Source organism: Panthera uncia, chromosome F1 (assembly GCF_023721935.1).
Source record: "Panthera uncia isolate 11264 chromosome F1, Puncia_PCG_1.0, whole genome shotgun sequence".
NCBI lineage: Eukaryota > Metazoa > Chordata > Mammalia > Carnivora > Felidae > Panthera > Panthera uncia.
Window position 1 is genome coordinate 41,591,482 of NC_064813.1, and position 71,223 is coordinate 41,662,704.

Here is a 71,223-nt window from a genome sequence, read left to right on the forward strand (position 1 = left end):
GGTGACCTTGCGTAGCCCCCTCCACCCTCTTAAGCATCAGTAATATCAGCTTCACTTCCTACTCCGGGCTGTTACGCGGCTCGAATGAGAGAATGAGTGAAACTTGTTAATGGCTAGACAGAATGCGGCACGTACATCATAATGTACACATGATCCTAGTCCCGATCCTCGAGAGCCACGGGGGATAAAAACACGTGTTTATTTACTCCCCCATTCACCACTTGTTGGCAAGGCAAATACTTGTGACAGCTTACTGTTTGCCTGTCATTGGGCTAAGCTCAGAGGCCTGAGAACAGAGGAGCCTGTGGGCCACCAGCATCTGTGTTGCTGGAGTGAAAAGTCCCAAATGGAGAGCTAACAGGAAAGAGGCCTGGGTCACTGGGTTGAACGTCTTATCAAAGGCTTTATAACGCACTTTGGTGGGGAGAAAAATGTCCTTATAAGAGAAATCAGGACATGCCAAAAAGTTTAGATTTTGTCCTGCAGGTGACAGAGAACCCAGGGGGTAGACAAGTGGAGCTGGGAACGATCCGACCAGAAAAACCTCTGGCATGTTACACGGGAGGAAGGATTTGGAAGATGCACTGTGTGTCCTCCCTTTGCTCCTGCAGACTCAATCTTGACCCTCTGGCTTCCTAGTAGGGCGTGGCCACTGGGGAGCCCTGGCAGGAGATTGGAAGGAAGGAGGTCAAAGAGGTCTGGATATTTGTTTCTCGGGATTTCCTTCTCTTTGGAGTCACTGTGGGCTGGCTGCCACCCTCAACCAAAGTTCACAGCTCCCCCTAGGTGGTTCCCTCTCCCTCTCTTCCTTCCCTTTTCTCAGTTCCTTTGCCTTCGCAGGCCTGGGGGTGGAAACTTGCTTTCCTGCTGGCCCCAAAGTACTGCACACTATTCATGTGGCTTTCCTTCACCCTGCTGACTCTTTGTAAATTGTCTCTTCAGATTGGAGCGTGCCATCTGCTCCCTGCCAGGTTAGGAGAACAGGCTGAGAGCTTAGGAGGCCATGGCTATGTTCAGAGTGCAAGATCAGAGAATCTCTGATGTGCCAGGGCTGTGGCAATGAGGATGAAAAGGAAAGGACAGGTACGAGAGATGGTTAGGGAGTCACATCAATAATATTTGATAATAGGGGAGCCTGGGTGGCCCAGTCGGTTAAGCGGCCGACTTCAGCTCAGGTCACGATCTCGCGGTCCGTGAGTTCAAGCCCCGCGTCAGGCCCTGGGCTGATGGTTCAGAGCCTGGAGCCTGCTTCCGATTCTGTGTCTCCCTCTCTCTCTGCCCCTCCCCCCATTCATGCTCTGCCCCTCTCTGTCTCAAAAATAAACACTAAAAAAAATAAAAAATAAAATATTTGATAATATATTGAATGTAGGAAGTGGGGGCAGGTGGTGCCAGCACTAAGTGGGGGACTACGTAAGACAGGGCCCAGGTGTTGGGGGAGAAAACGTGAGTTTAATTTTGCACATGTTGGGTTTGAGGACCCTGTGGAATGTTTAGGTGAGGTTGTCTAACAGTGGATTTCTGAAGCTAAAGTCAGAGCAGAGGCACGGACAGATGACAGGAATTTTGGACTCTTCAGGTTATAGATGGTCGGCGAAGCTGTGGGCATGCATGAGATCACCCAGATGGGCGTACAGAGGAAGCAAGAGCCCTGCAAAAGAAATGGAGAAGAAACAACCACGTCGACAGGGGAAAAAACTAAGACCATAGGGTGTCAGAAAGGAGGGTGGGAGGAAGTGTCAGGAAAGTGACCGGAACACCAGTGTGGCGGGGACATCCAGGGGAGGCAGGGCCGGAAAGTGCCCGTTGGATTGGCAGGAAAGTCACTGGGACCCGTGGTGTGAGAACAGTCACAGTAACACCAGGCTCCAGTGGGTTAAGGAATACAAGAGACCGAAAATAGCATTGAGCACTTTTTTCTAGAAGGTTGACAGTTAAAGGAAAGGAGAAATGTAAGGCAATTGGGTGGGGGGAGGGCTGCAGGATCAAGGGAAAGATTTTTGTTATGTCTTTCCTTTTTCAGAAGGGAAGGCTTAAACATGCTCATATGTTGAGGGGGGAGACCAAGGAGATAGAGAGATGATTAATGAAAAATGTCGCAGAGGAGACGGGATCCGGACACAGGGGGGTGGGGTTGTCTGGGATATCTCAGAGGAAGGGTGCACCCGCAGATGTTTGTGTAGATCGGTAACCCTGGAGGTTAGGCGCTAACTGGCTGCTACCTGACGGTTGGTCTGTAGGTAATCTCCTGAGAGAGAAGGGGGTCAAGCTGGGCTTGAGGAGTTCAGGAAAGTGGTTCAGGCAAGGAATGAGGGCGGTAGCTTCTTAGAGAGGGAATGGAATTGTCAGCAGGGTGGAGGATGTGGCTGGAATCAGATATTCTGATATGTAGTGGCTAGGGTATTAACATTTTCATCATTTTCTTCTGCAGCACTGGGAAGCCCAGGTGTAGAATGTTCAATCAGGGCTGGGGGCGGGGAGCCCGGCGGCATTACAGAATAGGTACCCTTGGAGGATAAAGGGGAAAGAGGGTTCCTGACAAAACAGGAACTGGCCAGGGAGGGATGTGAAGGTGGGGAAAGGCTATGAATCTTGAGGAAGGGGGTTAAGGGGCTGGGCTACCTCTAGTCTTGCTCCAGTCCTGTCTCTTTTCCAACACCCTAGCCAGAATGATCTTTCTAAAGCAGACATCTGCTTCCCTTCCTTAACATCAACTAGCCTGTCTGCTCCATGAGGGCAGGGATTTTTTTTTTTAAAGTTTATTTATTTTGGGGGAAGGGGAGAGAGCGAGAAAGAGAGAGAGAGAGAGAGAGAGAGAGAATTCCAAGAAGGTTCCAAACTGTCAGTGAGAGCCCGATTCAGGGCTTGAACCCGGGAACCATGAGATCATGACCTAAGCTGAAATCAAGAGCTGATCGCTCAACTGAGCCACCCAGGGGCCCCAGTGCAGGGATTCTTTACCTTAGTTTTTATTTTTTATTATTATTGTTATTGTTTTATTATTATTTTTTTTACCTTAGTTTTTAAACTTCTGTATTTCCCAGAGCCTGGAACAGTGCCTGGTATGTAGCATGTGCTCAATAAAATTTGCCAAACGAACGGATGAATGACTCTGTATAGCTCTTGCATGAAGCTCAAACTTTTAAGAAAGTCATCAAGGCCTCTCATAATCTGGCCCTTGCTTTTCACTCTAGCCTCGGAGGACAAAGACTGTCTTGTTCATCTTGTATCCTCAGAATGCCCATAATGTCATCATTTAATAAATGGGGCTTGAATGAATCACTCCCTCCCTCATTCCAAGGCAAATTCCATGTTGCTTCTAGAATACATGCGATTCCCAACTAGGGGTCTTTCTACACGCTCTTCCCACTGCCTGGAAAGGGCCTCCTACCCGCCAAAATCCCACCTCTGTTGCCCTTCCCATTATGTGGCTGTCTTTCTACATGGCAGGCAGAGTAATGGCCCCCTTGAGGAGGAAATGTCCGCTTCCCAATCCCTGGGACGTATAAATATGTTATCTTACATGGCAAAAGGATTGTGCAGATATGATTAAGTTAAATACCTCCAGATGGGGAGATTAGCCTGGATTACCCAGGTGAGCCCAATCTAATCACACTGGTCCTTAAAAGCAGAACACTTTACTCAGCTGAAGCCAGAGGGAGATGTGATGATGGAAGAATGGTAAAAGGGATATGACGTTGGTGGCTTTTAAGTTGGAGAACTGAGGTTCTGAGCAAAGGAATGTGAACATCTTCTAGAAACCGGAGAATGTAAGGAAATAGATGCCCCCCAACAGCCTTCAGAAAGGAACATGGCCCTGTTGACACACTGATTTTAGCCCAGTGGGCCCCGTGTTAGGCTTCTGACCTACATGATAAGCTTTTTATAAATAGTTTCTCTGCGTGGTCAGTGCAGAGCCCGAGGTAGGGCTCCATCCCACAAACCATGAGATGGTGACCTCGGCTGAAATCAAGAGTCAGACGCTCCAGCAACTGAGCCACCCAGGCGCCCCTAAGATAATAAACTTTTAATCCACTAAATTTGTGGTAATTTGTTAGAGTAGCAATAGCAAACTAATACACCCTATAATTAGCTTTCCAGGAAGCTTCCCTGGAGTGCTTCCTAACAATGTCTAGATACACCTGAAAGCTGCCTGGATTGTAACACTTATCACCGAGTGTCAGAATTGCCTGTTTGCTTTTTTTTCTGAATTGGGGAGGGGGCAGATGAGGAGGGTAATTAGAGTGTAAGCTTCTTAAGGACAAGGCAATCTCTGTTGGGTTTACCTTTGAATTTATAGGACTAATTCATTGCCTGATCCAAAGCTGTTGTTCAGTATATACTTGATGAATGAGTGGGTGAATGAAGAACTGGTTACTAGTTAGGGAGCAGGTGGTTGAAAGGAATGAGAGGAGAAGGTAATTAAATCTGTGCTGCGTTCTCTCAGGGCTCTGCTCTGGGCCCGGGCTTATCCATAAAACAAGTTTGAGCTAAAATTGCAAAGGGCAATGTTTGTACCATTTTCATTTAAAAATCCTTCAGTAGACTTTCTTTGAAGAGATCCAAATATTTTTGCAAAGGTGAATGGATACTGGAGATGGGGTAGAGAAACTCTGTAAATATTCGGTGATCAGACTGACTTCAATCCCTTTGGGTCCCACTGGCCTCGAAATCAGTCCTGCTTCTCTCTTACACCTTTTCCATGACCCAGAACATTTGGGGGCTGCCTGGTTCAGGGAGAATATTAATCCTAGTGTCTGAGTTCTTGAGGCTGTCCAAGATTATTGGGCTGCCAACCTCTCTGTATTCTCAGAGAGGAGAAGAGTAGGAGGGCTCACCTGAAACCCAGGATGTTCTCAGTTTGGAGTTTTTAGGGCCAAACACCAGAGAAGACTTCACCAAACAACTTCTCTGTACCATGCATCTCTCTGGTACCTTGTAATGGTCTCAACTCCAAACACTCTACACAGTGATGATGGAAGATGGGGTCTTTGCACAGGCAGCTACACCTTGCATTGGTTTGGGAAGCCCTGGGAAAGCCTCTTAAAATTAAACCTTTCCCGCTGGCCTAAAATTCCACCGTTACAGGGGTGCCCGTGTGGCTCAGTTGGTTAAGCGTCTGACCCTTGATTTCAGCTCAGTCGTGATCTCACGACGGCATGGGGCCTGCTTGGGATTCTCTCTCTTCCTCTCTCTCTCTGCCCGCCCCCCATAAATGTATAAACATTAAAAAAAAAAAAAAAGTCAACATTAGAGATGTTTTCTGGCTCTTCAATACAATTGTATTCAACTCCCAACTATCCATATGCTTTCCTGTCATGAGCCACTGTGGGAGTCTCAGGATGAGGAGGACAAGACCGCACCTTGCACGCAGGTGCCCCTAAGGCCTTGTGAAAACAGTTTCCTCTTCAAGGTGTAACCACACAAGCTAACATTTGCCAGCTGTAGGAAGACGACTGTGTCAGGGTCCAGGTAACGGACGGTGTCACTGAGAGGGCAAGGAGTGAGAACTGCAGAGACCTTTCTTGCTCCACAACTTTTCCCGGTTCTGATACAGAACTGATGGTGATTTTCAGACAGGTGAGTCTGGTGAGTGGCGGGCGGCGTTGGGGAGGGGGGGGGGTTAAAGGGGGGGGGGGGGGGGGGGTAAAAAGCATCCCTTTAAAAATTAGTGGGAGAACACCTGAAACTAATGTAACGCCGTCTGTTAAGTATACCAAGCTAAACATTGGATTAGAAAAAGACAAAATAGTGGCGGAAATTATGTTTAAGAAATGTGGGGAGGGGAGAGGACCCAATATGGAATCTGTGACGTTCGACTGCCCTCTAGTGGGAGAACTAAGTTCGACAGTCTAGGCGAGGTGAGAAATGAAGAGGCACTCCCGGAAGGGATGGTGGTAAATAAGGTGCCAGATGGCACCCCTGTTTGTAATTCAACTTGGGGAAAAGCGGATTCAGTTCACGCTACCTCAGGTGTGACACTGCAATGTGAACAAGCCAGACTTTTTTTTTTTTAATTTTTAAATTTTTTTTTAACGTTTATTTATTTTTGAGACAGAGAGAGAGCATGAGCGGGGGAGGGGCAGAGAGAGGGAGACACAGAATCCGAAACAGGCTCCAGGCTCTGAGCCGTCAGCACAGAGCCCGACGCGGGGCTGGAACTCACGGACCGCGAGATCATGACCTGAGCCGAAGTCGGAAGTGAACAAGCCAGACTTTTGATTCAACTTTCAAACTTTGCCATTGCCTGTATGAAACAATTTTTCTCGCCGGCCCCAGATAAATCTGGTCAGCTGTCTCCAATCTGGCACCTCCTGTCTCTACCTCCCTCCATTCCAGCCACACTAACCTATTCACCATTCTTCACCCCCCGTTGACACTCCCCGCTCTCCTTCCAGGTTCAGTGTTTTCCTTCCCACTGTGTCTAGTTTACTGCTGTGGAAATAGTAGGTATTCAACAAGCCGCTTGATGGGTCAATCCTATCCAGTCTATTGAACTTTAAACAGAAGGAAAGGAGAGAGTGATTAAATCTGTGCTGTGTTCTCTCAGGGCTACCACGGAATACCACATAACAAAGCCATTGGGCAAGGGGGAAAAAAAACCTTCAAAGCCCCTCTATTCTCTCCCCTTTAGGGAGCCTAGACAGACACCATTTCCCCTCCTTAAACAAATTTAGGTATCGCACGTTTCCACATCTCATTCATAAAAACAGAGCGAGGAGTTTTCCTTATTTAACACAGTGGATGCTTAAGAAATGCCTGAATGAATAAATGACAAACGTCTGCTGGCTCATTACAATCTACTCTGCACACCTCTGACAGTTATTTGTTGCAATTTAACTCTGACCATGTGTTTTCCTTGCTGAAAACTCCAGGGCCCCTATCCTGGTTTTGTAACCATGGCCTTGCTGCCCATGCTTATGACACTCTGTACTTGAATTTGTCTTGCTGCACTTATTACTTTGCTAAAGTGGTTTGCTTACGTGTCTGCCTTCTTTCCCAGGCTGTGAGCAGGATCCGTGTCCTACAGATCTCCGACTCCAGAGCTAGTGCAGGACCTAAGCCATAATAGATGATCAATAAATATGCAGTTAAATCATTCCTTCCTGTTGCATTTTGAGTCTGTTCCTTCTAATCTTATTCACTGTGGGAGAAGGAAGAGCGTGGTAAAACTTCAGATTTAGAAGGTATCTTACAGGTCATTTGATCAATTTCCCTCATTTTATAGATGTGGAAACCCAGGACTGCTCAGGATCACACAATTTGTTGGTCTTTGTTCTAAAAGAATCAGACAATTGTGGGAAAGAAATTCCTCCAACCAAGGCTGAGCTGTTTTGTTGTTCATTGTGTTCAGAAGCCTCCAGTTCCCAGAAACAAAAATGAATTCCCTTATCAGCCTTCGAAATTTCATGATCCTGCCTTCCCCACCCCATGCGTCAGGGCTGCTGAAACTGATTTTGGGAAAAACTAGGCTGATCTGGAGATTTATGTTGCTAATACTCCACGTTGTTCCCACTGGTGCACGCTGACACTGCTTTGCAAGGGCTCATTTTGTGAATCTGACCTGGAAACTGCGAGGTGCCTAGAAGGCAGGGAAAAGCAAAAATTCGGTCAAAACCGAAATTAAAAGTCTAAGCTCCTTCTCTCTCGTCTAAATGTGGACCCACCTTTCCCCTGTCACTTCTATTTTCCTATATTAGCTGCTCTATTCGTGAATCAAATGCGTCTTTCCTTCTTTTGTGCTGAGGGATGCTCATCTAACAGCTGTATCATCTAGTTAATGGAAATGTATTTTTCATTAAAGAGAAAGATACGGTCATCTAGTTCCGTGGGGTAACTAAAATTAAGAGGTCCTATTGGCGAAGTGATAAACGGAAGACACAAGAATCGTAACAAAAAGAGGTCACAGCTCTATGTCTGAAAGTTTAACGTTGGTTTCCCTTTCCCATAAGTCGCTACCATTTCGTTTCAGAGTTTAGTAGATACTGGCAATTGATCAAATATGAAATATGCAAGAACTTCAAGAACACACGTCTTAAGGAAATGGGGAAATAGAAAAATAAATGCTTTTTAAAAATCTTGCTAAAAAAGATACTTTAAATATGGTTCAACCAGAGAAGTAATTTATTAGAATTATATCAAGTAAACAGAAGAGCAGGACCTCTCAAGAGCGCCCGGATAGCTCAGTCGGTAGAGCATCAGACTTTTAATCTGAGGGTCCAGGGTTCAAGTCCCTGTTCGGGCGTCTGTGGCTTTTGCCCCTTACTTACATTACCAAATATTACCGTATGAAAATCTCAGCACTGAAGCAAACTTCTGCTTCAAATTGAGTTTTTTTTCCTTGCTTTCAGCATATGCGAGGTAAATATGTTCTCAGGGAAGAAAACACTGACTACGCGAACTCAATTTCTTGGTGAATATGGAAGCTTTTGTGTGGTGGTTTCCCCGTGAGACCGAATTTGTGTTGTTCAGATTGTTAAAAATCGAAGCTAAAAAGGAAGGCAGAAGTTAAAGCAAAGCGCCCGAACAGGGACTTGAACCCTGGACCCTCAGATTAAAAGTCTGATGCTCTACCGACTGAGCTATCCGGGCTCTCACAAGAGAAAGCTCCTATTACAATGCCTTACATAAGAATAAAGAACCTTGCGTAATCGCTTCCTTCCATCCACATTTTGTGAAACCGTTTTAAACCCAAGAAAGCTCACGATTCTTACAACAAAGAGAAACAGAAGACCTGAATCATGTACTTGTCAGCAGCGTTAGCAGCTACTTCAGAACTGAGAGGTATTTATGTGCCCAATAGCCATTATTACGTAGGCTTCTTTGATTTGTAATCAATCCAACACATCCAGGATTAAGAGAACGGCAAGGTACATCACTTTTGAAGCGTTGTGGTGGCATCAGGTCTCTCTTATTATTGATAATCACGTGGATATCAGTTCTAAAACTGACCCGACAACAGAAAAGAAGAAAAGAGTCTAAGAGAAGAGTATAAATATGCTGCTGGGAAGCTACTGGGTTGAACTGCAGAGTACAAACTGGGAGAAAGGACCCTGCAGAGGGATAGTGTGAGTGTCCCGCAGGTCCCTTGAAGACGTCCAAATAATTTTAAATGACGCAAACCCTGGAGGAAGTCACCAGCAGTGATCCTGGGGGTACAAGCCCTGCCAGCCAGAGAGACAAGAAAGCTGAGCGTGCCTGCAGAGAGATCTTACTGATCATGGCATTCGAGGCTCTTCTCTTCCACTGCCATCAGTGATCTGAGCACTGCCTTCTGCTACAGGGCTGGCTTTGAGACTTATCCACCATGGGGCTCAGGGTGAGACATTAAAGAATTTGTGTTCGCTGGTGTTGCTCTCCCTTAATCCATCTGCCTAATTCCAACACTTTAGGAGTGGTTGTTCAGGCCCAGCAAGGTCACTTTTAGGAATTTGTCCTGAAGAAATAATCAGGGATATATAAAAAGACTTGGTTACAGGAGAGACCGTCATGATATTTTAAGTGGAAAATACTGCAAATGACAGACAAGGCTATATAAATTACGGTACTGTCTTAATACATGGAGTATTATGTAGCTATTAATAATCATGCTGTAGAAGAATACGACTTGAGGAAAATGCAAAACATTGTTAAGTTAGGAAATACTTCAAAGCAATTTTTTTAAAAAGGTGCATATATGTACATTGAAAAACTGAAAGCATAAATGTCTCTCTATAAAGTCTGTGTTCTGAATCGAGGTGCACCTGTTTGAAACCTTACTTCCACTGTGTGATCTTGAGTAAACTACTTCTCTGTGTCTCAGGACAATAGGATAATTGTGAGAATTTGTAAGGTAGTTTATCCAAATTGTTTGGAACAGTGTCTGACAAGTAAAAAGCAATCATGAAGTCATATAAAGACTTAATGGCAAAGACATAACAAGAACAGACTGCAGATTCTGCTCTAGCTAGAGTTCTAACACTGTCTACACTTCAACAAGCACTTAGCTTATTTTTAACAATTATTTTTTTTATCAAGATCTAATTGACATATACCATTAGTTTCAGGTGCACAACATAACTAGTCCGTATTTGTATATATTGCAAAATGTCACCACAGTGAGTCTAGTTAACATGCATCACGACACATAGTAACACGTTTTTTAATAACGATGAAAGCTTCCACGATCTGCTCTCTTACAACTTTCAAATATGCACTACAGCATTATTTAACTATAGTGACTGTGTTGTATCAGGCTTAACATATTTGAATGGATTCGAGAAGATGTTGAGAATTTTGAAGGCTGACAATATTGGGTTAACTCCAGACAAAAAGAATCACTTTATCCTCTAAGCAATGGGGGAACTATTAAAAGTTTGGCTTGGGGTGCCTGGGTGGTTCAGTCAGTTGAGCATCCGGCTCTTGATTTCGGTTTAGGTCATGATCTCGAGGTTTGTGGGTTTGAGCCCCAAGTCGGGCTCTGTGCTGACAGTGCTGAGCCTGCTTGAGATTTTCTCTCTCTCTCTCTCTCTTCCCTTTTCCTGCTCACATTCTCTCTCAAAATAAACATATAAACTTAACAAAAAAAATTTTTTTTTAAAGTTTGGCTCAATTATGTTCCAATTTCCCACTAAAAGGAGCACACATTAGACTTGTTTGTGCTACAATAAAAACAGTAACAAGGACTACCATCAAATATTCTCTGTAAGAATCACATCATCAGAATTAATCATCTGCCCAAGGCTAATGGTACAGGTTTCTAAAATTGGCTCTGTGCAGACGGGATGTTTAACCATCAAGTTAGGAATATTAGACTGCCTTCTCTTTGCTCAAAACCCTTTGATTCTTCCCTACTACTTCACTGAGTAACACATGGAACTTTTTATAGCAGCATTCAAAATCCTCCGCAATCTGGCCCTGGCCTACTTTGATACCAATACAATACAAACCAAAATTGTTATTTAAAATTTTCCAGTAGCCACATTTAAAAAAAAAAGTAAAAAGAAACAGATGACATTAATTTTTATAATACATTTTATTCAACCCAATATTTCAAAATATTATCATTTTGATATGTAATCAATATGAAACATTATTGGTGTGCCTGGATGGCTCAGTTGGTTAAGTGTCTGACTTCGGCTCAGGTCATGATAATCTGACACTTACTAGGTTCACGCTCTGCGTCGGGCTCTGTGCTGACAGCTCAGAGCCCTGGAGCCTGCTTCGGATTCTGTGTCTCCCTCTCTTTCTTCCCCTTCCCTGCTCATGCTCTGTCTTTATTTCTCTCTCAAAAAATAAACATTAAGATAAATAAATAAAAATTAAAAATATAAAACATTATAAATAAGATATAGCATTTTTCACTACTAAGTCTTTGACATATGATGTGTATTTTACACTCATAGCACATCTCAATTTGGACTAGCCAAATTTCAAGCCACATGTGGCTGGTGAATATTATATGAGACAGTGTGATTCAATACCATGCCAATCTTTTACTCAGTAACCAACACTTTGATCAAAGTAGATTCTTTCAGTTTTAAGATCATACCTTCCAATTCATCTCTTTCTTTCCTCATTATTTGTGCCATGTTTCTTCAAATGACTTCTCTTATTTACACCTCTTGAAATCCTATTCATTTTTTTAAAGTTTCTTTTTAATGTTTATTTATTTTTGAGAGAGAGAGAGAGAGAGAGACACGAGAGGTGGAGGGGCAGAGAGAGAGGGAGACACAGAATGGGAAGCTGACTCCAGGCTCTGAGCTGTCAATGCAGAGCCTGATGCGGGGCTCGAACCCATGAACTGTGAGATCATGACCTGAGCCAAAGTTGGACGCTTATCCGACTGAGCCACCCAGGCAACCCCCAAAATCCTATTCAATTTTTTAAGGCCCCACTCAAATGAAACCTCTTCTACAAAATCTTCAATGATTGTGTTAACTAGGAAGAAAAGATGAATTCAAGAGACTATAGATAGACTCATATTCAGTTTACAGATTCAGTAATAGAGACATGTATTTATTCTTCGAATTGAAAAAGTAAAATTGGATCCCCATGTTACAACATACACAAAAATCACTTGCAAATGAGCTAAGGGCTTATATGTGAAAAGGACGTCTTTAGAACTTTTAGGAGAAAATATATGAGTATCTTTATGACCCCCAAACAGGGAGGAATCTCTTTAAAAAAAAAAAAAAGGAAGTGAAACATAAAGAAAATAGTTAATAAATCTGACTTCATTAAAAAAACTTCTGAAAAAAAAAAACTTCTGTTCATCAAAAGACAACATTAAAAAACTGAAAACAAGGTATAGATTTGAAGATTGGTAATACATAATAATCAAGAAGGATTAATGTCCAGATTATATACAGAACTCCTACAAATGGACAAGGAAAAGACTAACCAATAGAAAAATGGGCAAAAGATATGGACAGGCAATTCATAGGTGAGTAACCGTAGTCAATAGATACGAAAAAATGCTCGACCTTACTCTTAATCATGGAAATAGAAATCAAACCACCATAAGAAATTCTCACATCTATCAGGTTCGTTTTTTAATAGTCTGACAATACCAAGGGTTGGCAAAAATATGGAGCAAGACACTCCTATACACATTCGTGAGGAGTGTATATTCCCACAACCACTTCGGAGAGCACTGTGTTATGATCTGACAGCATTGACAATGTGTTTGTGACCCAATAATTCTACTCCCTGGAGTTCACAAGTACAAGAATGTCGATGGCAGCACTGTTTGTAACAGTAAACGACTGGAAACACCTTAGTATTTATCAAAGGAGGAGGCGAATAAAAAATTGTGGTATGATCATTACAATTATGGGCTGAGTTGTGCCCCCCCCACCCATTAATGTGTGCAAGTCCTACCCCCTGAGCATCTCAGAATGTGACTCTATTTGGAGACAGGCCTTTTACGGAGGTGATTAAGGTAAAATGAGGTCATGGGAGTGGGCCCTAATGCATTATGGCTGGTGGCCTTATAAGAAGAGATCAGGGCACAGACAACTTACAGACCGAGGGGTCAGGACACAGCAAGAAGGACGCCACGTGCAGGCCAAGGAGAGGTATCAGAAGAAACCAAATCTGCCAACACCTTGATCTTGTACTTCTAGCACCCAGAACTGTGAGAAAACAAAGTTCTAGTGTTTAAGTCATCCAGTCTGTGGTATTCTGCGATGCCAGCCCTAGAGAAGCACACTTGCAATTAATTCTACAATTTAATATATTACGATACAGTATTACTCCACAATATTGAAAATTAACTAACCATATGTGATTTAACATGGTGGAACTTCACAAACAATGAGGAAAAAATGCAAGTTGCAGAATACATACAGTTTGATGCCATTTACAAAGATTTTAAAAGCATAAAATTCTGAGGGAATATATACATATATAAATCCTAAAGGTCTAAAGAAGTGCATGGGAGAGGTAAATACCAAATTCAGAATAGTGGTTCCCTATGGAGTTGAAGGAGGGAGATGGGACTACTATAGGAAACCTTTGTGTAACAGGTAAAGTATCGTTCTTTAGGAAAAGTGGGGGGTGGGGGTGCCTAGGTGGCTCAGTCAGTTCAGTGTCCAACTTTGGCTCGGGTCATGACAGCACAGAGCCCGGACCCTGCTTCGGATTCTGTGTCTCCCTCTCTCCCTGCCCCTCCCTGCTCGCACTCTGTTGCTCAAAAATGAGTAAACATTAAAAAAAAAAAAAAAAAAAAAAAAGGAAAAGTTACGGGGAAAAGATTAGATTCTTCTTTATACTTTTTTTTGTATGTGTGAAGTAGCTCATTATGAATTTTTAAGAAAGGCTATAATAACGCTGACTTCCAATTCCTTTAGAACTACCAGGGACTCTAGAAAAATCATCTCATTTAGCCATTTTATTCACAGACTGGGAAACTGTAGAACTGTGTAACTTTCTGGTTTCTAGAAATAGCCAGACTAAACCCAGGTTTCCTGTCTCTTTATTAAATAAACAGTTTTTGAGTATAGTTCTTAGGGAAGGAAGTGAGGATCACTGAGTTAGTTATGAGCTTAAGCTAATTTCATTTTCTTTTTAAGTGCATTTGACGAGCAGAAGAAATGCTATAGTTATGGCTTATTTTCATTAGAGCCAGTCATGTGATGAAGTTTTATGAAGTCCTTGGGAAAGGATAGCAAAATGTGTCCAGATATTGACCACAAGTAGGTAGAATCATTTGTGGTTTAAGAACAACATTCAAGGATGAATGATTAATCACGAATTAATATCAACCATGACGGGAAACGCTCTATTCTTAACCATGTCCTATTCAGCGTATTTATCAAGACTTTCAGTGAAGACACGTTAAAGATCTTAATCAAAATTTTTGCAAAATGTAAAAGAACTAATCCCTCTCAACCTTCCAGGCATGGTTAAGTGCAGCTCATCAAGCATTGCACTTACCACATCCTCCCACCCAAGTACTAACCAGGCGTGACCCTGCTTAGCTTTTGAGATCAGATGAGATTGGGAACGTTCAGGGCGGTATGGCTGTAGACCCACATTCTCCTTACCTGGACTGTCTGAGTCCTCCACTAGACAGATTCCAGGTGTTACTTGTTTTGGAATCTTCTAGGTTGGTGTTTGGCACACAGTAGGTGTTCAACAAATGTTTATCTTAAACAAAATGAATTGCATCACAGGATCATAATCCCAAGAGTCCAGGAGGCAATAGGAAGAGACCTAAACTAACCGGATACTATTTGAAAGATACAAAACAAACTCCTATTTGGGAATTAAACCAAAAAAGCACTCAAATTGATTGCATAAAAAGAGAGGGGAAACAGTGGAGACTGGTTCACCTAAAAAAGCCCCTCCCCTCTAATTTTTGAGAGAGGTGGTTGCTGACTTCAAGCTCTTTCAGAGCAACTGTGAAAAGGCATTACTTTTTCGGCTCATTTGCAGAGACCTAGATCTCCAGCTCTGCGTAAGGTTATGCCAGAAATAGAGCAAGGTGCAATGTGCAAATTAAGGGGGGGGTGCCATTGCCCTATTTTATTTAGCATGGGTTTGTACCCAGTTCTGGGAACCACATTTTAAACAGAACAAACAGGTACTTGTTCAGAAGATGGTGACCAGGGTGGCTTGAAGCCATGTCAAGTAAGAAATAGTTGAAGGCTGTGAGATTTTTAGCTTGCAGAACAAGGCACAGGGTTAGAGATGGGACATGGTAACTGTCTTCAAATGACTGAACAGTATTCATATGGTAAAGAATGAAGCCTTACTCTACGTCTCCCAAGTGTAGAAATGAAACCAACGGAAACTGCAAAGTAACATACTTCAGCTCAGAAAATCCTCTAATATTTAGAATCATCCTGAAATCAATGAGAGGAAGTATTTGGGAGAGACAATACCATTTGGCACCTTCTGAGGTGGAAGTTGGCCAACCTGAGAGGTTTGTGGCAGGAGCTTTTATATTGGGACTCGATGACCGGGTTGCTGATCCAAAGAAGCTCCACCTCCCTCGTTCTTTGCACCTCTTCCAGCATTTATCACATATCTTGTTGTTATTCGTGTATATCCTAGTTCTATTTCCCCCAACGAGCGACAACACTAAGATGCTGTTTGCCCTCTGCAGCTACTATCTCTGGGGAATAAGAATGAATACGTTAACTTTGAGAAACAGAGGGAGTGGTGTTTTTTGGAAGAGCGGAAGGCTTCCTCTGACTACGCTATTAGGTTTCTTCCATCCTCGATTTTTGATGTCCTAGGACACATCTGTAAATACCATCAGACTCTGCGAGCTCCTCAAACGTTTTCTCTTGAAACTTCACAACTCAGTCTTCCAAGTCCTGCGACTCTCTCCCCGGCCTGGCCTCTACTCTATGGTGGGGAGACCGCAGTCTTTCTGCCTCTCTAGCCCTCCAGTGGCGTCTCTATGGTTTCCGGAGGCCTCACCGGAAGCCCTGGTGTGAGATGGGTTCAGGAGGCCGGAAGTTGCGCCCTCACTACTCGCCGTTTCAAAATGCTGCTGAGGCCTTAGGGCCTGAGACTGACGCCCCCTCCCCCCCCCCCGGGCTCGGCGGGGGAGCGACTCATGGAGCGGCCGTAAGGTGTGGCTCTTGGGTTTCGGCGGCCGGGTCCCGGGCGGCTGGGGGCCGGGAGGCGGGGAGCGGGCGGCGGTACGGCCAGTTCGGCGGGCCTCGGAGCCGGGGCAGCGGGCGGGTGGAGCTTGAGGCGTGGGTGGCGGCGCGGGCGGAAGAAGGGCTGGTGGGGGAAGGGTTCTGCGTTGAGGCCCCGCGGAAGGTAAAAATGGAGGTAGACTGACGTGCTTGCTGCAGTTCGGCCGGCTGGTTTACAAGTCGGAAATCGAAATCGTCGGTCGACGATGTTTTTAACTGGACGCAAAATTGGAGAAATACTGAGGCCCTTTGGAGGAAAGAGATGGGCGCAGAGGGAGGCGGGAAGAGTGACACTGAGGTGTCCCAAGAATTGAAGGTAGTAACTTTCAAGGGTTTGCGCGCCATCTGTGCCCGATGCACTCGAGTGCTTGTTTGAAGAAGGCTGGTTTTGGGGCCACACCCAGACCCGCCCAAGCAGAATATCCGGAGATGGGGCTCCGGAATATATATGTTCATCAGCGCACCCCCCAACTGAGTTTTGTACACCGTGAAGTTTGAAAACCACTGTCTTAAAGCGACACCCGGAGAGGATGCTATTGCTCTGCCCCGTCATTAGGAAATCTCTGTGTTGGTGAGGAAGCCCCTTCACGCTGAACAAGTATCTGTCAAACGTACTTGGTGCCTTTGGTGTGAAGTATTACTACCTTTTGGTTTAGGTGTTGTCTCCTCCCTCCTTCTATCAGGAATCTCTTGATACGAAAAGGCAGTTGAGTTTAAAAGTGTTTATTTCACAGGATTTTGTTTGACAGTACCGGTTACGATCACACATTTTCGTTGTTTGAAATAAATAAGTAAGTGCCTGAAGTTAAAAAAAATGCACACAATACAGAAGTGTGTACAGTTTTAACTGTTCATCAACCCTAACGGGTTCTCTTCTCAGGCTAGCTGCTGTTAACTGCTTGATGTTAACATCCGTCCTGATTTTTCCCTACAGTACTCACATTTTTAAACAACAGTGGGGTCACATTGTACGTATTGTGTATGCACCTTACGTTTTTAAGATGATAGCAGGGACACCTTCCATCCAATATACGTGTAAGGCTTTCTTTTAAATATTTGCACAGTATTGCGTTAAAGAGTTGTACAACAATTTTGTTCCTCATCAGTTCCTCATGGATGGGAGTTTTAGGTTGTTCCTGGCCCATTGTTTGTTTTGCAAACTATGTAGGAGTATACTCTTGCTACACACTTGACCTTTGTAGGTGCCTAGCAGACTTTGTAAGAACTGAAACAACATCTGAATAGAACAGTAGTTGTTATTTTTTTTTTAAGTTGTTTTTATTACTTTCAAGTATGTAGTTGAAAGAGAATCAGACAGTACTGTTTAGTAGAGGCCCTTAGGGCTTTAAAGAATTAAGAATGATTATTCCTGCTAACTTCTGACAAGAAGTCTAATTCAGTCTTAAAATCACAGTTGTCTTCAAAGGTAGAAATTTGAAGATGAGGTGTAGGAATCTCTTGGACTACATGTCGGCTGAAACCAGGCTTGCATTATCATTGAGAGATGAGTAAGACAATTTCGATCCTCTGTGGTTTCAGTCCAGTAGAGGACACAAATAAAAACCTAAGTGGTAAAAGAGGTGCTCTGGTGACATCTTCCCTTGGAGAATCAGAAAGCCTTGACCAAGGAAGTGATTTTTGACCTGGGTAGAATAGGAATTGTCAAGAGTAGAAAATAGATCCCAGAAGAGGAGAAAGGACAAGCGCCAAGTCAGTGGGTTTCCAACTTTTTTAACAATGATGCCCAGTAAAAAAAAACGTTTTATGTTGTGACCCAGTACACACAGGATGGGTAATGAATGGTTAAGCTCTGGCTCTGCAGCCAGAGTGCTTGCGCTCTAAGACCACGATTTTCAGCAAGTTAGTGTCTTCTCTGCCTCCGTTTCCTCTTCTGAAGTGCGGACAATAATATATTTACCTAATAGGATTTCTGTATGGATTAAGTAAGTTATTGCAAAAAAGTGCTTTAAAGAGTGCCTGATACAAAGGTGCTTAACTGTGTCGTGTTGGCTTTTTTTCAATAACAGAAGCAGGTTCCACAAAACAAAACTTAACCTTTGTTATTTACTTTTATTTTCTGTTCTGTTCTGTTTCATTAATAGAGGGGAGGGATTAAGACCAACTGGGGTACAAGTTATAGTTTGAAAAACTCAGTACTGGGGCGCCTGGGTGGCGCAGTCGGTTAAGCGTCCGACTTCAGCCAGGTCACGATCTCGCGGTCCGTGAGTTCGAGCCCCGCGTCAGGCTCTGGGCTGATGGCTCGGAGCCTGGAGCCTGTTTCCGATTCTGGGTCTCCCTCTCTCTCTGCCCCTCCCCCGTTCATGCTCTGTCTCTCTCTGTCCCAAAAATAAATAAAAACGTTGAAAAAAAAAATTAAAAAAAAAAAAAAGAAAAACTCAGTACTAAAAATACCTGGGAGGTGAGTGATAAAAGGGCTTACGGATTCAAGAAACTGAGTTCATCATTCATCATGGTACATACTGAGTGGTGGAAGTGGAAACTTGAAGTGGAAACCGAGGTGGAACGGAGAGAGTAAGTTGGAGACAGATCACGGAAGCTGATGTACACATACCCAGTGAGGGGAGGGGAGTGAGTTTCTGGAAATGAAAACGCCTTGTGAGTCAGCTCTATAGACCCGTGTGGGATAGTCCTTCACTCTTGAGATGCACTGAAAAACCAGGGTATTTTGGCCTGCCCTGGGCTGTTCCTAGTTCTGCTGTGTTGTGGACCCAGGTGGTGGGATGACTTCCTTTTCAATAAACACATCTCTCTTGAGGAAGAGTCCTTTTGTTTTTTTTTAATTCCTATTTTCTTTTTTAACTTGAGATATAGTTAACACACAGTGTTGCATTACTTTTAGGTGTAGCGTAGTGGTTCGACAACTCTATATGTTATGCTGTGCTCGCTACAGGTGCAGCTACCATATATCACCATACAACGCTAGTATAATACCATTGACTATATTCCCTATGTTGTACCTTTTATCTGTGTGCCTTATTCATTCCATTCCTGGAAGCCTGTATTGCCCACTCCCCTTCACCCATTTTGCTCATCCTTCCACCTCCTCCCTTCTGGCAACCATCACTTTGTTCCAGGGAGAGTTTTTTTGAAAGCAAGAAAAAACTGCAAAAAGGACTTTGTTCCCTCGTTCATTTAAAAGTAGGCAAATTCTGTTCAGCTTTTTATACTCCTTCCTGAGGTTCATTATTAGCTGTAAAGAAACAAACTTCCAGAGAGCCAAAACAGTACCAATTAGTGATGTAGATTCTTTTTTTTGTAACTGGAGTGTTTCCTAAGACTACTAGTTTTTTCAAGATGCAGGCAATAAACAATGTTTGTGATTTCTTTCCATTTGGTGTATACAATTTAATAAAGTAAAACCTCTTGTTTTAATTCAATATTTTTTCTATTTTTCTCAACGTTTTAATGAAATATTGTTTAAAACGTTCTTGAGGGAGAGCAAGAGTGAGTGGGGGAGGGCAGAAAGCGGAGGGAGAGAATCCCAAGCAGGCTCCACACAACCCTGTGCAGGGCTCCATCCCGCAAACAGTGAGATCGTGACCTGAGCCAAAATCAAGGGTCAGATGCTTAACTGACTGAGCCACCCCGGGGCCCCATTAATGAAATTAAAAAAAAAAATTTTAATGTTTATTTCTGATAGAGCACAAGTGGGGCAGGGCCAAGAGAGAGGGAGACACAGCTAAGCTGTTAGCACAGAACCTGACGTGGGGCTTGTGAATTCGGACACTTAACTGACTGAGCCACCCGGGTGCCCCCTTTAATGAAATATTTTAAAGCATATCACAAGTGTGTCATTTTACCTTTAAATATGTTAGGATGTATATCTTACCAGGTCAGGATTTAAAAAAAAAATTACCATAGTGCCTTTTTACTACAATTAACAGTTTCTTAATTAACCTAGTACGTAACTCAAAATTTCATGATTGTTTAGGGAAAAATGGCATTTTACAGATGATTTGTTTGAATCAGGACCTGAATGAACAAGATACACACGCTGTGTTAGGTTTATGTTTTTTAAGTCTCTATGATGGTCTCCCCCCTTAAGTGTATTCCGCCACCAGAGATCCTGTAGAATTTCCCATGATCTGGGTTTGGGTAATTATTTGCTTTTGGTATTACTTATTCCTTTACTCTCCAGTTTTCCTACAAACATGTAGTTAGTAGTTAGATCTAGAAGCTTGTTTCGTTGTTTTTTTGTCAGGAATACTTCGTAGGAGGTCGGAGCTTCTAGGTCCTTCCTATTGCTTCACATCAGGAAGTATACGATGTGTGAATGATGCTCTTTTAGAGAGTTTTGTCAGTGGTCAAGTGCTCTCAGCCTTCTCCATGTGTTTTAAAGTTCCCCCTCCCCCAGCCTTTTACTTTAATGGTTTAGCATCTATTAATGATTGTTGAGGAGGTGATGCTTAACCTGAGACTAAAAGGTCTAGGATGAGTTAGTCTTGCGCAGAACTCACACTGCTATAAATGAAGGAACGATGTGTGCAAAGGCCCTGAAGCAGGAAGTAAATGCTCTGAGAAACTAAAAGATCAGTGTGGTGAGGTGCAGGGAGCATGGAGAAGAACATGAGGTACAAGAGGAAAGACTGGCAAGACTGGGGCTAGGTTCTGTATTTATTTTTAGAGCAATAGCAAGCTATGGAGCAGGGCTTGGCACTGTAGGATTGGTTTTGTTTAGTTTTTTTTTTTTTTTTTTTTTTTTTTTTTTTTTAATCCTTCTAGCTGTAGTGTGGAGTTTGGTTTGAAGGCGGTTAGACCAGTTAAGAATCTATTTCAGTGATGCATGCGAAAAATAACACTTTTTGGTTTGGGGAAATGGTCATGTAGATGAAAAGAAGGGTGGTTTTGAAAGATTTAGAAGTTAAAATTGATCAGGTTTCATGATGTGAGAACAGGGGAAGAGGGAGACACAATGACTTCTGACTTTCTGGTTTGAGTAACTGAATGTAACTACTAACTGGTAGCATAGTGGAAAAGGATAAACTTTAGACTTGGGCAAGTTATTTGACTTCTTTAAGGCTGAGCTTTCTCATGTAAGGAGCAGGTAACAATACCTAACCCTGCTGTAATCAAAAGAGATTCCAAGGGGTGCCTTGGTGGCTCATTCGGTTAAGTGTCCGACTTCAGCCTAGGTCATGATGTCACCATTCCTGAGTTTGAGCCCCACGTTGGGGTCTGTGCTGATAGCTCAGAGCCTGGAGCCTGTTTAGGATTCTGTGTGTGTCTCTGTCTCTGCCCCTCCTCCATTCGCACTCTGTCTCTCTGTCTCTCTCAAAAATAAATAAACATTAAAAAAAAAAAAAAAAAGATTCCAAGTGGGAAAGGGACAAGATCTTGCTTTGGATTCAGAGCTTGTCATTTGACTCCATTTCTCACATATGCCTTGAACAGTGCCTTTGCTGGTATTTGCTTTCCCATTCTTTCCACTATTCTGCCATTTTAAAATCCTTCCATTCCTGTCTCCATTCCCTCTCAGTCCTCCTTTGCCTTGCAATCAAAAGCACTGTGTCCTACACTTAACTTCCATGGGCCTTAAAGCAATGCCTTTTTTATGGCACAACACTTTTTACCGGGTGTTAAAGCAAAGTAGGAAAGGCTTGTTGAAGTTTAAATTCTTCAGACCTGTCAAGTGGTTAATTCTTGTTCCCACCAAGATGCTGAACTAGCATGACTCCTGGCTCCCTCCCAAAATCATCCGTATAGGAACTGTAATAGGAAAATGCCGTGAAAAATAAATGCATGAGGTAGGCTGTTTTGAACTCGTGTGTGCGTGCGTAGATGGGACAGTGTTTCATCTGGGACAGGAGTCAGCCAGGTATGGCTGTAAGAGAATAAAACCATGGGGGAAGGGAACTGCTGGAATACTACTGTAGTTTCTCCCCTGCCTCATTACCTTGGAGTTCACCTTTTTCTACGCTTGTGACTCGGAGCTCTAGTCCAGCTTTCCTCAAGAGTGAATTAGGGCATTTCAGAAGCATATACTTGTGTGAAGTTGATGAAAAACAGGAGATGACTGACTTTAGACCGTCACTTCTCTGTCCCTTACCTTCTTAAGCCTTAGGTCTCCCGAATCCTATCCTAATACTGCTTCTCCTTGGAGAACAGAGGGTAAGTCTTTGATCTGGGTAGTGATGGCATGGGGTGGAGAGTGATTGTGGTTTCCTGGTGTTTGGGACTTTCTACTTTAGTAGTAGTTCTTCTTTTAAAGGTTTTATTTTTAAGTTATCTGTACACCCAACGTGGGGCTCAAATTTATAACTCCCAGATCAAGAGCTGCACGCTCTACCAACTGAGCCAGGCAGGCACCCCTAGTACTTATTTTCTACCTTACTCCAGCTTACTGCAGCCCTTGTGGGCTGGAATCTGGCCTTGCCCCATATTCTTTGCCTGTCAGGGTATCTGCTATCCTCTAGGGAAAAATAAACAGAGACAGTTGAAAAGCACAGGTATTTCAAGAGAATAATGTATAAGTTTCATAGGAACAAGCAATAGAACAGATGGACCAAGAGTTTAAAGCTAGACTGGTAATTATTCTAAAAGAAATAGGGAAGATCTTAACTTGAAACATGAATAAGCAGGGACTGAGAGAACCAAGTGGAAATAGTAGAGTTGAAAAATGCAGTGGTTCAAATAACAGAATGGATACAGTTAATGAATTAGAGCTCCAGGTTGAGAAAATCTTCCAGAACAAAAGAAGGAAAGGACAAAAAGAAAATATAAAAGAAAAACTGAAAGGTAAGGAAAATAGATGTAGAGGTACTCACATCTAAATAATAGAGATTTTTTAAAAAATTTTATTTTTTAATTTAATTTTTTAAAGATTTTTTTAAAAAATGTTTTTAACATTTATTTATTTTTGAGACAGAGAGAGAGCATGAACAGGGGAGGGTCAGAGAAGGAGGGAGACACAGAATCTGCAACAGGCTCCAGGCTCTGAGCTGTCAGCACAGAGCCTGGCGTGGGGCTTGAACCCACGGACTGCGAGATCATGACCTGAGCCGAAGTCGGACGCTTAACCGAGTGAGCCACCCAGGCGCCCCCTAATTTTTTAAAGATTTTATTTTTTTATTAAAAATTTTTTTAATGTTTATTTTTGAGAGAGAAAGAGTGAGTGAGTGGGGGAGGGGCAGAGAGAGAGAGACAGAGAATCTGAAGCAGGCTCCAGGCTCTGAGCTGTTAGCACAGAGCCGATGTGGGGCTGGAGCTCAGGGACCACGCGATCATGACCTGAGCAGAAGTCGGACGCTTAACTGACTGAGCCACCCAGGCGCCCTTAAAGATTTTATATTTAAGTAATACACCCAACATGGGGCTCAAATTTACAACCCTGATATCAGGAGTTGCATGCTCCACCAACTGAACCAGCCAGGTGCCCCTAAATAGTAGGAATCTTAAATAAAAATGAAAGGGAGGGGGCACCTGGCTTGGCTCAGTTGGAGGAGCATTTGACTGTAGATCTGGGGTCATGAGTTCAAGCCCCACGTTGGGCATGGAGCCTACTTAAAAAAAAAAAAAATGGAAAGGGAGGACATCCTTGAAGAAATAGTGGGAAAAATAGTTTTCTTTTAGAATTCAAAACAAAAAGATGAATGTCCTCAGAGGGAAAGTTTCCTTAGAAGGCTGAAGATGAGAGATCAGGAAAAATTTGCTTCTAGTATCATTGTAATGAAATTTAGAAGTAACAAAGCAAAAGAAGCCTCAGAGAGAAAGAACAGATTACTACAAGGAACAAGAATTGAAACCAGTTTTGAACAGCATTACTAAATACAGGAAAACAAAAAAGTGTTTGCGGAGTTTTAAAGAGAAACTTAGAATCTTTTTTTTTTTTTAGCGTTTATTTATTTTTGAGAGAAAGACAGAGCATGAGGGGGAGAGGGACCGAGAGAGAGGGAGACACACAGTTGGAAGCAGGCTCCAGGTTCCGAGCTGTCAGCACAGAGCCCAATGTGGGGTTCGAACTCACGAACCGTGGGATCATGACCTGAACTGAAGTTGGACACTCAACCGACTGAGCCACTCAGGCGCCCCGAGAGAAACTTAGAATCTTATACCCAACCACATTCATTTAAATAGGAGGGGAATGATAAAAATATTCTCAGGTGTATGAAGTCTTGGAAGCCTTGCCATACAAAGACCCATATTGAACATAGTTCTGGATGAAGTACTGAGAGATTCAAATCTGAGACATGTTACAAGAAGATATATGAAGTAAAGGTGATTATAGTTCTTTGATATTTATTGTAAGGGCTAAGGCAAAAAAAGAAGAGAAAAATACATCTATTCCAGAATTTAAAGTCCAGGTGGTATCATGCTAAAGTTCTTGTCTTACTAGCAGGGTGATGGAGAGAGAATTTTTAAGAAAGGTAACATATTAGAAAGAAGCATAGGAAGAGTAGAACAGACGAATGCTAAGTCAAGGTGGTAGGAACAGATCCATATATATATTAATTACAGCGAATGGACTAAATTTACTAGTTAAAGGTAAAAACTGACAAGGTGGATTAACCCTCCCGGCCCGACCCAAAGTCCAGATACATGCTTTTTACAAGGGACACCCCAAAGGTTTAATGGCATTTAAAGATGGAAAGAAAAAGATTGAGAAAATACATACCTGGAAACCTAAAAGGAAGCTGGCATGACCTTACTAATGTTAGGTAAAATATACTTTAGGACAGTGTGTTAATTGGGGTGGAAAGAATTACTACATAACGATAATCACTATATAATGGCAGTATAGCGACAATAATATAATGACAGTTCACCAAGAATATACAGCAATTTAAAGCATGCATGCCTCTGATTAAAAGTCTTTAAAATAGATGATGCAGAATTGGTAGAACTCACACTGGGATAAATGGACAAATCCACCATTATAGTAGATTTTATTACATCTCTCTTAATTGTAGGTCAGGCTGATAAATTAGATGTGTAAGATTGTAAAAAGTTGACAGGCTTAACCTAACGTACATGGAGTTTTGCAAGCATATTTTATACAATGGTCACCAACTAGACCAGGTGAAAGCCTTAAAAATTTCAAAGAACTGGGGTGCCTGGGTGGTTTAGTCCGTTGAGTGTCTAACTTCAGCTCAGGTCATGATCTCACAGTTTGTGAGATTGAGCCCTGTGTCAGGCTCTGCCCTGACAGCTCAGAGCCTGGAGGCTGCTTCGGATTCTATGTCTTCCTCTTTCCCTGCCTCTCCCCTCCTTGTGCTCTGTCTCTCTCAAAAATAAATTAAAAAAGAAAAAAATTTTCGAAGAATAAGTTTTACAGAGAGGATGATATTGCCCTACAGTGCTTTTAAATTAGGAGTTCAAAAACATAAATTTGGAAAAATCACTGCATAGGCATAGCTATAAAGCTCATGGCTTTATAAAATTATGGAAATTTAAAAATATACATGAGTGATAATGAAAACTTCATATAGCAAAATCTGTGGGCTGAATTAAAAATTGTGCTAGGGTGGGAGGGGGAAGGAATTTTAGTCTTAAGTATTCAAATTATAAGAGAAGGGGTAAGCTAAATGTCTTAAGAGATCAGGAAATGACCAACAATAAATTTTTAAAAGTAGAAGAGGTAGTAAAGATATAATATCATTAATATAAAGGAAGATGCATTTGTATACAGATAGAAAGAGAATACCATCAATTATGTGCTAATAATTTTGAAAACTTAGACAAATGCAAGAAGAAATAACAAGCTTGAAAAATCTAATATTTATTAAAATGGTTGGGGGTGCCTGAGTGGCTCAGTCTATTGAGCATCCAGCTCTTGATTTCGGCTCAGGTCATGAACCCAGGTTCGTGGGATCGAGTCCCTCATTGGGCTCTGGGCTGAGCATGGAGCCTGCTTAAGATTCTCTCTCCCTCTGCCCCTTCCCCGGCTCATGCATGTGCACGTGCTGTCTCAAAATAAAGTGATTAAAAATCTTCCCACAGGGGCGCTTGGGTGGCTCAGTCGGTTAAACGTCCGACTTCGGCTCAGGTCATGATCTCGCGGTTCGTGGGTTCGAGCCCCGCATCCGGCTCTGTGCTGACAGCTCAGAGCTTGGAGCCTGTTTCCGATTCTGTGTCTCCCTCTCTCTCTCTCTCTGACCCTCCCCCATTCACGCTCTGTCTCTCTCTGTCTCAAAAATAAATAAATGTTTAAAAAAAAAATCTTCCCACAAAGAAACACTGAGTTTTATGTTTCAAAGGTGAATTCTACCAGTCTTTCAAGGACCAGACCATCTCAATTTTGTGGAGTTTTTTCCCCTGGCAATAGAAAACTAGGGACTATTCAATTTATTCTAGTAGGCCTGCTAGCCCTGATAACCAAACTAGACAAAGACATGGCTGGAAAATTGCAGACCCATTTCACTCCTTAATATAGACTTTACAACTTAAACAAAATAGCAATAGTGTACAAAATGCAATAGTGTACCAATAGCGTGCAAAAAAATAATACCCCCAAACCAAGTGTGGTTTATCTCAGGTGTGTAAGGATTTACTTTGGTTTTAATTTTTTTAATGTTTATTTTCTGAGAGAGAGAGAGACTGAGTGCAAGCAGTGGGGGGACAGAGAGATGGGGAGACACAGAATCTGAAGCAGGCTCCAGGCTCTGAGCTGTCAGAGCAGAGCCCGACGTGGGACTCGAACTCCATGAACCGTGAGATCATGACCTGAGCCGAAGTCAGGCAGCAAACCGACTGAGCCACCCAGGCACCCTCTAAGGATTTAATACTAGAAAGTCCCTAAATGAAGTTCCAGAGTCATCACATTAATAGATTAAAAGAAAAAAAATTATGATCATTTCAATAGCTACAGAAACAATATTTTACAAATCACTTTTCCGTGATACATTTTTGTTAATGAGGAAGGAAAGGAACTCTTCTAAACTAATAAAGAGTAGCTGTTAAAAAACAAACATGATATGGGGAAACATTAGAAGCACTTCCTTTAAAATCCGAGACAAAGATGCCCATTATCATTAATGTGTATTTAACATTGTATTGACAGTCCTAAGCAGAAGACAGAAGAAATTAGGAGCACAAGAATTGGAAAGGAGGGAATGAGATTTTATTATCTGCAGATGATATAACATTTACATAGAAAACAGAAACTTCTACAAATTATTAGAAAAAATTATGTAAAGAAAGATAATTATGTAAACTTACATGTAAATTTTATCCAAGTGACTGGATAAAAGATTAATGAAAGTCATTTGTATTTCTGTATATATGCAAAAACTACTAAAAATCATAAAGAGAAAGCATCACAGTAATATCAAAATGTGCTTTAGAAATTCTAACACAAATATGTTAGATCTTTAAAGGGAAACACAATTTTACTAAAAGTAATTAAATAACTAATAGAGAAATATATGATGTTAATGATTGGAAAACAATTTGATCTGTATATTAAATGTAGTTTCATTCAGAATCCCAACAGGGATTTTGATGGAACTTGATAAGTTGATACTAATCACATGTACATGATTCCATATGAATATGGAAGAGTTAAGGGGGCAGGGATGCAAACTGGTGCAGCCACTGTGGCATAGAGAATGGAGGTTCCTGAAAAAGTTAAAAATAGAATTATCCTCTGATCCAGTAATTGCATTACTGGGTATTTACCCCCGAAATACAAAAACATTAATTCAAAGGGATACATGCTCCCCTATGTTTATTGCAGCATTATCTACAATTGCCAAATTATGGAAGCAGCCCAGGTATCCATCAATAGATGAGTGGATAAAGAAGATTGGTATTTATACACAATATATTGGAATATTATTCAGCTATAAAGAAGGGAAATCTTGCTATTTGCAACAATATGGATGGAGCTAGAGAGTATAATGCTAAGCGAAATAAGTCAGAGAAAGTCAAATACCATATGCTTTCACCAATGTGGAATTTAAGAAACAAAACAAGCGTAGGGAAAAAAAGAGACTAAGAAACAGACTCTTGTAGAGAAACTATAAAACTGATGGTTACCAGAGCAGAGGTGGGTGGGGAGGGGTGGGTGAAATAGGTGATGGGGATTAAGGAGTACACTTACCATGATGAGCACTGAGTAATGTATAGAATTGTTGAATCAGTGTATTGTACACATGAAACTAATAGAACACTGTATATTAACTATACTAGAATTTACATTGAAAACTTAAAAAGGTAGAGCGCCAAGAATATCTGGTCACTTCTGAAAAAGAATAGGGAGGAGGTGGAGTGGGAAAAAAACAGGGAGAAGACTTGATTAACCGGATAGACTCATTATAAGATAGGAATTAAAACAGTGTTAAATAGCACTAGAAAGATTGATCATTGGGAATGTGAGGGATGAGAAGATTGATAAATGGAATAGAGAACTCGTAAACATCCATTTTGTAAAATTCTGTGTATTGAGGTCTAATGGGCAAAAATTACTGTGTGGGGACTTCAGAACTCTTTTGAGTTGAAATCTTGACTCTAGTAGTTCACTAAATTGTATTATCTTGTGTTATCTCTTGCCTTAGATGTAAAACAAAGGCAATAATATTGTGTATGTCAGAGGATTATTAAGTGGGTTAATATATGTGTCTGGTATAGAGTAAGCTCTGTGTGAGTCTGCCATTTGTTTTGATTATCTAAACCACAACTTAGTTAAAACAACAGCCATTTTATTTATTTATTCTGTGGTCTGAGTTGAATGGTTCTTCACTTGTCTGCCTGCAGCTGTAGTCAGGTGACAGCTGGTGCTGGAATGTCCCATGATATGTGGTGCTTTGGAGGGAATGGCTGGAAGGCTGGGCTCAAATGCACAATTGATACTCTCCACTTGGTCCTTTTGTGTGATCTCCAGTAAAGGAGTCAGATTTTAGAGGCCTCCAAAAAGCACAAAAAATGAAGCTGCGAGGCTTGGAATTGGCACATTATCTCACTTCCGCTGTATTGTTTTGATTGATGTGGTTCATTGGGGACCATTTTTGGAGACCATCCACACTGTTACTATTTTTTTCTTTTAAGATTTTAGTTTTATATGTAGACCCATCATGGGGCTCGAACTTAAACCCCCAAGATCAAAAGTTGGGTGCTCCACCAACTGAGCCAGCCCCCACGCTCCCTTCCACACTGTTACTGATATTTATATACATCATGTTGCTTTACAGTGTGTATAATTGTCAGCTTAGGCACCAAGGATTTATTAATGAACAAATACAAAAACTTGCTCCTTATGTTTTACATGATAAGTGCTTAAAATGTATAGTGACCAGGACAGTAAAGAAAAATAAGGCAGGGAAGGAGATAGGGAATACTGGGGGTTGGGAGTTGTGGTTTCAAAAATGGGTAGTCATGGAAGGCTTCCCTGGTAAACTGACATTTGAGCAGACAAAAGGAGGAGATTAGGAGCTAGTGGGGCAAGGGTGGAAGCAAGAAAACTGGAGGGTAGTGCAGTTGAGAGGTAGGTCATTTGGATTAGTGCAGTAATAATGGAAGTGGTGAGAAATGGTTAGATTTTGGATATATTTTGAAGATACAGCTTTATAATTTATTTATGAACTGGGTGTGGAGTGAAAGAAAAAGGAATCAAGGATGGCTTGGAGGTCATTGACCTGAGCAACTGAAAGGATAGAGTTGCCATTTGCTGAAATGGAGAAAGCTACAAGGACTGGCAGGTTTTGGAGAGATCAGGATTGGTGTTTTATGTATAAGGTTTGAGATGCTAATTAAAAGCTAGCTGCTTTAAAATTGTAAATTATGCTTCTATCCTGTCTGACTTCCCATTCTGTTGCAAGGGAAGCAGATGGGGGAGGGAGGAATTCATATTTTATTGCAGTTAGTAAGTGTTCTTGTTCTCAGAAGATTGAGGAATCTTGTTGGTTTTAGCCAGAGTATTTGTCCTTTTTTCCAGTCCTCTTTCACCCTTCCCCTGATGTGGCTTGTTACTGATAAATGTCACTGATCGTTTATCACCTTTTTACTAAAAAAAGACCTGAAGATAAACAAGTTTGTTTAAAAGTTTATTTTTCCTTATAGCCTTTTCTTTTTTCTTTTTTTAAGGAGAGATGGTGGAAAGTGACAATTTTAACTAAACCTTACTCTCTCTTTCTCCAATTCATGCTGTATCTTTCCGTGATGATATATGTCCACCTTGGCTTAACCCATTTTGTAGGTATTTAGTTGCTATGCTCTTTGGGTTTGGCGCATGTTAAAAGCTGCTTTAACTGATGCTGAGTATTTTGATTCTCACTGTCCTGTGGTTCCTTGCCAAGACATGTTTCAACATGTTGTAAAGGTTTTTCTTGATGTGCTCTTGGCATCTTAAATCTATTACTTAATCTTGGTAATTCCCCCAGCTCCACAACTGTTGTCTTCCAGGGGGTGCTCTTGAGCACTGTCCAAAGAGAGGAGGAGTTACTGAAACTCTGATATGCAGTGGGGAGGTAATGATTGTAAATTTGACTTTCAGCTAAAACAGTTTACTCATTATCATCACTGTGGGGGTTGGAGCATGCCTAAACCTGTTTCAGGCTTCACCTGAGGGAAGCATAGATGGTTCTTACTCTTAATTAAACTCTTCAGTTGTTTGCAGGATCTGAACTTAGGAAGTGATCAGAAGGGTATCAAGAACCTCATTATGGATATATTGCATTTCTGTAGGGCGCTCTGTTACACGTGTCTTTTTCCTTCCGCTGGCTGCTATTTTGTAAATCTTAAAAGAGAAAATTTTCTACTTTAGAAGAGGTTTCATCATGTTTTTTTTTTCCCTTTTAGATTTATCAACAGACTGCAATTTCTTCACTGCCAAAATGACATCATTTTCCACCTCTGCCCAGTGTTCAACTTCTGACAGTGCTTGCAGGATCTCTGCAGAACAAACCAATCAGGTAAATCATATTTAAGCCATTTCTAGTTTTCAAAAATCTGAATTGGGGCATGTAGGTGACTTTACTGACTGAAGGATTTTATGTAGAGCAGAAAGGGTTATTTTTTAAAATGTCTTATTAGGGAAACTAGTGAATGGTATCAGTGTGCAAAATTCGAATTGATTATTGATTAAGTAAATATATAGAGGTTACAGATTGTTCAAAATATGGTACCTTTTGAAAATTATCGTGTTTTACGGTATGGGTGGCCAGTGGAGAATTTGGGGCCAAGATATATGTTTGGTTTCTGTTTCTCTCACTTCATTTTAACCGGTCTGTTTTCTTTAAAAATCAATTTTAAATTGCAACTAAAATATTGCAAATGTATTCTTATAAAATATTCAGTTTTCTAATGTATTTATCTATAAAGTATTTATCTGTAGGGACTCCTTGACCATGTCTTCCCTTCTTCCCCCAAAGTCCCTTCCCTCTGAGATAACACTTTGGTGTGTCTTGTTCCAGATCTTTTCCTCTAACATATAAAAAGACTTAATTTTGTGTTTTATTTTCATAAATATTGCACAATATATAGTATTATGTACCTCAGTACATGATAAAGGTGGAATTTGGGTTTGATGGGGGAAGATGTGGCTTATGTAGTAAATGGTTTCGATGTAATTGTCCATTTCTGGAAGGAAACAAATGAAGACCTCAAACTTTGTGCAAAAACAAATCCCAGATAGATAAAGATTAAACGTAAAAAGTAAAATAATATGAGAAGAAAATTTAGGAAATGTGTGTGAAACTTTAGGATGACGGAGGCCTTCAGTAAAACAAAACCAAAGAGGTGGTGAGAGGACGAGAGAGACAAATTTGACCATAAAAGTTTTAAAATAAAATTGTGTGGCTGAAGATAGACTCTGCAGTCAGTCAAGGGATGTCAAAGTCGCTGTCCCTTATATGTATATACCACATCTTGTTTGTCTGTTCACCTGTCATATCTGTTCACCTGTGAACACTGGTGTACAAATACTTGTTTGAGTCTTGCTCTCAGTTCTGGGTTCGTATGTAGCAGTGGAACTGCTGGGTCATATGGTAATTCAGTGTTTAATTTTTTGAGGACCTGCCAGACTGTTTTCCACAGCAGCTGAACCATTTTACATTCTCACCAGCAGTGCACAGTGGTTCCAGTTTTTCCACATCCTTGCCGATGTGGAAGGCTGTTTTTTCCCTTTTTTCTTTTTCTTATGGCTGTGCTAGTAGGTGTGAATGTCCTGTCTTTTGAAAATGTGATTTTTCAGGAAGGTAACAAGTAGTAGTCTGATCATCTGCAGTTACTTTATATATTGGAAGGTTGTATGTGATTAGATGATAAGTATTTCTACCAGGGTTTGTAAACAAACAAAAAAATATTTAAGGAGGTTCTCTTACTCCTTAGGGTTTCAGAAACCAATCTAATTGAAATGTAAATAGCAGGTTTATTTTGTTTCTGTCAGGTACGACCAAAACTGCCACTTTTGAAGATTTTGCAGGCAGCAGGTGCACAAGGTGAAATGTTCACTGTTAAAGAGGTAAGCCATCAAAGAAAATTCTCAGTTGTAAGAACAGCGAAGAAGTAGAAGCTGACGAATATATAGTTCTGAAATCAGGCCTAAGAAAGCAAATTCTACTTCTGAGGTGCTAGAGAGGCAACTTTTTCTTTATATTAAAGATCATCAAGCTAAATTGAATTTCATTATTTCCTTTAAATTTCCTCTTGAAGTGTGTTGTCAGCCAAACCTAAAATTAACCATGAATTCATTGATCTCAGAGTTAAAATGCAAAGCGTGTACAAGATTTAAAAAATGACACTGTCTATGATTTATAGGATATACTGCCAGGCAGGAATTAAATGCAGTAGTTTTCCATTATAAATGTGTCAGATACTCTTCTGAGCACTGTGAGTTACTTTAAACACTTATGCATTTAAATAACTTATTTAGCATCTAAAGGTTTTTTTTTTCTTAAGAAAAACAAATTGAATTCCTTAAGTGGAAAAACTCAATATTAAAATGTTAATCTCTTTGAACTGCTTACATTTAGTAGGGTAAAAATCTAACCTTTTCTAATTGGAGGAAACAAAACTATCAAGCTTTTTTTTGACTTTTTTGAAAAGCTTAAGACCTACTAGCAACACTGCATTCCTGAGCTATTATAGTTTTCTTTTTTTTTTTAATTTTTTAATGTTTATTTAGTTTTGAGAGAGAGTGTGGGCGGGGGAGGGGCAGAGAGAGAGAGAGAGAGGAAGAGAGAGAGAGAGAGAAAAAGAGAGAGAGAGAGGGAAACACAAGAATCCGAGAGAGAGAGAGAGAGAGAGAGAGAGAGAGAGAGAGAGAAACACAAGAATCCGAAGCAGGCTTTAAGCTCTGAGCTGTCAGTACAGAGCCTGACTTGGGGCTCGAACTCATGAGCTGTGAGATCTTCACCTGAGCCATAGTTGGACACGCAGCTGACTGAGCCACCCAGGTACCCCTCCTGAGCTGTTGGATTTTTCAAGGAAACAAATTGGAAGCATTTTTTTTCTAGAATACTCCTATTTCCTGAGCTGTTCGATCTTTCAAGGAAATAAATTAGAAGCATTTTTTTCTACAATACCCATATTTCCTTTATCATTTTAAATTTAAGTGCATCATCTTAAATTGTATCTGTAGAGTTCTCTAAGTTTTTTTTTTCCAAACTATTACTGAAGTATGGATTTTTATCTCAATAAAGTTATAATAAATTATGCTATCTCCTTTAATAACATGGCAGACTTTGCCTGGGTTAAGAATAAATTAAGTACATATTGGTCAGAGAATGTTTTACTGGGGAAAAGTTGGACAGAGTCAGTTTACATGAAGCTCTCTATTACGAATCTTGATCCTCTCTGGTGCGTAAAGAATTTCTTAATTTTTTATTTTATTATTTATTATACTTTTTAGAGAGAGAGAGCATGAGCGGGAAGAGGGGCAGAGGGAGAGAGAGAGAGAATCTTAAGCAGGCTGCACGCTCAGGGTGGAGCCCCACATGGGGCTCAGTCCTACTAACTTGGGATCATGACCTGAGCCAAAATTAAGAGTTGGATGCTCAACCGATTGAGCCACGCAGGTGCCCCCACCAATTGTTTATTTTTTTAAATTTTAATATTATTATTTTAAAGTTTATTTATTTATTTTGAGGATTGGGAGGAGTAGAGAGAGAGAGAGAGAGAGAGGGAGAATCCTAAGCAGGCTTCTCACTGTCAGTGAAGAGCTCCATGTGGGGCTTGAATTCATGAACCATGAGAAGCTGAGCTGAAGTGAGATGATTTATCAGCTGAGCCACCCAGGTGCCCCTCTAATTTTTTATGTTTAAGTATTGGTTCTCAGTATGTGTGCATTGAGGCAGTATGGTACAGTGAGAGTAGTAATCATGTACACATTTATTATTTTTTAATTTTTATTTTATTATTTTTATTTATTTATTTTTAATTTTTTTTTAACGTTTATTTATTTTTGAGACAAAGAGAGACAGAGCATGAACAGGGGAGGGGCAGAGAGAGAGGGAGACACAGAATCTGAAATAGGCTCCAGACTCTGAGCTGTCAGCACAGAGCCCGACGCGGGGCTCGAACTCACGGACTGTGAGCTCATGACCTGAGCCAAGGTCGGACGCTTAACCGACTGAGCCACCCAGGCGCTCCTAATTTTTATTTTATTTTAAAGAAATGTTTATTTTGAGAGAGAGAAAGAGATCGTGAGTGGGGGAGGGGCAGAGAGACAATTCCTAGTAGGCTCCACATTGATGGCATGGAGCCTGATACAGGGCTTGAAGTCACACATCATGAGATCATGACCTGAGCCAAAATGAAGAGTCAGATGCATAACCTGAACTGTCCAGGTGTGCCCCAGAAATTTACTTGTTAAAAAAAAAATCCACATGCTGGCATTGTCCAGAAAAATGTAACAGGTTTATTTATAATTATTGTGAAGTTGAACTGCTAAGACGTGTTCACTAAAACATTTTGACTTGCATTAATGCTTTAGGTCCCACATTTGTATTAAAAATTCGCACACAAGGGGCGCCTGGGTGGCTCAGTCAGTTGGGCATCTGACTTTGGCTCGGGTCGCGATCTCACTGTCCGTGAGTTCGAGCCCCGTGTCGGGCTCTGTGCTGACTGCTCAGAGCCTGGAGCCCGTTTCAGATTCTGTGTCTCCCTCTCTCTCTGCCCCTCCCCTGTTCATGCTCTGTCTCTCTCTGTCTCAAAAATAAATAAACGTTAAAAAAAAATTAAAAAAAAAATTTGCACACAAACGAAAATGGAAAAGCTGCCGATACCCGATTTCTGTACCCTGTTTTTCCACTCGCAATCATATACTTAGGTACCTTTTGACCCCATGGAAAAAAAATAGTTTTTTTAAAGAATGAAATAGTTTCCATCATAGTGGATTTTTAAGCACATTCTCCATGTGTGTGGTGTGCTAGCTGGATGTCTTTTGGCATAATTGTTACATGTTTGGCATGGACAGCACACAGGTTGATCTTCAAAAAGGCCCACCGAGGCTCCGTAGCACAGGGGTTAGAGCACTGGTCTCGCAAAAAGGCCCACCGATAGGCCTCAATCACTTGCCTCCTGCAAAGCACCCGTAACTGCACGCTGGAAACACAGATCTGTTTTGAAGTCCCGAGCAGTTTCTCACACCAGATGCCGGAAAGGAAGTTTGCAAATCACAAGTTCTGTGGAGTTTCACGGAGCGCCACAGTAGCAGAGCTGTAATGGTGAGGTTTCTTCACTCCTCCAGTAGTGGGCGCACTCTCGCCAGGGGCTTTTGTAGTCAGTGGCTTCCTCGGTGCTATACCACCCGTCGATTTGGGAGCAGTCTGCTTTGGGCAAGCCATGATCTAGCGAGTTTCTTACTTACCCCCCTCCTTCTTCAGCTGGGGCCCGGGAGCTGGAGGTGGCGGCGGTGGTGGTGTGGCAGGAGCTGCAAACATTTGATTACGTACTCATGTAGAGTAGTGTTGTAGAAGATCTTATTTTGCATACTTGCAGTGGATTTCTTTTTTACAAGTTGGACAGGCTAAATATAAAACTTTCTCCTTTTTCTTCCAGTAGGTGCTCTTCCCCATCTTATTCCCCCCTAGATATTTGGTTAGGTATGACAGCACCATTAACACTGGCACAGAATGTTGCTTGGGATGGAGGGGAACCTGGGAGCATTTTTGTACCAATAGTGGGAACAGGGTTGGAAAAATCTTCTGTGAAGATACCTAATAATTCCTGAGAAGTTGGGGCCTAAAAATAAAAATAGCTGCTTTGGCCTGTTTGTGATAACAGAATTCTTATTGTCATTAAGGGAATTTAATTAATTAAACAGTTTAAAAAAATTTACCTAGAGAAAACATCATGAAAAAAATAGATAACTTAAAAATTTTGAATCATGAACTTGTCTGAGTTCCTTCCATTGTTGTGAACTTTGAAAAAAGCCAGATAGGCTAAACTTTTATTTGATAAACACTAGATTCTATGTTTTATGCACTTATGGCTTATTAACCCTTGTACTTCATTTGCCAAAAAAAGTGAACATGCATCAAAAACCTCTTGTAGTTATGGGTCTCTGGACTTGGAAAATACTTTATGACCCAGGCACATTTAATGTTTATCACTTCTAATGATAGAACAGACGTCTTTATCTGGATTGGTGAAAAAATTTTTAAGGGGATGGGGTGCCTGGGTGACTCGGTCAGTTGGGTGTCCAGCTCTTGGTTTTGGCTCAGGTCATGATCTCAAGTTCATGAGTTTGGGTCCCCCATCGGACTCCACACTGCTGGTGTGGAGCCTGCTTGGGATTCATTCTCTCTCTCTCTCTCTCTCTCTCTCTCTCTCTCTCAAAATAAAAAGAAAAAAAATTTTAAGGGAATACTAGGAAAATTCACTTTTTATCATTGTCAAACCCTACATTTCTAAAAAGTAAGAGTTTGGGAGCGCCTGGGTGGCTCAGTCAGTTAAGCGTCTGACTCTGGATTTCAGCTCAGGTCGTGATCTCACAGTTCAGTTTGTGAGATCGAGTCCTTGTTGGGGTCCTGTGGAGCTGACAGCATGGAGCCTGCTTGGGATTCTCTCTCTCCCTGTCTCTCTGCCCCCTCCCCTGCTCATGCACACGCACAGAATGTTCTGTCTCTCTCAAAAATAAATAAACTTAAAAAAAAAAAAAAAAAAAAGTAAGTCTGTTAACGTCCAGCATGAGAATAAGTGGAGGAGCCTGGTGGTTGAGGACAGCTCTCTTGTTGTAGGACTCCTTTCTCGAGCACGACAGTCATGTTCATAAATGTTTCCTCTTTCTCTAGCAAACTATCTTCTCATAATGAATTTGTGTCTTTTGGAGCAGCTGCACAGACCTCTTCGTGCTTTTTTATCACCATGTAGGTCATGCACTATCTAGGCCAGTACATAATGGTGAAGCAGCTTTATGACCAGCAGGAGCAGCATATGGTGTATTGTGGTGGAGATCTTCTGGGAGAACTGCTAGGACGTCAGAGCTTCTCCGTGAAAGATCCGAGGTAGGGAGAGTGAAGGTTGGTTTATCTTTTTGGGGGCTTCTGTCTAACCACTCAGTCTCCATAGGTTATTAATGGTTATCTTTTTTTTTTTTTAGTCAACCAATATTTAAGGGCCTATGTATGTCAGGTAGCCTGTGAAGCACTGAGAACAAGTCAGTGAGCAACACAGTCTCAGATTCTATGGCACTTAAAGGGTAGTTAGACAGTAGATGCGCTTCCCCATCTTAATCAGACAATCACACCAGCACAAGGTAAAATTATACCGTGGGTAAGTGTTACAGAAAAGAGGTACATGCAGCTGTGTTGGGGGTGGGATTCAGGGTCTTAGGAGTCAAGGGAATGCTCCTTGAGGAAGTGGTTTGAACTGAGAGCTGAAAGAGAACTAAGGAGTGAGGGGCCCGAAGGAGAGTGTTGAAGGAGAGCTTCTGGCAGATTGCACGTCATGTGCAAAGGCCTGGGTGGGAGGAGCTTCCCGTGGCTAGGTTAGGATTCTGTGAAGCCATTGTAGAGAGAGGAAAGTGAGCTGGTGAGAGAAATGCAGTGTTGCCGGGCAGCTCGAGGTTGATGATGGGCCTCAAGAATCGAGGTAGAGGTCCTCTGACCTGTTGTGTGACTTTCTCCAGCTGCATGGGGTGTAAATGGTTGTTTCAGGGTCAAAAGCTAATAGGTAATTGGGAAGCCAGTTCTCTTTGGATAGCTTTATGATGACTGTTTCTTCTGAGCTCATTTTGTCTTATATTGGTAAGACTCCCTTCCTCCCCTTCCCCAATTAAAATTGTAAAAATTCCTAGAAGGAAGGAATGGTCTCTAAAGGAAATCTTGGGCTGTTAGCTAATTAAATAAAATGTAAATTAATTAGTTTTTTAATGAGGGCAAAGTAACAAAAGGGCTTGGGCATGAACATTCTTGACTTTTAAATGATTACAAACAAATCTATCCTGGGGGAAAAAAATATCTGCCTTTTTGTGTGTTATAGAGAAAGTTGGAAGGTCACATATCAGATAGACACATAACATCTAAATTGGAAAACTGGGGTTATTAATTTTTTTTTTTTTTGTCTCTCTGACAGCCCTCTCTATGATATGCTAAGAAAGAATCTTGTCACTTTAGCCACTGCCACTACAGGTATGTCACATCATATTTCTTCAGTGTGTGTCACAGCTTTGAGCTCAAGGGGGCAAATGATGGGAAAACGAGGATTGAGGTGGAAATGAAATGCTGTGTTGGCATGATCGAGAGGGATTCCTGTTACATAGAATGTTATTATTACGTTAATTTTTCATTGTGAAAAATTTCAAATATACTGAAAATAGATTAGTATGATGCCTACCTCTTAGTAATTGTTAACATTTTGCTACATTTGCTTCACCTGGACGTGCTTTTTTTTTTTTTTTTTTTTATAATTTTTTTTCATCTGGACATACTGTAAAAATCTCTTAATTTTTACTGTCCAGTAGCCAGTGTATGTATAGTGACCCCCAGTTATTTCAGAAATATCTTTCACATTTGGCTTGTTCAGATCAAGATCCAGACAAAGTCCACACATTGCGGTTGGTTGAAACACCCCTAAGTGTCTTTATAAAACAATCCTCCTTTTATTTTTATGTCATTTATTTGTTGAAGAAATGGCTCATTTGTCCTGTAGAATTTCCCACATTCTAGAGGTTGCACATTGTATCCTTGTGATGTTGTTAAATGTCTTCTTCTATTTTCATTAAACTAGTAATGCTTGAATAGTTTCAAGTTTAAATTTTTTGCTGAGAACATTTCACGGGTGGTGCTTTGTACATCTGTTGCATCACATCCGGGTCATGTAAGGTCTGCTTGTCCCTCTTTCCGTGATGTTCAGGTTCTGTGGGCTCACGTGGTGTTACCCTGACCCATCTGTTATAAAGGTCCCCCGAGACCCTTTCACCTAATGGTTTTAGCTTTCTGGTGTATGAATGCCAATTTGCCTAACCCTTTGCTTGATTCTGTATCTTTTAAATACTGCCCTTTGAGTTTAAGTTAGTAGGTGTGTGCAGGAAACTGGCTGCTTTGGGGTCTGATGTTTGGTGTGTTAGAGATAAGTGAATCAGCTGTACATAACTGAAATGTAACCCGATTTCCCTTGCTCGTTGCCAAATGATGACACCTTTTTTTTCTCCATTCCTATGTGAAGCCCCTTCGTGAGCTTCAAATCAGATTTTGGGTAACATTGACCTTTGAAGAAAGCCCAAGTTTGTAATTCTTTTATTCATTTATTTATAATTTTTAAAAAATGTTTATTTATTTTTGAGGTAGAGAGAGACAGAGCGCGAGTAGGGGAGGGGCAGAGAGAGAGGGAGACAGAATCTGAAGCAGGCTCCAGGCTCTGAGCTGTCAGCACAGAGCCTGACCTGGGGCTTGAACTCACGGACTGTGAGATCATGACTTGAGCTGAAGTCAGACACTTAACCAACTGAGCCACCCAGGCATCCCTAGTTTCTTTTAGATTGGTTATCTTTCAGTAGTTCACTGAAATAAATACTGTAGTTGGAAAGAATCTGTTTCTAATAAAGATTTATGATTTAAAGTGAGAGCAGAGAGACTTTGCTTTCATATTGAAATGTGATTTTGAACTTACATTGAATTTTGGAGCCTGTTGACTTCATTGAACAATTTGCCCACTTCGCCCACTTCACCCAGCTGTAAATTTCTGTTGGGAGGAAAGGCCTTGTAAATAATATAGTGCTTTATTGAAATTCAGTCACTTATGAAACAGTAGGGCTTTTCTGGGATATTCACTGCAGACTTGAAATACACAGAGGATTTTATATTTGCTGATCTACTCTTTCGGTGGAATTTGTTTTCTGATTGATCTGTTCTCTGAATATCTAGAGTGGGTGTGATTCTCACTTTTTCTCTCTCTTTCTTGCACTTTCTCTGCAGCATTTAACATGCTGTGTATTAAGATGAAAATTTCTGTAACAGACATTTCAGATGATCCTCACAACAAGGTTGTGAGGAAGGTCTGGAGATGAAGAAACTGAGGGGTTTTTTTGTTGGTTTTTTTTTTTTTTTTTTTTTTAGAATGAGTGATTTGTCCAAGATTAGTTGTCACTGACAGTTGGTAGAACAGATAATTTCTGACTGGCCAGTTCTTGTTCTTTTCATTGTGCCACACACACGCATTGGTGTCATATAGAATTTGCCCGTTAGTTTTTCGTAACACATTTTTCCTGTGAACATTAAATCTTTAAAACATTTTGTTTGTTCTTAAACGTGTGAACCTTGAAATAACTTCAGTTACGGAAAGGTAGTAAGAGTATTATAAAGAGTTCCAGATATTCTTTACTCAGATTCCCCAGATGGTAACATCTTATGTAACCACAGTATAATGTTCAAAACCAGAAAATTGCACCAAAGTAATTTTGATTGATTGTCTGCTCCGACTTGCCCTTGCATTCGTGCTTGTGGCTGGGCAGCTCTGTTGATCTTCATAAATGGAGTTACATGTGTTATATTTAAAAGGGCAAATGAGAAAAGTGCTTTCCGTGTACACCTTTGCAAGTGAGTTAAACCTTTTATTTTGATGGTTGCGAAATGCCATTAAAGTAAAGGTGGGTCTTTATGAATCATTTCTCCAAATCTCCACGTGTATACCGGTAAAATGAAATACGTGACAAACTTTGCGCTTATTTTAAAATTCTTTGTACTTTGTAGTTTTCCCAGATAATTTCTTTTTGCTTCTAAATGTTTTAGCCTAAGTAAGGTAGTAAGGTTTTAGAACTACAAATGACAGTAATCAGATTGCTTTATTAAAGAAATGCTTCATCCGCATTGTCTGATAATTGATCTTTGAAAACCACTCTGGTCAGAAAGTGCTGTCTCAAACTTCTCAGTATCTCCATTTACCTATAAAATGATTGTAGAAATAATGCTGTTTATAATTACAGTTTTGAAATTGTTTGCTTTGTGCAAAACAATTGAATTATCAGACAACTGTAGGATCTGTATTCTTTTCTTTTCTCTGGCAGTCTTTGTTACGTGAGGACGAGGTTTTCCGTAAGTGTTCTATCTCTGGACCTGATGGTAGCTAATGAACCCAACCCTTGGTATACTTATTTGGGAACACTGCAGTTACATATAACCTCACAAAATGAGAGTTCTAGGTTATTCAGTTCTCTACAGCTTGTTTTCCTGTTGGCTATGTTTTCATCTTCTGTTCTGCTTGAAAAATTTCCAAGTCCTTGAAGTACATTTCTTTCAGACTTAGAATTCTGTTTCTCAGGTTACTGTTTTCTTTGCTATTTATTGCCTTTGAGAAAAACTTTATCTGCTTCCTCTTCCTTCTTAGGAAATGTTGATAGTAACTGGGGAAAATAAAACTTGTTAATTAAAAAAACTCTATATTCAGGTGGTGGGAATGTAAACCATGAAGTCATCATACACACTTAGAATGTAAGTTTACACGAGGTGCTATTGTGTACAAAGCAAATGGGGAAAAGTCCAGATTTGCAGATTTCATAACCCTGTATAACTTTAACAGTTGAAAACAAAAATTAAAGCCAGACTTTCTGTTTGTTTGTTAGTTTACAAGTTAGGCACATTTGCTCATAAGCACCTTTGGGAAGATACGGTAAAAATACTCTCCCGTTATTTTTTGGTTGGAATCACTTTCATATTAAAATTTGAACCCTTACTGTGGACATTTTTTAGTTATTTTTCCTTTTCTCCCAGATTACATTTTGGTAACATATCTTGAATATAGCCTGTCTTGGTCTTTGCCATTTTTATCAGTTTTGATTTTTCCCTTTTGGATGAGAGCCTTGTCCAGCCAACATGGAGAAGTACATCGTTAGGGACTAAACCTGGCTCCAGGGTTGTTTGCTGAGGTCCTTTTTATGTGGAAAGAATGGTTATTACCAGGGAAGGTTTTCCTTTTGTTTTACTTGCTATCCAGATGCTGCTCAGACTCTCGCTCTCGCACAGGATCACAGTATGGATATTCCAAGTCAAGACCAACTGAAGGTAAAATCACCACACGGTGACTTCTTTTGTTGTACAGAGTGGCCCCTTCTCTGTACCTGTGGATCTTGGACTCCCAAGACCTTTCCCTGAATGTGGTAAGAATTTAATAAGAAAGGTTCTTGGGAGTTCACAGACCAGGGACAGAGTGAACCTTCTCTGTTCTGCCTATAACAGAGTTCCAGTCTCTGCATCTTTCTTTGGGATGTAGCACTTCTGATCTTCAGTTCCTCCAGTTGGATTTTCTTTGGGGTTTTTGTGTGTGCCTGTATGTGTGATGGTGTATGTACATAGGTGTTTGAGAAAACTGCTTTATTCGATTTTAACAGGCTTGCGGCAGTTAAATTCATGTCAGGCCGTTCTTAAAGCTTCCCCAGACCTGGGAGAACGTTATGATCATCTTGGTATATGCTGAGGGTTTCACATGTTTTCTGAACGATGCCTAATTTTGTAGTCTAGAGGCTTTAGAGCGATAGCCTGTTTTTAACAGTCGGTTTGGACCTTTTGTGCAGAGATTTTTTTCCCCCCAGTTTTGGGGTTCTCCTAGTTCTGCTCACAGTGGGTTGAGGAGAGGTGTTGCCTTTATTTGATGACTGTTGTGAACTCCAGAGATCTCTTTCTTGTGCGTAACCCATTGTGCCGCACACTAACTGGTGAGCCAGAGTGGAACTGCTACATCCCCTGGTCTCAGTCATTTTTACTGCACTAACACACATCTTTCCCTTTTTTCCAGCAAAGTTCGGAAGAAAGTTCCAGTTCTAGGAAAAGAATGGAAGAAGGCAATATACCTACACTGCCTACCTCACAACATAAATGCAGAAATTCTAGAGAAGGTAAGTTTTGGGTTAAGGCTATATACACTTATTTCTTTCTCTTTTTCATTTTTTCTTTTGTTGATGACTTCTAGAAATGGCATTTATTCATATTAAGCACTGGCTGTAATTGGGACCATTATATAAGCAACTCAAAATATAATGTACTTTCTTTGCATATGAAGTAGGAGGGGCATATGTCACACTTCTGTTTCTCATTCTTTTCTGAAAACTTTTTCTTTCCCCCAGTGACCATTATTAACTTTGAAGAGGATGGTAGTGCTCCTTTAGCAACCCGTGGTTTCTGGGCTGGAGCCAGTCCCTTCCTTTGCCTAGTGTGCTAATAGAAGATAGCTACACATTTATCAGTTTGCTGCCTGGCAAGTCAGCTGCCTTGGCCTTTTATTTTTTATTTTTATTTATTTTTTATTTTTATTTTTTTTTTTATTTTTGAGACAGAGAGGGACAGAGCATGAACAGGGGAGGGTCAGAGAGAGGGAGACACAGAATCTGGAACAGGCTCCAGGCTCTGAGCTGTCAGCACAGAGCCCGACGGGGGGCTCGAACTCACGGACCGCGAGATCGTGACCTGAGCCGAAGTTGGCCGCTCAACCGACTGAGCCACCCAGGCGCCCCTGCCTTGGCCTTTTAAATCCTGTCACACCTGTATATGTTCAGTCTGGTTACAATTTTTATTTTTATTTGTCTGCTTGAGGCAAAGGCTAATTTTCAGAGAGTTTTGAAGTTTGCAAAGATATGTACTTAGTATGTTAGAGCTGAGAATGAGGTATCAGAAGTCTAGTAGTTCCTTTGTCCTTGGATGGTAGTCCTCAGCTCTTTGCCATCCATACTGGATATGCTATGGTCAAGTTAAACGAGTTAGTCGATATTTTGGAAGTTTCCCCCGTGCCCTGCTGTATAAAATATGTCCTAACATTTTTTCTACAAAGGTGTATAATGTCATAAATTACTCAGAGGTGTTTCATGGTCCGATAGTTTCTAGTCTTAGGCACCTGGCTCACACTTGGAGCAGTGGCAGGTTAGACCTCCAGCAACCTCCAGAGAGTGATGCTGCTGAAATTGTTTTCGCTGTTTAAAATTGAAACAATTTATCATGCAACTGAATTTTGCATGATATAAACAGGTAAAACTGCCTGTTTACCTTGGAGCTTATTCTGTTCTGAATGGTATTAAATGTGTATTTTTTTCTATAACTGCAGGTCCTTGCTTATTTGCTACTCAGAAAGCTATTTGAAATATAAGAATAGCCAATTCAAGAGATTATATGTTGTTTGTGATGTAAACTTTGAGAATAAATAGCTTAGTATCCTCAGGAAAATAGATAGAAAGGACAGACTTTTTATATGTGGAAAGTATATTTCTGTTCTCTTTACAAGAAGTTATAGAGCTTGAATAGATGAGAATAATTTTAATATGGTGCCATCTCAGGAATTTGGGTTTTGATAATGCTAGTAATGAATAAGTAAAAAGTTGAACTTTCTCCTGAACTTAATGGGCAGGGATCATTATAATTTGTAAGTAGATAGGTAACCTTTTGTTCTGACAGAGATCTATTTATTACAAATGTTGCCAAGCACGTGTACCTCAGCACATTTAAACACTTGTGGTTGCCATTGGTGTGCCTGGTGCATTGGGAAGAGTAGAGGAGAGTGAGAAAGTAGGAAAAGAGGAAAGCACAGCAGAAAAAGATTGGATGATGGGAAAGAAAGAAAAGAAGTTCTTGTGGTAGCAACAGACTTATGTTAGTAACCACCTTGAATGCCATTTGGATGTACAAAGCAACATCTCTTACTTGGAATATGTGGGGCCTTCTTATGTTTTGGATTTGTAATATTTCTTGATTTTAGATAATTCCAGGAGAGCCCATTGATCTAGAAAGGACATACTTACTTGGATAACCTTGAGTTCAGCATTTTATGATGGTTGTTACCTTTCAAAACGTGAGTTAGTGAGAAACATTTCCTGAATACATGGTAGCAGTGAGACTGCCTCGTCAACCTTGTGAGTGCGCATTCCGGTCTGGGCTGCCTTGGTTCTGTCTCATGTCGGACCACCAAGCCGCCACCATTTGCAGTTCAATGGATCGCGCCATTATCAGGCATCATGTGCTACAGCGAGTCATTCTTTAGTTATTGCTGTGGTAAGAATGTTTAACATGCGAATAATGACCATTTTGAAATCCTCTAAGAGCACTGTCGTTGTTTGGATGCTTTCAGAGTTTAGATTTCTTGATAAATGATCCATCTACTTCTGGTGTCATTACTTACCAATGAATGAAGCCTAAATAGGTTTGGCTCTGCCACTTTTGTACTGGATGTAGACATGTCTTTTTATCTGTCTTAGAAAGAGATTGTAAGTGTTACAAACCGGCTTTTGATTCTTAGTGTTGTGTACATAGTTACCGTTCTTTCCGTTTGACCGCTGTAGGTGAAGACTTCATAAAAAACTTAACCCAAGGTGAGACCTCTAAGCTGGACCTTGGGTTTGAGGAGTGGGATATAGCCGGATTGCCTTGGTGGTTTTTAGGAAACCTGAGGAACAACTATACACCTAGAAGTAATGGCTCAACTGATTTACAGACAAATCAGGTAAATGTCACATTTGAAGAGGAACTTTTTGTTTTCTTTTGAAAGAGTAACATTCTTGGTTGCTCTTGACCACACATTGCATTCTGTAAGAATTCTCATTCAGTGCCACGACTTTAAGCACCATCTGTGTGCGCCTGATGCTCAAATCTGTATCTGCAGCCCTGACCTCTTCTCTTAAATGCCCACCTTCTATATTCAGCTGCCTACTCAACACCTTCACTTAGATGATCTGACATTTAACATGTTCAAACCAGATTTTTCTTTTAATTTTTCTTTTTCCCCAAACATTCCTATCCAGCCTTTCTTTTTTCACACGTCTACCTTCTATCCAGTAATTCTAGCCCAATCCAAAGGGATATCATTGATTTCTTTCTCTGTCATATGCCGCATTCACGTTGTCAGCTCTTTACCCAAAACATATCCAAAATCTAACCCCTTTTATTACTTCCGGTGTCATACCCTAATGCGAGCCATAATTATTCTCTTCCTTCATCTTATTTTATATTCTCCATTGCACTTCTCGCTTTGTAAAACTGTTACTCTGTTTTGTTTATGTATCTCTTGTCTGTTTACCCCTACTGAAATGTAAGTCCAGGGCTTTCGCATCATTTACCACTCTATTCTGTTACCTGGTACTTAGAACAGTATCTGACACGTAAAAGGCGTTCCGTGAGCATTTGCTCAGTAAATGAATGGGTATATAATGGTGGCAAAATAATAAGTTTTCTTTTAGGAATATTGGAGAAAAGCATGTCATAAAATATCCATAGTTGAATGTAGAAAGAAAGTTATATTTAAAGTTGTTTGGGAATTCAGAAAGAAGATTTGAGTTACTATCAGTATTTCTCATATTTTAATAAACATTATTGACTGTCAAGGAAATGATGTACCACAGTTAATAGAATGTCTTCTAGGTTCTCAGAATACCACCTTTGGAAAGGAGTCGAGGGAATGGATTCTATTTAGTTGAGCAGCTATGAGTCTTTAGCCTTTAAGCTCTTTAGTACCATTTCTCAAGTGTTATACTTGAGTTACTGTTAAGGTAGAGAATTCTTTGCCAGACTCCTTTATATCCACTCACGAGTTTATACATAGTAGATGTGAAGTAGATGTCTGTGGAATGAATAGATGTCCGTCGAAGAAAGAGGCAAGGTGTTCTTTGGAGATGTGTAGGGACATTGAGTTTTGGGTTCGTTTTTATTGGTTCAGCATCACTGATAAGCGTCTGACTATAAACCTTTTTTTCTACTAGGATATAGGTACTGCCATTGTTTCAGACACCACAGATGATTTGTGGTTTTTGAATGAGTCTGTATCAGAGCAATTTGGTGTGGGAATCAAAGTTGAAGCCGCAGATACTGAACAAACAAGTGAAGAAGTAGGGAAAGTAAGAGACAAAAAGGTATGTTTGGAAACATTTCGCCTTGTTTGTATCTACGTGTACCTAGCATAATCTGTTCAGGTCTGGTATCCCAACCCTTTTGTACAACAGATGACTCACATAATTCCCCCCCTTTAATTTCTTTTTTTAAAGTTTGTTTATTTTGAGAGAGAGGGCACGAGGGAGGGGAGAGAGAGAGAGAGGTAGAGAGAGAGAGAGAGAGAGAGAGAGAGAGAGAGAAAGAGAAAGAGAAAGAGAAAGAGAAAGAGAAAGAAAGAACTCTAAGCAGGCTCCATACTGCCAGCATAGAGCCTGACGCGGAGCTCGATCCCGTGAACCGTGAGATAATGACCTCAGCCGAGATCAAGAGTTGGATGCTTAACCAACTGAGCTTTTTACTCATTACTTTTTCATGTTTTCCTGTATCCAGTTTTAAGAGTCACATTAAGTTAACCAAGGCTGTCTTAAAAACAGAATAGGACTGTTTGGGTGAAACTCCTCCTCCTTTAGAAGCAATAAGCTGCCCTTTCCTGCTTGTCTGATCTCTCACTGTGGAGTTGTTTCTTTAGGAGACCTTTCTTTGCTAACAAGGCAACGTTCTAAATGGCCACAGCAGCCTGTAGGGAAAGAAATTCTTATGTCTTGGACATCTCAGTGTCTTTCATAGCCATTGATATGTAAATGGAAATAGATGAGTTCTCCCTACGTATTTTAGAGTTTAAATAAGGGGAAAGAAGAGAGAACTCCAAATACACATGGTGTGAGCACACCAAGATGAAACATGTGCTCAAGTCTCAAAAGAAATTGGACGCCAGATCCAGTGTCCGACATCGACAAGATTCTCAGTAAACATTCATTGAATAAATGTAGCAAAACACATACCCTGAATAGGGTCATTTTTTTAATTTAAGGGATTTTCATAGTAATTTGGGTTCCTGAAGGATATGCTGGTGTGTTTGTAGGCAGATAGATGCTTAGGTCCTGCTAGCCTAGTTGTATGTTGGGAGCATTAGAAGGGACTACAAGTGGCTTGAAGGAAGACAGAGGGGACATTTGGAAACTTCCATGGAGAGAGGTGGGACTTAGAATACTTGAACTTGCATGAGAAAGTTGCTATACTGAGGTCCCTAATTGAATCATAATTGGTTTTATTCCATTTACCAGATCACAAAGTAGGGTGTTGTTAGAATTTTAAATTCCAAATTTTAAAATTTAGAAGACACTTCCCACATTTCTTGACTTTCTGTGTCCTGGTCCATGGGCATGTTGTTACAGGGCAACCAGAGTATCACTTAACTAGGTTTACTTTTGAATATGAAAAGTAAAACTTTGAAATACTTTGTTTTCATTCTTGACATCTTAGTTCCTTATTTTATATAGTACTCTTCACTTCCGTTTTCTCGTGTAATTCTGAATGCCTACCTAGATTCCCAACATAAAAAAATCACATTTAATGATTTGTAGCTTTTCTACTCTGATATTGTTTATTTTCATTAAAGTCATACATTTGGGCGCCCTCTTCTATTTGATGACCTTTCTGGGTACTTTTTAATCATTTCTTCTACTAAAGTTCTGGCTGGGTGCATCTAGAATCATTTAAGCTATTTTCTTTCTAAGTGCTAGTGATGGAGGCAGAATGTAGTTTTAAATTGAAGCTCTTTTGTCTTTTTTGCTCTCAGGTTGTAACCTCCTGTAAACTAGGTGAACCTCACTAATGAGATGTCTTTGCCCTCATAGGTGATTGAAGTGGGAAAAAATGATGACCTTGAGGACTCCAAGTCCATAAGTGACGATACTGATGTAGAAGTTACCTCTGAGGTAGGGGTATCTAGTAAAAGAGCTGTTTTGCACCCCCCGCGTCTCCCAGTGTGTACGTTCCAGCACTGCACTTGTGTTGAAGAAGGCCATTTCCCCCATTTCTATCTCCCTTTCCTTGACGTTAAGACATGTTGGCTTCTTTATATTTTGTTACAGGTTTTTATTGGAATTTGGAGAAAGGGTGACTTAAGTGCCTGTCTGTATGCCTTTCTCCCTGCTGACGAAATTCTTTGGACCTGATGCAGTGGACACACAGAGTTATTCAGAATAGTCCTGCACTGCTTTCCCCACTAGCCACCCCTCTGTAATCGTAAAGGTAGACTTATAAGCTATCTAAAATTCTTTGTCAAGTACAAAGATCATATTTTCAGTGCTTTGTTAGAAATCGACAAATGGAAAATGGCTTAATTTCCACACAGGTTTATATTCATGGAGGGCTAATAAATGAAAATGTAGTATTCAGCTGGAAAGGTAATAGGTATGGATTTGTCACCAAATGACAACTCAGGTTTAGACTCAAATGTATACCTTTTCTCTTTTCATGCTGGTTCCCCATTTTCCTTTTAGTGCTTCCCTTGGCTAACCCACCGTGGGAAGAAGGGTGGTGGGGGAAGGACAGGGGAGGAGAGTTTACAGTTTGCTGCTTGGGGATAGAAAAGTGGTATGTTGTCTTTGGTCGATCCTCCCCAACTCCTGGCCTGCCACTGTTGCCCTTATGGTAATTGACTGCAAATTATCTGTCTGCATATAGCTAAGTAATAAAGTAGAATATATTGGTCCGTTAAGGGTTCTTGACCATAACACAAATAGCAGAGATAAGTGTTTCCATCTTCATCAGACTTCTTTGGCTACTTGGGCCCAGAAAATCTATTAAGCAAATAGACTGTATTTTATCAAATCAAAGATGCCATTGAATTTAATAAGCCCTATTATTTTATGTACTACTAAAAAAGAAAAAGTGATGCCAGTTAGACTGTGACACACCATCAGTTATGAATTCCAAATCTTTACGAATCCCCTTTGAGTGTCTGGATAGCATTTCAGATGAGATGTGAGGATCTTAAGCCGGCAAGAGTGTTGTGAGGCTCCCTGAAGACCACCCAGTTTAACAGATGGTCGCGTTCCTGCCTCTTTGCCCATGAAATTGAGTTACGACTTCTAAACTTGAAGTGTGTGGCCTTTGTTCTGAAAGTAATCAAGTCTGCCTGTGTCCAGTCATTGATCCTGTCAGAGCCAGGCAATTAGCCACATTAAATACCCTTGACTTGTTCCAGGTAGCTACCTTTGCATTAAGCAAGGCATTTAAAATTCATTGAGCTCCAGTATCTCCTAATTTGGTATCTACTAATTTGGGTATGGAGAAGCAGGAAAAAAGTTACGGGCATCCAAGGACAAGAACGTTCATTTTTCAGAGGGTATGGTTTAGGCGTATAGTTAGCTAGTGAGAGACCATGAGTAAATTTAGTAGTTTTCAAATCTCATTTTAATTTTAGCTTCCTTTTTTTGCCAAATTTTATATTTCTTAATTAGTGGGAAAGAATGAAAGTGTTCTCTTTGCTTCATTCTTTAGCTTCTTGCTCAGTAAGAGAGTTAAGTTGTACAAAGAAATGAACTAAAAAGAAGGCAGCAGGGAAAAGCCAGCAATCAAAATTCCATCCAGATGAGATAGAATGCCAAAATAATGAATTTAACTTTCTTAAAGATAGCTATATAAATCTTGACTTGAAAATGGCGGTTGTGTCACTATCATTGTAAAACTTGTCAAGACTTTCTTACACGTGGCTGTGGAATTTGCTCATATGAGAGGCTAGACCACCGATGGGGAATGTCCGGACTCTCACTAGCTTAGTGAGATGATGAGCCAGGGCCTACCCTCCCTTTTCCTCAGCTTCATGTTTGCCACAGAGTGAGTGTTAATTGGCTGCACTTGTCTTTGTAGGATGAGTGGCAGTGTACTGAGTGCAAGAAATTTAACTCTCCAAGCAAGAGGTACTGTTTCCGTTGCTGGGCCTTGAGGAAGGATTGGTATTCAGATTGTTCTAAGTTAACCCATTCTCTCTCCACGTCTGATATCACTGCCATACCTGAAAAGAAGGAAAATGAAGGAATCGATGTCCCCGATTGCCGAAGAACCATATCAGCTCCAGTTGTTAGACCTAAAGATGTGTATACAAAGGAAGAAAACCCTAAACTTTTTGATCCCTGCAACTCAGTGGAATTCTTGGATTTGGCCCACAGTTCGGAAAGCCAAGAAACCATATCAAGCACGGGAGAACAATCAGATAACCTTTTTGAACAGAGAACAGATACAGAAAACATGGAAGATTGCCAGAATCTCTTGAAGCCGTGTAGTCTGTGTGAGAAAAGACCACGAGATGGAAACATTATTCATGGGAGGACAGGCCATCTTGTCACTTGTTTTCACTGTGCCAGAAGATTAAAGAAGGCTGGGGCTTCATGCCCTATTTGCAAGAAAGAGATTCAGTTGGTTATTAAGGTTTTTATAGCATAGCTAACTCAGTGAATTGCAGAAAATATTAACAGGGCTAGGTCATGTTTCAAAATGTCAGTATTGAGCATCTCTACTCAGTGTAGCCCATTACATCTGTTTATTTATTTGGGTAAACATCTGTGTTCCCCAACATTTTTGCTTCTAAACTTATATGGAATTTGAGAATGAGTTCTTTAGAACTAGGTTGCCAGTTTGGGGGACGCTGTTAACATGAAAAGATACGTTAAAGATACCACTTCATTCTCTCCTCAAAGATGAGGATCTGGGAGAAAGCAACTGCCAGTACTAACAAAAATACATTAATTCGCTCACTTACCAAATTATTTGAAGATTCACTATTTCTTTAGTTAATTGTATTCCCCATTCTTTTTTTCTGTTAGGGAATGTTATTAGGCATTAGGATCCAAGGTGGCTATTAGAAAAATACTAAAGCTAACAAAAGAAAGAATAATAAATTTGATTAGTCAAGGTATGTAATGCTATATAGATTGTCGCAGTCAGGCTGCACGATTCAGATAAGCGAAAAGAAAAGTCTTGAAAAACAAGCGCTTTCTCCATGTGTGCCTAGAACAATGGTATGGAGCATTTTTGCTAACATACTCCTAAAAGAATTTTGAAAAAGTATATGTAACCTTTTGCACATTTTACACCATGAGGTATGTAATTAACAGACAAAGTTTCCTTTCTGGTGAGTTGTAGACCTCTGAGTAGCCAGCCTAAGACAAGCAATGGAACATTTCTGTCTCCTGAGAATGTTTCCCTTGTTCCTCTTTCCAAGCAGTTCCCCCTCCATTTCGTGGCTCTCATTCTAGGTTAGCTGTCCTTTTGCACATGTTTAGTGTGACATCTAAATTTTAAAAATACCTTTAAATACTTAGAAAGGGTACCCTATCCAATATATTGTATATGTGCCTTAAAAACATTTTTCTCAAAGCCTTGGAGCTGTAGGTTTCGTTGATTAAAGTTATAGAAAAAGTCCTGTCATATAAAGTAGCAAAGCTGTTCTCATTTTAAAATTCATCAGCCAAATCAGATTTCACTTTCAGTCAGAAAATGTTTGACTTTATTTTTAAAAATAAATGCATTAACACATTTCTGGCACAACCGTCTCAATTACAGTTCTAAGGTAGGTAAGGCATAGAATTTTTAACCTAAGCTCCCTTTGCTTTACTCTGTCCTCATTATCTTCTGAGAATCATTCCTCTGGAGGTTTTTTGTTGTTCTTTTATTGGATGCCTCTAGAGGGTTTTTACATTCTGAGGCAATGCCCCATAGTAAGATTCTAGATGGGTGAGAGGCAGCCTTTCCTTTGGAAATAGGGAGTTATGGCGGTTGTGGAAAGGATAATAAGAAAAATGGTAGATCTGAAGAAGCCTTATCTGAGCACATTAATCTTAGGACAGTACAAATGGAAGTTGAAGACCTTTAAGCTGATGTCTTTATACCTATCCCTGCCTGCTTTCTCCATGGAAAAATCTTGAAGTATGCCCAGGGGTATGCATATGAGATTTTGGCGACGAGGGCCCTACAATTAACAAATTTACTGATCCAAAAAATCACCTGGGTTGCTTGTTAAAACAGCCCAAGTTTAAAAAAAAAAAAAAAAAAAAAAAAAAAAAGCCAAACTCAAACCCCCTCCCCCCACTTTGCCCTGGAGTTTCCATTTGAACGTGTGTTCCTGGAAGCTGATTCAAGTGGTCCACAGACCACACTTTGGGAAGCCCTGCCCTAGAAGGAAGGGTTTTCCCAGTTACAAGAAGTAGAATGAACAAGATCATTTTTAGCAGGATATTTAATTTTCTGAGGGGGAGTTTTGTTAAAAGTTGTAGAATTTTAAAACTAGAATGCACTCATATACTCAAGCCCCTGTTATTTTGCACTTGAGGCTAAATTTAAGGTTAAATGACTGTCAAAAGTCACAGCTAGTGATGCAGCTATTACTAGAATCTAGGTAACTTGTAGTAAGTCTCTAAGCCATGCTCACTCTCTTGTCATTGTTTGTTAAATATGTAAAGTGGGATGCTTCTCGAATTTGGGGTAGCTCATCATCCTAAAATATTGCAGAATGTGACTTGCAGCCAAACTAGGACTTTAGAGAGAGTAATAACTTTTAACACTTTCTCCCTAAAGAAAAAGGCCCTATAAATGTCAGGCTTTCTTCTATAATCAGATGTCCTCCCACAGGGAGGACAGATAAAGGTGCAGAGGAGCCTGATCCATTGTCTCCAGTATTGTTCCTTCTTGGGGAAGGAAGTTAAGTTCCTGGCTCTCTCTAGGCATCAGGGACAAGGGTTTGTTTTCCTTCTAGAAGTAGAACGAGTCCTTTGAGTTTAGTGTTTTGTTAAACCATGGTAAGTGCTCCACCACTCCTGCAATTTAAATGGCTTTTCCCCCTATTTTCTCTCAAGTACTACTCTCTTCATAATAGTTTGATAGCCCTCAATTTGGTTTGATTTTGCCAGTTCGGGGCTTTTGCAAATGGTAACTTAAAGGAGGGACAGGGAGAGTTGGGGATCTGCACTTGTACCCTCTGATTCCTCTTATGAAAAGTTGCAGGTTTTTTTAGAAAATCAAAAAATGGGAAAATTTTGTGTTTGTAGATATTTGATGCCAGTTTTGGTACATCCTTGCCTAGCACAGGATCCTCTTTTGCTACTCAGCTTTCCTTCTCCCCCTTGCTCACCTGGGTTTTATACTGTCCCCGTTACCACGAAATACTTTGCGTAGAACATCCCAGGCTGTATGTTTGAGCTGTGAGTGGTATAATAACCTGGACTCAGGTTTCCTGAATCTCTGATGAGAGCCGAGAGCCGTGGGACTGACTGCAGCTGTTACAGAGAAACGAGTGATAGTATCTGCAGGAGGAGGCAGCTGGTATTTCTCGGTAGCTTATCTGAAATCTGGGATGCCGCTTCCCCTGCACATTGTTTCCTTCATCCCGGATCCCTATCCTGTGTAATCACCCCTGGGAGTGTAGGATAGCAAGTAGGACTTGTCATTCCTTGGGGTAGAATGGGTGAAGAGTCCTACAAAGGGCCACATAACGCTATCAGAGCAGTTCGTTACCTGCATCTTGATTTGCTTTTGGTTTTGTTCTTTTTTTTTTTCATGCTACTGCGGTACAGGTATATTTTACTCACTGCCGGTAAAGCAAGACATAGTTTGTACGTGAAGTCTTCATAGTTTTACTTCTGCCAGGTAAATTCCTAATTTCCAAACACTACTATTTATCTTTTAGTTGTATTTAGGGTGGACGGTGTGCTCTGGTGTTCTGGAAACAGTGCCAGTTTACCGCTCTTTTTCTAGCAGCCCGTCTGATTTGTCTCCTTTTCTCCCTTTTCACTCCCAGATGCTTGAGTGGAAATCTTGATTGTGAGGAGGGATCTCTTAAAGGGGGTGCCAGTGGAGTTTAACTTTTCTGCATCATGCCATAGATTTGTGATCAATGAAATCATACCATATTAGCACCAAATTTCTTTTTCTCTTTCTTTCTCTCTTCTTTCTTTCTTTCTTTCTCTCTCTCTCTCTCTCTCTCTCTCTCTCTCTCTCTCTCTGTGTGTGTGTGTGTGTGTGTGTGTGTCTTTGTCTTTCTTTCTCTTTCTTTCTGTCTTTCTAAGTAATCTCTGTCCCCAATATGGAGCTTCAACTTCTGACTGAGACCAAGTTGCATGCTCTACTGACTGAGCCCAGCCAAGCGTCCCGGCATCAAATTTCTTATTTTAATTACCATTATTAATATTTATGATCAGGTTACCCTGGACAGAAAATTCAGAGCAAAAGTGACAAATCTTAAGAAACAATGAATTTTTAGGTTACAGCTAAAAATGTCTCCTGTCTCATTAACTCCCTGTACTTGCACTGTACTTACAATATTTGCTATGCTTTTGTATTAAATACTTAAATCAGACTTTATAAAAATCTTAAGACCAATGCATATTGCCATTTTTTCGTAGTCCATCTATGGAATATCACAGGTTCTCAGTCCTAGGCTTGAACAATGGGTCAGCGTCTAGCCAAGCCAGCCTACAAACTGCCATGAACTTTTCTAATATAAGATGGAATCACTGCCAAGCATTTGAAATATGCAGTTGTGTTTTAATAATAATTTATGTATATTTAGGTGTATATAATGCTTTGTAGGACATTGTTTTATTTGTGAGAATTTTTAATGGTCAGGATCATTTGTAACCTTTTTTTTTTTAATGTCAACTCAATGCAATATTTGGCTCCTTTGAAAAGTCATTAATGAGAAATTGGTGAATGCTAGATCTTGGGTTCTGCAGAAGTATTGTGTTATCTCTTGGTTCTCTTTAGAAAGGAGGAATCTTGTTAACCAGTTATTTGCCCGACCCCCCCCCCCCGCCCCCGCCCCGAGAGTTATGTGAACTTTGAACTATATGCCTTTAGATACTGTGAATCTGTTGTTTTCCATTTAGCCAAGTATCTACTTAAATTGTTCATCAGAGCCCTAAAGAAGAATTTACTTTGATGGTTCTCTTCATTCATGGGTGTGTATATATGTATGTACATACACTATCAAGACTGCTAATGCCTTTGCTGAAAATGGCTATAAAATAGGAACTAGCTGTGTTTAGGATCTGCACTTCAAAGAGAAAAAACCTGTAAGCTCTCCCCTGTGCCAAAAGCAAAATGTGCAATGTTTACAAATGTCTGGAATTTTGCACTGCTGTAGGGTATGCTGAGGTTACTTTGCTGGAATGGTCCGGAAGGTGATTAATGGAGTTGCAGTTCAGCGTATGAGGAGAGATACTGAGGGTCTACAGCTGAACTGAGGTAGTGGTTCAAGTGACTCCCTGGCCTAATTTGGGGACAGTTTTTCCAGACTGCTTTGGGACATCCTTTCCGTGGACAGAGCTTTCCTCGGTCACCATTGCTACATTCGTCCTTTACAGGAGCCGCCAGATCTCTTCTCACCTGTGGGAGATTGTATCCTAAGCATTTTGAGATCTTTTGATAGAATGAACGTGCAATCCCAAGTAATGCCATTACTGGTGCGTGTGACCTTGTTAAAGAAAATACAACCTTAAAAAACACTCGGGTTTACTGTACCTCCGTCAGAGCCTTTTGAATGACTGAAAATGTTACAGAGAAGTGTATCTGCAGCAGAAGTAGCTGATAGATCTCTTGGTAGCTTGTCCGAAATCAAAGATGTTGCTTGTCCTGCAGATTGTTTTCCTTTATCCAGGATCCTTATTTGATACCTTCTGGGAACATAGCACAGCAAGTGAGAGTCCTCATTTCTTGGGGTAGAATGGGTCAGGGATCTTGAAAAGGGTCAAGTGCTATAGAGTAATTCCTGTGTCAGAACAGTCGCTATCATTTGGCAAATGCTTTCTTGAAAGTTGACATAATCACTAGAACACTGACACCTATCAGGACACCTAATGTCTTATCCTAAGGCATTTTTTTTTTTTTTTTTTTAACAGCTACCTTGGCGTCCTACCTTTCCTCTTCCTTCTTCCCTTACTGTTGCTCTTTTTTCCTCAGAGTTCAAAGAGGTCTGCTTCTGGATACTGCTTTTATACCAAAGGCCTTCTGTATCACCCCCTGGGTGGTTGTACCTACAGTGATCTTTAGATAAGATTCCTCTTTTCCAGTCAGTCTGGGGGAGTGTTTCTGTTGGAGAGTTAGGTGGCAGATTCTAGCAATCAGGAGGGGAAGCTGTGACATCAGAGCTACTGTCTAATAAAAAACAACTCGTAGTTTAGTTTAGGTTTCCTTTGTGTCCATGATGGGAGAACAGGGAGGGCAATCAGGGCCACTGTTGTCTCCGCACTAAGAGATTGAGGCCAACCTTCCCCTTTCCTACAGGACTTTTTTCCCCTTCAGTTTGCCTTGCTTTTTCACTCCTTTTAAAATAATCAAAATGTCTCCTTTTGGGTTTTTTTCTTTCCTCCTTTTAAAAATAATAGAAAATGTTTTAAAAGGGGAATGAAATGTTTCTGGCCTCCTCAGCACTTGGCAAGGTAGAAGTTGTAAGCAGCCTTTGAACAGGACTCTGTCCTTAGTCTGTAGGCACTATTATGTGCCTTTTGGGTAGAGATAAGGAGTAAGATCATTCCACCCTCTGTGGTCCTGGTCTTGACCTTCTTAAGCCTCAGTTTTTCTCATCTGTAAAATGAATACTTGTACTACCCTTTTTCTACCTCATAGTTTGTTATGGAGATAAAGGATGCGGGAGCAACCTAACCTGTAAATTGCTTTAAATAAGATGTTAAGAATTGTTAACCAAGCTCTGGGGTATGTATTCAGAATACCTCATGTTCTGGAAGCCGAGCACAAGCTCCTCTCTATGCCTGCCTAGCAGAGCCTATGTTGCTTCCTTATACCCATGCCTCTAGCCCATCTATTCTTTCCTTGCTATGAAGCTCTTGACTAGAAAAGAGGCCATCTCTAGGTTCTGAGAGAAGTGTGTGTAAATTTGGATAGTAGATACAACTGCCACGCTATGGTCTTGATCCACGAAAATTTTCTACGTGCACTTGAGTAGGTGGCCTAAAATGCACTGCCAATACGCCGAAAACATACAGTTTTCCAAATAACGTATCTCATCAGGTAGCATAACCGACAGGAGTGTAGCCAATGTGCTTGCATCGCGTGGAAGGAAAAAAGCAACTTCAAGTAACTGAATGTGGCCAGCTTAGTAAATGGGGCAAGGAGACAGCTTCATGTGTTCTCATCTAGTCCTTTTAAGCGCCAATAAAATAGCTCTGTATCTTTTTGGTTTTTGCACTATGTAATGCTTTTAATCCCTGTTGATTCTGTTGTGCCTTTTTGTGTATTAAATATTTTTCGTTTTGCCGTTGTGGTGTCATTATTGGGGAAATTTGTATATAACAGAATCTCACTTTTTGTTTTTATATGCAGTCTTCTGTCTGATTTGGGGACGGAGAGAATAGAATTTGCCATAGAAGTTGCTGTACTTAATCAGTAGTGACTTTGATAGTTTCCACCATTCACCTATTAGAGTATTGTATTTCATTTTTAGGTTCCCAGTCCTTCAGTTTCTTTTAAAAAAAAAAATATTTTTTTTAACATTTATTCATTTTTGAGACAGAGAGAGACAGAGCATGAATGGGGGAAGGTCAGAGAGAGAGGGAGACACAGAATCCGAAACAGGCTCCAGGCTCTGAGCTGTCCGCACAGAACCCGACGCGGGGCTCGAACTCACAGACCGCGAGATCATGACCTGAGCCGAAGTCGGACGTCCAACCGACTGAGCCACCCAGGCGCCCCAGTCCTTCAGTTTCTTTTCTGAAACTGAAAAGATTTTGCAGAGTCGCTTTGAACATTGAGCTAGTTAGGTCAAGTGGAATTTCCCCAACTATAGCCCTTGAGAATTAGAGAATGTATCATACCTGCATGTCTAGGGTGATTTGAGACAAGCCTTGCTTCTAGGCACCAGTCTGTACCTAACTCTTCTGAGCCCACGACTGTATTGCCTTGTCTGTCGTTGCTACTGGAGAGATTTCAAATGGTGAGGTGACAGATTTGCCTCTCCTGAGTTGACGGAGACATGCTAGGTGCAGGCTTCTATTTTGTGTTTCGGATTGGGGCTAGTTCAAGAGGTAGTGAGGGTTTGCCACAGAGTACACATTAATTTATCACTTCCATGCCTAACGTTTGCTGAGGTTTTTAGATTGGGGGGATTCTAGCCCTCCTTGAAAAGCTAACAAAACTTAGGAAATTCTTATAAAAAAAGCACATTTTACGTTCATTTTCAGTAGCTTCATTGAAACCACTGGTCTGTGGCCCTCCTGTTCTGTTCTTTTGAGGGATATCAAGACAACCTGTCCACCAGAGAGCTTGCTAGCCCACGTTCTCAGAAGGTCATGTCCTCCCAGCTGGGACCGTTAAGGTGAGTGAAACTCGGGTCAGTTGTCCTGAGCTCAGGGCCACTGCAAAACAGACACGGATTGGTGTATGCTGCACAGCTGTTGGGGACACACTTCGTAGGCTGTCTTATCTAGAGTTATGTAATATGTACCTGTATGAGGAGCTCCTGGGAGTGTGGGGTGATACTGGAAATACTGGGGATAGCATTTAAAAATGAAAAAAAGAGGAGGAGCATTAGAACCAAGGATGAAGCCAGTTTCCGTGTCCACAACCCTTTCCACGTTTTGTGACCCCTTTAAGGTACTTTGTATGGATTCCAACTGCATAACATGTTTTGTTTCCTGGATTTTTGCATCCTACTTAACCTGGTGCTGCAAGCTGAATCACTGTTGAATGTAGTCTGGGGCTAGAGTAAGGCGAGCTGAAACTAGTCACTGATTCAAATTGGCATTCGCAGACAAATGCCTAGTTGGTGCTTGATGGCTAGAATTTTTTTTTTAAGTTTATTTTTTGGAGAAAGAGAGCACAAGTGGGGGAGGGGCAGAGAGAAGGAGACACCGCATCCAAAGCAGGTTCTTGTGTCATCAGTGTAGAACCTGATGGGGGCCTCCAACTCGAGAGCCGTGAGATCACGACCTGAGCTGAGATCGAGGCAGATGCATAACTGACTGAGCCACGCAGGCACCCCCGTTTGCTAGACTTTGCACAAATCCACCCTCTAAAGGTATCACAAAAATCAGTGCTATTAGAAAGATTGCAGGTCATTATGGGTTTGGGGATGCAGGGATAATCTCACTACATACCTTCCCAACCCTGAACTCATGTGGTTAATACTTTCTTTTTGCTTTGTTTCCTCTTCAAAATAAAGCATGGGAGTTCAATTCGGTCAATAAATACTTATTTGATGTTAATCTGAGCCAGATCCTGCTTGGCACTGGGAATAGCACAGTGAATCAGGAAGCTCCCTCAGTTGCCTGCGGTCTGCGCTGGAGGTAGGGATGGGGGCAGTTTGCACACGGGCCAGGCAGCGGCAGTGGAGGAAGTGGCTTTGGTGGTTCCACGTGACCGGAGCCAAGGGTGTGATGGGAGAAGTGCCGAGAGACGGCCCTGGGGTGTGATGCGGGTGGGCTATGCCAAGCCAGGAAGGTTGAACCTTATCCTGAAGGCAGTGGAGAGCCATTTAAGGATTTTAAGCGGGAGTGTGACATCTCATTTGCATTTTGGGGAGCTTTGGGTACATTGTTGAGAATAGACTGAAGTGCCTGGCAGAAGCAGGGATAACAGGTCCTGGCAGCAACCTGGGCTGGAAACAATGTTCCTAGAGTGATGGCAGTGGACCTGGCAAGAAGAACAGTAGATAGCACTTACTGAGCGTTTAGTGGGTGCTGACTGGGCATTTACTAGTCCCATCGGGTATTTAAGGCTTAGAGGAAGTAAGTAACCTGTCTGAGGGAATGAACCTAACTGACAGAATTGAGTCAGTGGTTAAAACTATTGTGTCTGAGACAAAAGCCCAAAAGAAGAAGTATGGGGAGTTGATGGAAACCCAGGCGGAAGGGACGAAGGGACGCACTTCCTGAATGAATGCCTGGGGCTGTGAGGGAAAAAGGGAGGAGTCAGGGATGGCTTGGGCAGTTGGTGGATGGTGGTGCCACTCACGGAGATCAAGAATATGGTAAAAGGGTAGGTTTGTGGTGGTGGTGAGGTAGGAAAAAGTGATGAGTTTTGGACGTGTTGACTTTGTGCGTATGAGAGATCCAAAGGGAAATGGAGACACCTGGGCTGTAAATACTAAGCACCTGTCACTTATCTTGTGCTTTGTAGGTCCCGGGGACGCTGTGCTGAAACTGAGGAACGTGGTCCTTGCTCTCGTGGCTTCGGGAAACGGGCTAGGCAACACGTAGGGTTAGTGTCGCGCGTGTTCTGTTGGGGGCACACGTGCTGCTGTGGGAAATACAGAAGAGGGGCCTGATCTAGTCGAGAGTTCAGGAACAGCCTCCTTGAAGAGTCGAGAAGCCGAGAGCTCAGGGAAGGACGGGGGTTGGGAGATGGGGGAGCATCGAGGTAAGAGCAAACAGGCAAGGGCCTTGGAGCTCATGGTATCTGGCAGACTGGAAAGTTTAGTGTGGTTGAAAGCAGGGAAGGAGAGTGCAGTCCCGCGGGGGAGGCAGTTGGTGGAAGGGTTTGAAGAGAATGGAGGAAGTCCGAAGCAGGAAGTCTGGGGAAGAGGAGAGAACAGACTAGAGAAACTTGCTAGGTGATTGCCTGACACTAGCGGGTCTCCGGACCAGGGCTCCTCAGCCTTAGCACGATGGACTTTTGGAACTGGGAGATTTTCTGTTGTGGGGACCGGTGTCCTGGGCATTGTAGCATCCCTGGCCTCTATTCACTAGATGCCAGTAGTGCCCCTTCCCCAAGAAAAACTGTCCGCAGGCACTGCCACGTGTCACTTCAGGAGAGAATTACCTCTGGCTGAGAGCCAGTAAGCCCAGCCGCTGAGCACTTCAGGAGAAAAATCAAACAACTTGCAGATTGCTATTACGACGCATTCACATCCCCAGCCTGGGCTCTCGGTTCTCCCTGGTTCTCCCGTTCCCCTAACAGTTGATGTTTCTACACTCGAAGATAGGAAGGAGAAAGTGAAGACAAGTTGTTATTTGACTTCTCTAAGTCTCAGCTTCGTCATGGGACAATAGATGTTAAGTCAGCACCTATGAAGTGTTCAATAAATGGTATCTATCGTCATTGTTTCTGGGAGGGGCTGATAGGAAATGGACAGGCTGAACGAAGTTGATAGATGGTATGGTAGGAGTGGACTGAGAGCAGGAACGATAGGCTGCTGGGTTCCGAGATAGACTGATGTTCTTTTTTATTTTTTAAGGTTTATTTTTGAGAAAGAGACAGGCAGAGCGTGAGCAGGGGAGAAGCAGAGAGAAAAGAAGGCATAAAATCGGAAGCAGGCTCCAGACTCCGAGCTGTCAGCACAGAGCCTAATGCGGGGCTCAAACTCACGAACCGCGAGATCATGACCTGAGCTGAAGTCGGACACTTAACCGACCGAGCCACCCAGGCACCCCTAGACCGATGTTCTAATCAAGACTTCCAAGATTGTGATAGATGGTGTCATCAAATCATCTGCCACTTCTCTCCACCACGCTCCAGAGAGGGTGGGTAGTGCTCCGTGCCCTGGTGGCACCAGGCCTGTCCATGAAATGTCAGCGGGAATGAAGTGTACTGCTTCTGAGCAGAGGTTCGGGGGACATTGCGAGGGTCAGTCAGGGCTTCTTCCCTCAGCATGAGGCTAGTGCACCCCAGAATGAAGGCTGCCCTGTAGTCTGGCTCCAAGATCGACGAGAACAGGGAGCAGAGCTGCGGCTGTCCTGCAGTGGGCAGAGAAACAAGACTTGGGGGGTGTGCTACTGACTTAGTCTGAGCGGATTGGCCCAAAGGTGGGCAATCCCAGGTGAGGGTAGGTCCCAGGCGTGGCATGGAGTGAGCAGTTCAAGCATCGTGGAAGAGGAGTTTTTTGATGTTGAGTTGGTCAATGAGGGAGGGTCCTATGAGGCTGGGGGTGTTGGATGGGTCATTCCTGTGGTGTTGATATCACCCAGAATGTTGGCAGGATTGTGGGAACCCAAAATCAATAATGAGTGAGCAAAATATCTGGAAGGTAAGCAGATGGCACTATAAAGGAGGTCTAAGTCTCAAAAGAGCAGAGATTTCTGTGTGGAGGGATAGTAGTCTGGGTGCGGTCAGGGGAGGCCCATCTCCTCTACTGAAGGTGCATGAGGTTTGGAGAAATGACTGCCAAGGTTCCTTGGGGGAAAGCCAGGTATCTATCAATGATCTATTTGTTTTTGAGATAGTGCGAGCAGGGGAGGGGCAGAGAGAGAGGGAGACACAGAATCTGAAGCAGGCTCCAGGCTCTGAGCTGTCAGCATAGAGCCTGATGAGGGGCTTGAACTCACGAACCATGAGATCATGAGCCGAAGTCAGACACTTAACCGACTGAGCCACCCAGGTATCCTTTAAGGCTTAAAGAAACAGAGGAAAGCAAAAGAGTATATGGATGCAGGCAGGGGGATGTTTACCATGAAACAGTTCATAGAGTCGTAGTTCGTAACTTGCTTGGGGTCAAGGGGTGGGTGCTCTGGATCGCCTCTTGAGAGAAAGGATATACACGCATGTAAAATCTTACGTGCAAACCCAGGAGGTTTTGACTACAGTTTAAACTATAACTAACGAACGCATTTGGTCTGGGTAACCCCATCTTGCCTCCTCGCACTCTGGGACTCTTCCCTTCATCGTTAACCTTTAAAAGAGTCACTGGTGGGAAATAAACCATGCATTCGAATCAAGTTAAAGAAATGTGAGACTTCCCGGGCCCTAAATTGGGAAATTTTAACTCAGAAACTCCAGCTTTATACTGCTCAAAACTGGGTAAAGCTGCTACCTAAATATGGGATGCATTTTGGCAAAAATTGCATCCACTTTCATCTGTGTGCGTGTGTGTGTGTGTGTGTGTGTGTGTTTGAAACACTTGTAACCATCGGGCTTTCTGGAATCCTTGGCACTGAATCAGAATTGCCAGTTAGCTACTTGCTGGGTGACCTTCGGCAGTTCACTTAATGTCTCTAAGCCTCAGCTCACTGATCTGGAAAACAGAGCTGATGGACAAATGAGCTAATGCACGTGAGGTGCTTAGCACCTGAGACTTCCTTCCACTTGCTTGCATCAGAGCTGGGGAGGCAGCTTCCTCAAATAGGAGCCTCAAATCTCCGGCTTCTAACCAACAGACATAACCTGCACTGTCCACCAGAGGGCACCAGTAACTTGTAAATCTAAGAGGAATGTTCCTTTGCCCTTAATTGAATCTGCCTGAGGATAACCCCTTAGGTTCAAGTCTTTATTTAAATATTCTTGCTCTTGGTGCCTGAAGGAATCATTTGCAAGATTCCTCAAAATGCAGAAGGGAAATCTGAAGTAAGAAGTTTAGGGTAATTGGTGCTCTTACTCTACATCAGCCATCAAGAGAGTTCTATTAACGTTTTTTTATTTTGTCCATTTCTACCATCCATTGTCTGTCTCTTCAGACTATCTGTAACCTAGTTACAAATTATTCTCTCAGTAATAAGTTGTTGCTGTTCCTTTCTTCCTGGTTTGTTCCAATGAACTGAACTGCTGTTTTTCCCTTTGATGAGCAGCCTCCCTCCTGTTTCCCCTAGTCATGGCCAGCCTTCCTTCCAGCAGTGGGGGCTGGGATCCAGTTCTGAGCCTCTGCCTTACTGTTGAGCCTCAGAAGCCATTTCCCTAAATCCCTTTGAGGTGAGAGTCTAGTGATGGATGGGTACTCATCACAAGAGGCTGTGTTCTGGGGGGGAAAAAGCCCTTTCTCCATCTGAGGAGGGGAACAGCTAGGAAAAGTTGAGGCTACCAGCCACTAGAGCCTTCCTCAAAATGTCATGGATTTCAGGGGAGCAGTGATATCCAGGGTACCCACTGCTTACTCTTTTTTTTTTTTTTTCTTTCTCTAATTTGAGAGAGAGGGAGAGAGAGCAGGGGAGAAGGGCAGAGGGAGAGAGAATCTTAAGCAGGCTCCACACTGTGTGGAGCCCCGACATGGGGCTCAGTCCCGTGACCCAGGGATCATGACTTGAGCTGAAATCAAGTCGGACGCTTACTCGACTGAGCCACCCAGGCGCCCCTGACCATCCCCTTGTCCAGATGGGTTGTCATGGCTGACGTTTGCCGTGTGCTTCGTATTGGGTCATCTATCCGTTTGGTTTTATGTCATGTGATCTCCACAACAGCCCTGTGAGAGAAGTGTGGTGTTGGGCGAGTGGAGTGGACTACCCCCGCACAGAAGCACAGAGAAGCTAAATGAAGGACAGGGAAGACTTCACCAGGGTTCCGTTTCAGTCAGCATTGGAAGCATTCCACAAGGCCAAGTTTTGTTCTGTTCTGTTTTGTTTTATGGATTGTCCCTTGCATAGCAGGATATTTAACATCTCTGGCCCCCAAGCCCTGTCGTTAAGGTACTAATTATACCTTCTAGAAACCCCAGAAGGTACAGTACAGGTAGGTGGTCCTGCCACCTGTTAGAACCACTGACTTATATGCATGGTCACAGGAAAAAGGAGGGTTAAACAAATTGCTTTGCTCCTCTGGTTATTTTTATGTTAATGAAGGTCACTAGATGAAGATAACAGAACAAGAGGAAGGAGATCCCTGGGGGTGAGCAGAACTCTGTAAGGGAAGAGGCTATATTATAAAGGAAGGGAATGAGCTCTAGACCAAGGCGATCTTCCTTTCTAATCGCTGCTAAAACCCGGAGCGTGGACAGAGTCTGGCCTCTCAAACTCATACCTTTAGAGACCAATCGGTTGTCGCAGACCAGGACGGCAGCCGGGTCAGAGGACAGAAGGGAGTGCTGGGGCTGGAGCCGTCTGGACAGCCGGGCCTACACAAAGGGTGTTCTCATGTGGTAGCGCGGGCTCATTGTTGCCAGCCTTTCTAATATTTCCAGAGAATCCACCAGGCCAGATTTTTAAAGGAAAGCTCTCTATTGTAGATATGGGATGTAAAAGCAGTTCTAACATTCGTTTGGCCCATGGATGGCTGAGTCGGTTGAGCATCTGACTGTTGATTTCAGCTCAGGTCATGATCTCACAGTGGTGAGACTGAGCCCTGCGTCCTGCTCTGTGCTGCTGTGGAGCCTGCTTGGGAATCTCTCGCTCTCTCTCAATAAATAAATAAATACAGGGGTGCCTGGGTGGCTCCGTCGGTTAAGTGTCCGACTTCGGCTCAGGTCACCATCTCACGGTCCGTGAGTTCGAGCCCCGCGTCGGTCTCTGTGTTGACAGCTCAGAGCCTGGAGCCTGTTTCAGATTCTGTGTCTCCCTCTCTCTGACCCTCCCCCGTTCATGCTCTGCCTCTCTCTGTCTCAAAAATAAACGTTAAAAAAAAAATTAATTAAATAAATAAATACATACACATTAAAAAAAGAAAAAAAAACATTAGGTAGGCCAAGAAAAAAAAATTCCTGCAAGTGAATTTGGATCGTCTTGACTTGTGAGTCAGGTCGTCTTTGAGAGGCCATTCCCATCAAAGGTGCCACAGTGTATGTCCACCGTGCTGGTGACAGAAGAGATACAGGTTTCAGTATACACAAAAAAGAATTTCCTCCCCATCCCAGCTGCAGACAGCCGCAGGGCAGGCTGGGCAGAGGACGAGTGGGCATTCCTAGGGGCAGTGGGACCCCCAGAAGCTGAAGCAAGGATTCCTGTGCGATCTTTGGTCCTTTCTGGATCTGAGATTTTGGGATCCTGGGGTTGTGATTCCTCGAAGGCAGAGCTGGGAACATGGAAACTCTAGAGCTTGGCCAGTGCCTGGAGTGCAACCGGCTCAGGCCCTGTCCTTCCCCCTGATGTATAGGAATGGGGAAGAGCTGTCCCTGGAGTCCCCGCTCCCTAGAGGCCCTTTGTCTCGGTTCTCATTACCTGCAGTTTTACACATGCAAGCTGCTCTTACTGCCTCTCAGCCAGTGGGTCCCTGACACCAACTGCAGAGCTAAACAGCCAATTTTCCAGCCCAGCTGTTCTGCTACACTGACTTTAAGCTTAAATGCACTTTTCTTTAAAAACCATCAGGAGCTGTCTCCTTCCCTCTGCTCATTTTCTTGGCGTTAATCCAGCAGAAAGCAGGTACTCGGGATAGTAGTACTTAATACTTAGAATGCTGGGGCCCATAGGTCCTCCATTGGACTCCACCCACCTTCCCCTTTAGGGCCATGATGGGACGTCATCTGGTTTGTAACGGAGCTCCCAGTGCCAGTGCCTGTGCCCTCCATGCTCTCTGGGAAGGGGTCTTGCTCTCTGGTTGGGCAGCCTGTGCCTTTAAAAGCAGTGCCTTTGCTGGTTTCTGACTTGCAGCAGTGGGATAGTCAAATGTGGGAGAGGAAGCAGGGCTCTGGCAACCAAACTCCTGATGTGGAGGAGTTGAAAAGCCAGGCTGCAAATGTTACTATCTAACATTGCTGGGAAATCTCTGTTCCCATTCTTCAGATCTAATCCGTCTTCGGCTTCTCAAGTCCGTAACCCTTCTCCTTCTGGGCTTTGCTTACATCCCTACATCCGGCATTGGGGCAGGCTCTCGGGAAGGGAGGTGGTCCCCAGCCCTGTTCCTTGCCCTTCTGGTCCATGTGCCAGCATAGACCAGGTTTTAATGAACCTCAGAACCTTCTGTGCCACAGACGGGGAGGACCGTGTAGGTGAAGGCTTTCCACAAGCCATGGAGCACAATGCATGGAATAATCTGGAGACTCGCCCCAGAGAAGGTCCTGGCTCTCCTGTCTCAGCCTCCCTCTGGCATCCCCAGGACTCAGTCCGTAAGTCTCATTTTCTTCTCCCGTCTCTCTTCAGCCTCACCTCTGGAGGCCTCGTCCAGGTTAGGTGCTCATCCTCCACCAGGACCAGGGGAACTCTGATCGGCTGGGGGACTTGGGAGGCGGTGCTCAGCACGGCCCTCAGCCACTTTACCTGTAACGCAAAATTTCAGAATTGTGAATGGGATCGGGGCTCCTAGATTTTAGGCTATCACAGATGAATAAGATAAACAATAACAAAACCCAAGAACAGCAAAAGCCGGATCTGTATTTATGAGATGGAGACTCAACCTAGGGTTTCCGGCCTTTATTTCATCAAACGAGTACATTTAAAAAGCAACAACTAGTAACTACTGTCTATGACCACCATGGTTTCAGAAAGGAGAGGACATACGAATGCCATGAATGTATGAAGGATGTGCTCTGCAATGAAGGACTGCCCTTTGAAGGGCATCCTAGAACTTTGTGGGGAAAATGACCTCATTCTTGGTTTTCGAAAGTCATCCCAGAGGTGACATCGTTGTCACGGACTTCCTCCGCCCTCAGATGCGACTGGCCCTGGACAGGGTCCCCCTTCCCACTCTCTATGTCTATCTCTGTCTTTTCTGCTCTGTCATGAAAGGAGGGTGATTGTCATGTTAGGAAAAGTTGTGAGAGCCTTTGGAACGGGCAGAAAAGATTGTTGTTGGCTGTCCTGTCTGGTTCCCTCTGGATTATCTTTGTCTTCCTTGGTCTTTGAGCAAAACTGTAGAAAACCGATAAGAATGCAAATGATTTTGCCCAAAGACATACAAATTGTGTCCAGAGGAAATGCAACCGATTATTGCCCTGCAGATATTGATAAGTTTGTGTCTTTGGTGCCTTAGGTGCAGTTTCCTGATGGCTTATGTATGTATCTGCTCTGGATTCTCCGAGCACCTGTGACCTCTTACTAGTTCCCTCATTAATTGTTGAGTGAAATGAAATCATTGACATGTGTTACTTTTATATTTGCACAAGGGTCTTGATTTGACCTTTAGCGCAATTGTCCGTCCTCAGCAACTACCGCTGAGAGATGTTGTAGGAGTGGAACGAGGTCATGGGTAAGCATACACCTTGCCTTCCGCCACTGGGACAATCCGTGCTTCCTCCTGCTTTTGGAGCCCCAGGGTGCCCTGTGTTTTCACAAACAAATCAACAAACAAAATCTTCTCATTAAACTTTTCACATTGCAGTATTAGGGACCTTGATGTCCCCGGGACTTGCACATGTCATGAGAGGATCTGGGGAGGAGGGAAACAATGCTTACCCAGAGGTCTGGCTGTAACGGAGGAACTCCAGGGGAGCACAGTGCCTGGTGCTGTGGGTATTTGGAGCCAGGTGCCTTTAAAATCACCTGTCCTGGGGCGCCTGGGTGGCTCAGTCGGTTAAGCGTCCGACTTCAGCTCAGGTCACGATCTCACGGTCCGTGAGTTCGAGCCCCGCGTCGGGCTCTGGGCTGATGGCTCAGAGCCTGAAGCCTGCTTCCGATTCTGTGTCTCCCTCTCTCTCTGCCCTTCCCCCATTCATGCTGTGTCTCTCTCTGTCTCAAAAATAAATAAACGTTAAAAAAAAATTAAAAAAAAAATTAAAAAAAAAATAAAGTCACCTGTCCTACTGGGGTTCAGCTGCTGAGGACAGTTTGATATCCTTCCCCTCACCCTCTTTCCAGTGTCAGAGGCACCAGCCTTACCACGCTAAGGAGGGTCGTTTCAACCTTGTAACCAGGATCTTAAAATATATATGTTTTAAATTTTCTCCTGACATCTGTAAGGTGGGTGTGTTTATTCTTGTTCTTGATGATGAGCTAAGACAGGTTAAATGTCTTGCCCAAGGTTGTACAGACAGGAAGTTGTGCCAGGATTTAAATCTAGGGTCTGAATTCAGAGCTGTGGATTTGAGCCATGGAACGGTCCTTCTGGTGAAAACTCTTTTCCCTCCCAGTGCGCCTTGGTGGCTCAGCCGGTTAAGCATCTGACTTCGGCTCAGGTCATGATCTCACGGTTCATGGGTTCAGGCCCTGCATCAGGCTCTGTGCTGACAGTGAGGGGCCTGGAGCCTGCTTCGGATTCTGTGTCTCCCTCTCTCTCTGCCCCTCCCCCACTCATGCTCTGTCTGTCAAAAATAAATAAATGTTAAAAAAAAAGAAAAGACTCTTTTCCCTCCCCCAATCCCATCACCACTGCTAAAATCCTGTGTTACACATGGGCCAAGGCATTGCTCCCGTTAAAATGGAAATGACCTGGAAGGCATAGCACACTTGTAATGAAAATAATGTCAGAGACAAATCGATCCAAGGGTTAGGGCGCAGCCAAAGAGGAGCAGGGGCAGGTGAGCCGGGAGCTCCCTCGGGCAGGGGCCTCTCTGCTCAGTGGGGATTGAGGCAGGGAGGGTGGGGGGAGATTTGACCAGAGAAGGAAGAAGCCAGGGAGGGTCAGACAAGTAGGTTGGTGGGAGAGCAGTGAGCACTTACTCCCTCTCTCCTCAGACCCTGATAACTGGGAGAAGTACGCAGGCCTCAGGAGCTGAGGAAGGCCAAACCCGGTCCCTGGCTTCCTGAAGGTTAACCAGTCAGAGCTCCTCCTGTGCGTTGGCCTGGAAGATTGCATGGCCCGGGCCAGGTGTGGCAGGGCTTGTGGACGCTGGGATGGCCCTTGATGCTATGGGTCAAGGACGATGAGTGAGGCCAGTGCAGCATTTCTGCCAAGCTGGAATATAGGAGGCCTGGGCACATGAAGTCAGGTAAGTGGGTGTCTTGGTGATGGATGGGAGTTTCCCGGCAAGTGTGACCTTTCCCTCCGCTGAGTCCAGCTGGACCAACCCTGTGGCTCCAGGGCCCCTTGTCATCCACTGATTGCTTTGTGATTAATGCACAAGTCCCTTATTCCCACCTCGTGTCGCTGCTCTATGCTCCCCCAGCTCCCGTGGTGGACCCTGCTGCACTTAGGCAATTTACTCAGAAATGATCGTCCCAAGAATCTCTCCGCATGCTTGGTGGGCAGGTAGTAACCAACGTCTGTGTGTGACTCCCCTGCAGAATTCAAAACCAAGGACAGACATGCCAATCACAGCATTAGGGGAGAGACTTAAAATACCTGCAGTGAGTAAAGCAGGGCCCAGAAGAGGCCAGGATCTGTCCTGCAGGCATCGCCCCTTCTTCTCTGCACATTTTTGGGCTCAGCAAGAAAGCCATGAGTTTCCACCTGGCAATCATTCACTGGGGCTGCTGCCTGTGGGTCCCAGTGCCATTTCACAAAGGACAGGCAGCCTAACCCCGGTTTGTCTGGGAACCAGAGAACTGCAGAGG

The 71,223-nt window shown here is 42.2% G+C and overlaps 1 protein-coding gene and 2 non-coding genes across 4 annotated transcripts; 2 read left to right on the plus strand and 1 right to left on the minus strand.

Annotated features, from left to right (window-relative positions):
• Positions 1-8,172: 8,172 nt before the first annotated feature.
• TRNAK-UUU (transfer RNA lysine (anticodon UUU)) lies at positions 8,173-8,245 on the plus strand. Its single transcript has one exon. It is a non-coding gene; the product is annotated as a tRNA-Lys (tRNA).
• A 274-nt stretch (positions 8,246-8,519) lies between these two features.
• On the minus strand, positions 8,520-8,592 carry TRNAK-UUU (transfer RNA lysine (anticodon UUU)). Its single transcript has one exon. It is a non-coding gene; the product is annotated as a tRNA-Lys (tRNA).
• Positions 8,593-15,908: 7,316 nt separating this feature from the next.
• Positions 15,909-58,478, plus strand: MDM4 (MDM4 regulator of p53). Of its 2 annotated transcripts, XM_049634466.1 has the most exons (11): positions 15,935-16,067; positions 30,888-31,000; positions 32,476-32,550; positions 37,404-37,537; positions 38,607-38,662; positions 42,462-42,529; positions 43,260-43,359; positions 45,787-45,947; positions 47,200-47,349; positions 49,066-49,146; positions 51,086-58,478. In XM_049634466.1, exons 2-11 carry the CDS (start codon positions 30,923-30,925, stop codon positions 51,656-51,658), a joined length of 1,476 nt encoding a protein of 491 aa, XP_049490423.1. In that variant the 5' UTR covers positions 15,935-16,067; positions 30,888-30,922; the 3' UTR covers positions 51,659-58,478. The 2 variants fall into 2 exon arrangements, 1 of the variants encoding a protein (XP_049490423.1); XR_007458834.1 differs by lacking the exons at positions 42,462-42,529; positions 47,200-47,349; positions 49,066-49,146; positions 51,086-58,478 and having other exon boundaries at positions 15,909-16,067; positions 45,787-45,876.
• The last annotated feature ends 12,745 nt before the right edge of the window (positions 58,479-71,223 follow it).

Bases quoted from the DNA above. Each gene is read 5' to 3' on its own strand.
- MDM4 (XM_049634466.1), top strand. From the start codon at position 30,923: ATGACATCATTTTCCACCTCTGCCCAGTGTTCAACTTCTGACAGTGCT. The intron at 31,001-32,475 runs GTAAATCATATT...TGTTTCTGTCAG, and splicing joins CTGCAGAACAAACCAATCAG to GTACGACCAAAACTGCCACT. The intron at 37,538-38,606 runs GTAGGGAGAGTG...TCTCTCTGACAG, and splicing joins TTCTCCGTGAAAGATCCGAG to CCCTCTCTATGATATGCTAA.